The sequence below is a fragment of the Homarus americanus genome, unplaced genomic scaffold, assembly GCF_018991925.1.
Source record: "Homarus americanus isolate GMGI-L3 unplaced genomic scaffold, GMGI_Hamer_2.0 scaffold32583, whole genome shotgun sequence".
NCBI lineage: Eukaryota > Metazoa > Arthropoda > Malacostraca > Decapoda > Nephropidae > Homarus > Homarus americanus.
The window spans coordinates 22,895,064-22,956,011 of NW_024713129.1; the positions used below are offsets into that span (position 1 = coordinate 22,895,064).

The 60,948-nt window shown below is 42.4% G+C and overlaps 1 protein-coding gene across 3 annotated transcripts; it reads left to right on the forward strand.

The window, feature by feature from the left end:
• The first annotated feature begins 20,533 nt into the window (after positions 1-20,533).
• LOC121869433 (long-chain-fatty-acid--CoA ligase ACSBG2-like) lies at positions 20,534-60,448 on the forward strand. Of its 3 annotated transcripts, XM_042370781.1 has the most exons (8): positions 20,534-20,681; positions 21,997-22,198; positions 51,456-51,648; positions 52,649-52,787; positions 53,237-53,434; positions 56,011-57,298; positions 57,746-57,992; positions 59,066-60,448. In XM_042370781.1, exons 2-8 carry the CDS (start codon positions 22,031-22,033, stop codon positions 59,140-59,142), a joined length of 2,310 nt encoding a protein of 769 aa, XP_042226715.1. In that variant the 5' UTR covers positions 20,534-20,681; positions 21,997-22,030; the 3' UTR covers positions 59,143-60,448. The 3 variants fall into 3 exon arrangements, with proteins under 3 accessions (XP_042226715.1, XP_042226723.1, XP_042226731.1); XM_042370789.1 differs by lacking the exons at positions 20,534-20,681; positions 21,997-22,198 and adding an exon at positions 23,006-23,102; XM_042370797.1 differs by lacking the exons at positions 20,534-20,681; positions 21,997-22,198 and adding an exon at positions 34,970-35,170.
• Positions 60,449-60,948: the final 500 nt, after the last annotated feature.

Below are 60,948 nucleotides of genomic sequence, written 5' to 3' on the forward strand. Positions count from 1 at the left end.
TACCCTCCTCCACTACCCTCCCTCACTGCCTCCTCCACTCACCCCCCCTCCCCCCACTGCACCTCCTCCACCACCCTCCCCCCACTGCACCTCCTCCTCCTCCCCTACTGCCCCTCCCCCTACTGCACGTCCTCCACTACCCCTCCCCTACTGCACTCCTCCTCCACCACCCCTCCACTGCACGTCCTCCACTACCCCTCCCCCTACTGCACCTCCTCCACTACCCCTCCTCTACTGCCTCCTCCACTACCCCCTCTCCCCTACTGCACCTCCTCCACTACCCTCCCCTACTGCCCTCCACTACCCCTCCCCCCCCCTCCACCCCTCCCCCTCCCCACCCCTCCCCACTACCCTGCACCTCCTCCTCTACCCTCCCCCTACTGCACCTCCTCCACTACCTCCCCCCCCCACTGCACCCTCTCTCCTTCACCCCCAGTCTCCCATCCACCACTGCTACCCACACAACTACCAATCCTCACTTACAGTATCTACCTCTTGTCCACCTAAGATTCCCGTGCTGTGGTTATATTGTGATGCTTTTCCTTCAATCTCTAGGTAATCTAGGGTCAGGGATATCACAATGTGTCCATTGTCGACATTCAAGAGCCTCTTAAGTGCCATGGGTAAGGTGTTTATATAATGATAGAATAAAAATTAATAAGAATGTTCTGTGTTTTATCCATCATAAAGTTGTAGTTCAGACATGTTTGTGGTTAGGAGTGTCACTAGCACGGATGTAACAAGATATTTTTTTTACACTAAGGCGAGAGAGGTGGTGTAACCCAGGTGCTTGTGTTCCTGGTCGTGGGCAGCAGGGGGCTATAGCAACTTCCTCCTGGCAGGAGGCTCTCACTACCTGAAATTCTGTATCCTTCAAGGACGTCTTCTGGTGCCCCCAGGCCACGAGGACCCAGACCGTGCTGTAACATCAGCTACCAACACGATGTACTGTACATTATACACCTGGCCTTGTTTTTGTCCATAGCCTGAGCTGTCGACTTGTGGTTAATAATTTTTCAGTAGTAACACGATTATAATATTTATTTGGACAGAAGGATTTAAAAAGAACGCGTATTAAAACTATTATGGATGAAAGAACTTTGTATCGCAAAATTGAAGCCAGACATGAATTACTGATGTCATGAAACAAGTCTAGGAAGGAAGTTGACACAGAACTTAAATGCTAGGTGGGCGGGAAGCAGTCTCAACTCTGCCTGATCGACCCAACCATACTTCCTGTACAGTAATGTATGTGAGGGCATGAAGGGTTTGTGCCCCAGTACCTGCCCTGTCTGCGCCTTAGTGCATGGCACGCTTCTGACTTCTGCTGCTAACGGTGACATTAAAATTGTCCTATATTTTCAGTTGCTCACCAGCTTTGGCAGTATACTGTCGTCCATGCAGGTAACATGGCCAGTCCAGCGTAGCTGTTCATGGATAATGGTAGCCTCGATGCTCCTATAGTTGGTGTCCGCAAGAATACTGGCATTTGATCTCTTGTATTCCCAGCGAACTCAGAGGATGGGGCGTAGATTACGTTGGTGAAAGTTTTCAAGCGCCTTGAGGTGCCTCCTGTATGTGACCCATGTCTCACTGCTTAACCGCTCCTCCTTCCCCCTATCCTTCCTTCTCTATCCATTAAGGTCTTGTAATAAACATAACCGCGCGCGTAATGCCCTAATTCTTCTGTCCATCTGAGCAGGTTCTCGCTACACCTTTAACAGACTACATATAACATAGTATTAAAACTGGTCGTTAGGGAAGAGGAGGAGCTTTTTAAATCTGGTTGACGTTAATGTCTTCATGAAGTGGTCACGCTTAAGACGATGAACATATGTTATATGGCTTCAGTTTGGTGTGTGGAAAAAAAAAAAAAATTTGGTGCTACTATGGTACGTGATCTACCGAGCTGGTGCTACTGTAGTACGTGATCTACCGAGCTGGTGCTACTGTAGTACGTGATCTACCGAGCTGGTGCTACTATGGTACGTGATCTACCGAGCTGGTACTACTGTAGTACGTGATCTACCGAGCTGGTGCTACTGTAGTACGTGATCTACCGAGCTGGTGCTACTGTAGTACGCGATCTACCGAGCTGGTGCTACTGTAGTACGTGATCTACGGAGCTGGTGCTACTGTAGTACGTGATCTACCGAGCTGGTGCTACTGTAGTACACGTGATCTACCGAGCTGGTGTTACCAGTACGTGATCTACCGACAGTTACTGTAGCGTGATTCAATGAGCTGGTGCTACTGTAGTACGTGATCTACCGAGCTGGTGCTACTGGTAGTACGACTTTACGAGCTGGTGCTACTGGTAGTACGCGGTCTACTGAGCTGGAGAGCTACTGTAGCACGTGATTCACGGAGCTGGTACTATCAGTACGTGATTCATCGAGCTGGTGCTACTGTAGTATTGTGATCTACCGAGCTGGTGCTACTGTAGTACGATCTACCGAGCTGGTGCTACTGTGGCATGATCTGTCGAGCTGGTGCTACTGTAGTACGTGATCTATGGAGCTGGTACACGTAGTACGCGGTCTATCGAGTTGGAGCTACTGTAGTACGTGATCTGCTTTAGCTGGTACTACTGTAGTACGATCTATGGAGCTGGTGCTACTGTAGTACGTATTCAATGAGCTGGAAGCTACCGTAGTATGCGGTCTACCGAGCTGAGCTACTGGTAGTACGCGGCTCACCGAGCTGGTGCTACTGTAGTACGCGATGCACCGAGCTGGAGCTACTGTAGTACGCGGTCTACCGAGCTGGAGCTACTGTAGTACGCGTTCAATGAGCTGGAGCTACTGTAGTACGCGGTCTACCGAGCTGGAGCTACTGTAGTACGCTGTCTACCGAGCTGGAGCTACTGTAGTACGCGGTCTACCGAGCTGGAGCTACTGTAGTACGCGGTTCACCGAGCTGGAGCTACTGTAGCACGCGGTCTACCGAGCTGGAGCTACTGTAGTACGCGGTCTATCGAGCTGGAGCTACTGTAGTACGCGGTCTACCGAGCTGGAGCTACTGTAGCACGCGGTCTACCGAGCTGGAGCTACTGTAGTACGCGGTCTACCGAGCTGGAGCTACTGTAGCACGCGGTCTACCGAGCTGGAGCTACTGTAGCACGCGGTCTACCGAGCTGGAGCTACTGTAGCACGCGGTCTACCGAGCTGGAGCTACTGTAGCACGCGGTCTACCGAGCTGGAGCTACTGTAGCACGCGGTCTACCGAGCTGGAGTGGTCTACTGGGATATTTACACCATAGCGTATATTAATTAGGTTGGGTTGGTTGGTTGGTTGAGATGGGTTAGGTTGGTTGCAATGGGATGGGTTAAGTTGGTTGAGATGGGTTGGGTTGGGTGGTTGAGATGGGTTGGCTTAGGTTGGTTGGGTTAGGTTGGTTGAGATGGGTTGGGTTAGGTTGGTTGAGATGGGTTGGGTGGTTGAGATAGCTATGTGGGCAAGTGGACGGGGATGAGGCGACGACTAGCTAAGATGCATTTTTAGGTCAGGTATCGTCCTTGGACTAGTGAGTCTGTGGTCCCCCCTTTCCCTGCCTCACCAACGTGATCGTCCCCTACTTCAGTATTCCCTGCCTTAACTCCCCAACCAGACTGCTGTGGTCCTTGGTTGTTGTTATATAACCCCAAGAATTTAAAAATACTTCGCCATGAGGTATGTCACGAGGAGGACTTGGTGTTTTAGTTGGAATGACCCTTCCATACACGATTAAAATTAGCGTTCGTCAGAATTAGCGTAATGGTAAGCGTTTGTAATCTGTCTAGTTTTATAGTTAATAAATTTTAAAGGGAACAGTCTTATTAAGTGAATACACTCGAGTGTATTGGTCCTAAAATAATACTTGTGATGGTAATTACTACAGTACTATGATATATTATTGTGGGTCAGGGGTAGTGTGTCTTGACAGTAAGTGGAGATTGGTAGAGAACATAAACATGTGTACGTGGAGGTAAGGCTTTAGTGGGTCACCGGCATGTTGGTACTGTATTGCCCCTCAACAACGGTGTGGCGGTTTCTAGATTATAAGTACACTGACAATTAAATATTAAAATATACTTGTTTTTGATATTGCGAATTTTCAGCAAAATGAGAGTAGGATGTTAATGCGAAAAACGGATATCAGTTATAAATTTCTTACCGACACGATTTTGTTGCCCATCCTCGAGACATTTTTGTATGATTGGATAAACACATTTAATAATAATTGCATTAAATTCGGAAGATAAATAAATTAAGGATATGACAAATTGTAAAGTGAATTAGTAATTCAGGAATAAGGTAATATAATTGTATAAGGGATGTGGCTGCCGAGTGTACACAGCTCCGCACTTCTGTCCTGTTTCGTTGACTCGGGCCCTGGACATCCACAGTTGTGAGTAGGTATCCAGTCCCCTTCACTAGTTCGTTTACAAGGGCTCGTCAGATTTTATGCAGTGTGGCAGCCCTGTGTTTATATTTACATTCGACAGAAGGAAACTCACAATAGTATACATACTATGGATTCAAAGTAAAACTGTATTAAAACAAATATATATCAATGTAATAATTTGTGAAATATTTAAACATTTTGAAATATTTATATGACGAGCCCCTGTAAACGCTCTAGTGAAAGGGGACTGTATCTACGATATCCTTACAGCTGGGAAGTGAAGGTAGTCGAGTTCAGTGCCAGGTACACCAGTTCGCTGTGCACCATTTTTTTAAACCCGCAATCATAAACGAACTCTTGATATCCGTTTACAGTACAATACTTGGTAGGATCAGAATTTTAGGTCTTGGAAAAATACCATACCTGTCTTTCAAATAACGCTCGACACGTTTCTTTTCACACTACAAAAATTTTGTGAGGTGTGGAGGTTAACACTACAACCACTGTGAGGTGTGGAGGTTAACACTGCAACCACTGTGAGGTGTGGAGGTTAACACTACAGCCACTGTGAGGTGTGGAGGTTAACAGTACAACTTTTGTGAGGTGTGGAGGTTAACACTGCAACCACTGTGAGGTGTGGAGGTTAACACTGCAACCACTGTGAGGTGTGGAGGTTAACACTACAGCCACTGTGAGGTGTGGAGGTTAACACTACAACCACTGTGAGGTGTGGAGGTTAGTGAGGTGTGGAGGTTAACACAACAGCCACTGTGAGGTGGAGGTTAACACTACAACCACTGTGAGGTGTGGAGGTTAACACTACAACCTTTGAGGTGTGGAGGTTAACACTGCAACCACTGTGAGGTGTGGAGGTTAACACTGCAACCACTTGCGGAGGCACTGCAACCACTGTGAGGTGCGGAGGTTAACACTGCAGCCACTGTGAGGTGTGGAGGTTAACACTGCAACCACTGTGAGGTGTGGAGGTTAACACTGCAACCACTGTGAGGTGTGGAGGTTAACACTACAGCCACTGAGGTGTGGAGGTTAACACTACAGCCACTGTGAGGTGCGGAGGTTAACACTACAGCCACTGTGAGGTGCGGAGGTTAACACTACAGCCACTGTGAGGTGTGGAGGTTAACACTACAACCACTGTGAGGTGTGGAGGTTAACACTGCAACCACTGTGAGGTGTGGAGGTTAACACTGCAACCACTGTGAGGTGTGGAGGTTAACACTACAGCCACTGTGAGGTGCGGAGGTTAACACTACAACCTGCCCAGTCTTAGGCCGCCAGGTACAGTATAGTGCTTATTGATGAACGTTTGTGTGGACACTTAGTAATGCAGTTATATTAACGGTTTCTTGATTCTTTAGGCATTATCATTTACTTATGGGTCATATATAACTGGTTTATAGCAGGTGAATGTAGTTTTCTTTATACATTATACAGGAATAACATGGTAGTGTACTGTATGCTGTAACACAAAACAAATAGAATAAAGTGGTGTTGAAATCTTAATCGTCCCTTGCTGCCACGACCCACAGTTAATGCCAAATATATTCGAAAATGTTGAGGGAATTTTGGCTGCAACTGTACATAGACTTCGTTTTCTTGTTACTCATTACGGTGCACTGCAAGAAGGTATGGGAGTGGTAGGGTAGCGGCCCCGAAGGAGATATTTTGGTCTCGATGTGACGTCATGTGTATTGCTGACGTCAGTAGAATCTCATGTTTTTGGCACTCTCTCTGGTGGCGAAATCTGCAATGAAACTACGACGCAACCAGTTTATTCTGGCTTGTTATTAAGTTCATTATTTAAATTTGGAAATTGTATGCGTGCGTTAATATAGCGGATTAATATTTTTATGTGGCATCAGTATTTGCTGTTTACCTCAATGTATAAATTATTATTCTCGTGACAGCTTGGCCAATTAATTAGAGCTGCTTAAAACCTAATACTTTGTCCTGCAACATGACGTTTTATATAATTTTGTTTTTGTAAGGACACAACCGCCAACGACGCGCCAGCACCGACTGAGCATCAAGAACTATAGTACAGTCCATAATGATTCTTGTTATAATGTTGTGGAGTGTGATCCATTCCCCTAAAGGTCTCGTTAAATTTTAATCCCAGGAATAAAATATTCTTTGTTAGGTCGGTCCGGCTGGGAAACTAGAGATACTGATGACTTTAAAAGCTATAATCTCTGAAGTAGTAGAGGACAAGTTTACAAATTTCAAATTGGTATATACCGTGAAGTAGAAAACCCCTATTCTAGTTGAAGTTACAGATTAATAAGATGGGAGTTCCAGGAAATGCCGCCATAACTGGTGGTGTGACGACAGTTCAACGGTGAAAAGAGCCACTGTCCCGAGGTAGCACAGCAAGAGTCTGTACAGGTCATTGGTGGCCCTCGGGTTGTGAAGAGTGAGGGAGCTTTCGTTTAGGGAGGGGGAGTGAGGGAGCTTTCGTTTAGGGACGGGGGGGTGAGGGAGCTTTTGTTTAGGGAGGGGGAGGAGCTGTTTAGGGAGGGCTTAGGGGAGGGGGTGAGGGAGCTGTTTAGGGAGGGGGGGTGAGGGAGCTTGTTTAGGGAGGGGGAGGAGGGAGCTTTCTTAGGAGGGAGAGAGGGAGTGTTTAGGGAGGAGGAGGCTAGGCAGGCAGGCGGAGAGGACAGGCTCGTAGACGGAAAAGGATGCTGAAAGGTCGTTTTCGTCTACTAGTACTGGAATTAGGGTTAGCCGGTAGGGTGGAGGAGAGAACGCGTATGGGAGGAAAGGTAAACAAGTTGCGTGATGGGCAGCGTTGCGAGAGGCTTAAAAGCAAATGGTCTTATAGCCTATTAATGTATTTTATTCAAATATTATCCATGAATAGAATTATAATTTTTTTACTTAAGTATTTTCAAATAATTTTAGTATCGTTTACCGGTGTTAATGTTAACCTAGTTGCTGTACAAGACCTCAGTTATCGAATTAAAATATCAGTTCTTTATTCTTGCATAACAAATCTGAAATGTTGAAAACTTATTGAATACCTGAACTTGTAATAATTTAGTTGAAAGCTTCGCGAGTTTGTTTAGTTAGACTATAATATTGTTGCACCACTCCAGGCTTCTTGTTTATTGTTGCACCACTCCAGGCTTCTTGTTTATTGTTTCACCACTCCAGGCTTCTTGTTTATTGTTGCACAACTCCAGGCTTCTTGTTTATTGTTGCATCACTCCAGGCTTCTTGTTTATTGTTGCACCACTCCAGGCTTCTTGTTTATTGTTGCATCACTCCAGGCTTCTTGTTTATTGTTGCACCACTCCAGGCTTCTTGTTTATTGTTGTATCACTCCAGGCTTCTTGTTTATTGTTTCACCACTCCAGGCTTCTTGTTTATTGTTGCACCACTGCAGGCTTCTTGTTTATTGTTGCACCACTCCAAGCTTCTTGTTTATTGTTTCACCACTCCAGGCTTCTTGTTTATTGTTTCACCACTCCAGGCTTCTTGTTTATTGTTGCACCACTCCAGGCTTCTTGTTTATTGTTGCATCACTCCAGGCTTCTTGTTTATTGTTGCATCACTCCAGGCTTCTTGTTTATTGTTGCATCACTCCAGGCTTCTTGTTTATTGTTGTATCACTCCAGGCTTCTTGTTTATTGTTGCACACTCCAGGCTTCTTGTTTATTGTTGCACACTCCAGGCTTCTTGTTTATTGTTGCATCACTCCAGGCTTCTTGTTTATTGTTGTACACTCCAGGCTTCTTGTTTATTGTTGCATCACTCCAGGCTTCTTGTTTATTGTTGCACCACTCCAGGCTTCTTGTTTATTGTTGTATCACTCCAGGCTTCTTGTTCATTGTTGCATCACTCCAGGCTTCTTGTTTATTGTTGCACCACTGCAGGCTTCTTGTTTATTGTTGCACCACTCCAAGCTTCTTGTTTATTGTTTCACCACTCCAGGGTTCTTGTTCATTGTTGCACCACTCCAAGCTTCTTGTTTATTGTTGCACCACTCCAGGCTTCTTGTTTATTGTTTACTTTTTTCTCCAGGCCCCTTGTTTGTGTGCTTCCCTCCCAGGCTTCTTGTTGTGTGCTTCACTCCAGGCTTTTTGTTTATCGTTGCACTCCAGGCTTCTTGTTTATCGTTGCACCACTCCAGGCTTCTTGTTTATTGTTGCACCACTCCAGGCTTCTTGTTTATTGTTGCACCACTCCAGGCTTCTGTCGACATCTGTCATGTGATGCTTGGCCGTTAAAGTGGATAATTTGTGTATAACCCTAAGGGTGATACAATTTGATAATAATAACAAGAAAAACCTAAAATGTCGTAAATGTGTTTTTTTTACGATATTGAAACTGCAGAACTGACGTAAATTACTGTATGCGTTAACCTGGTGACACTTAAATTGTCATTTGAAAGGGAAAATAAAATGGATTTCAGTTTAAAATGTTTTTACTGACCTCTAACACTTAAGATTGGCGTTTTTTTTTATAATTCATTAGAGGAGCTATTTGAAACTTGAACTTAGGGAGGAGAGGTTGTTTTGAATTGTCAGTGTCGTGTTTGAGCAACCAGTATAGTCCAAAACTCTTCCTTACATGGATCTCATTCCTTTCGTATTCCTGAACGCATAGTCTTCCCAGGGATGCTGGCATGGGAATGAGAGGAGAGGAGAGGAGAGGAGAGGGGGAGAATAGTGTGGGGCGGATGGGGGCTTTGGTATTTGTGGTTTGCTCTTTAAATGTCACACCTCTCGATTCGTAAGCTGTGGATATACTGTAAGTGCATTCATACCATAGAATGTGTGTGTGTGATGACAGGTGAAGTGCGTCAGTGTCTCCGTTAATTATTTCCATTCATAAGCTAGATCCAACGGCTCTTATATCTATACGCTGTAGTGTTGTACAGAAAGTTTGTAGTGTACATTTTCTAAGGAAGCTCAATGTGTTAATACCAGTCTTTACACTAAAAATAATCGGCTTCAAGCTTTTCCCCTCGCGTGCGGGATCACGCCACCCGGTTCCACCAATCACGTCCTGCACAGCTGGAGACGGGATGTGACGTCATACAGCATTGTTTGTCAGGGCAGAAAAGCCAACTCGATAATGTCTTTGGTGATTTTTTATTTAATTTTTAATGTTTTTCATCCGTTAACGGAGTTTTTGAATTTTCTGCAACATAGGCTGTGGTGCATAGTAACCGGTGATTGGATTACGTTTGGCGAAGTTAACTCAGGTTGAAATCTCACGGCAGCGGGTCCACTGAATGTTTTTGTTTAGTTGTCCGGGAAGTGAGTCACGAGTCTGTAACTTCCTTAATCTCCTTGTGCATCATTTCTCCGAAGAAAAATTTCTTATAGTTTACTTGTGTGTGTCTACTGCTGAAAATGACTTTGTGGGTGATTATAAACCATATTTGTTGAAGCATTACAGTAGTTTATAACAACAAAAATGTTACTTGTAACTTCATGAGAATGGTTGAGGTTGTCACGTGGGTAGAATTAGATCTTTTGAAATGCTGCAATTGTAAAAACGGATTGTATGTGATAAACAAGATAAAGACCCTTGGTGTCACGAAGTTGTTTATAAGAGTGGTTTTAAGAAAGACACTTTTAGTTTGTCAAGTGAATTAACATTAGACTTGACTCCGTCTTAGTAAAATGTTTCTGGAAGTGGATCATGACATCAGGAATACAATAAACTTATCTTTGACCTAAAATATAGTTGAGATGTGGTGGATTATTCCTTATCAATTCAGGCCTCCTTGATACTCTTTCAAGTGATTTTTGTTGCCAAGAATAAGAACCACCAGAGGATTAAACACCACCTTACTTTATCCAAAATTAACCATTCTAAAGCTAGGAAGATCATATTGAAATGTACACAGTTGTTTCTCTTGGCACGGTTGCGTTTGCAATACATTTCAACCGGTCCTTGTAGTGATTGAAAACGCAACCACATGGTAACGGACGAGGGAATCCTACACTGTGACGTCACTAGCTCCTATTTCATACACATGTTCTCTTCACCCAGTAAAGTAATCTTTTAATTTTTCTTCATCCAAGCTTAGCTCTTGTACCAAAGTATTGTAGGCTCCAAATTTGGACCGATTCCGAAGCAATATATGCACCCACCATCTATGTTTCCTTGTCCGTTTCCCCTTGCATCACGCATTATCTTACACAAAACCAGGATAATTAATAGCAAATCCTCCTGTTCATATAAATAGCGTCGTAGCTTCGATGCACTGGGCGCCATCTTTCCTGTCCTGTTCCCTCTAAGACCCGGGCACAGGTCACTGACCCACATCGGGGCCCGGGGGGCGAAAATGTAATAATAATAATTCAAAGTAAATAAAATTTATAATACAAAGTCAAATAAAATATTAATGGTAATAATAATAACACTGTGATGATAATAATAATAATTACAAAGAAATACAAGAATGAAAAAAATCAACAGTGAGAAACGCTATATGTACAGTATGTTGTGTGGTCATGTAAGAGAAACACTTGAGGCTCTACAACTGTGCGTAAATGAGGCAGGCAGACAGTCAGATCAGCAACCTGGGGACTTGGTCACAATTTTTGTGATGCCATATGGCAGCAGGGTCTACCATTAGACAACACATAACGCTTCCAATATCTTCCCAGGCGGTAGTACCTCCTTGTTTGGTAGCTCCCTACTGCCTGCAAATGGAAACGGTGATGTCCGTTTTCCTAGACATTTTAACCCAAACACACTACAAACATATATATGGAATCCCAGCTTTAAGCTAACCGCCTTCGTGTAACGTCAGGGTGTTTAACCATTACGTGATAATTATAAGCCGAGGCCTTATTATTTAGGTGATCTGATAAAAAATTCTTATTTTGGAATGAAGTTTGAAACGTTTTATAAACCAATTTAAGACTCCTATAATTAAATTTGTCATTAACTTGATGTAATTATTCTGTTGTCGATGGAAGGCAAGGCGTGTGTAAAGTTCCTGTATACAGGTGAATTGTAACATTTTTGAGACTACGTCTACTGTCGGTAACTCGGCGAGACTTGGAAGGTACAACTGTATATTTGCAGTATATATTTAAAACCCTCGATGGAACCTTGTTCATTATCACTAAACTGAACTAATCTTCTTAACTACAAATACAGCATTAAAGTTCAACTTTTATTATCACTAAACTGACCTAATCTTAACGTACAGTGTAAAAGTTATTTTAATTTTTGTGGTTGGTAGGTCAGTTTGATAATAAGTTGAACTTTTATACTGTATTTGTAGTTAAAAATATTAGGTCGGTTTGTTGATAGTACTGGTATTTTCGACTGACTATGTAAAACTGCGTTTATTGCAGAATATTTAATATCTTAAACATGGTTTGTTACCACCCTGGCGCGCGGTGTAGGCCCTACTGTACTGGCGTAGGCTAGCCAGTTAAACACGTTAAAATATTGTTCAAATGAAAGTGTTTGAAGGGTCGTGTTTTCGGAAGGGTTGGTCAGCTACATTAGAAAAGGTAGCCAACGATATGATGTGTGTTTGATTAAGGTAAACAAAGTGACACTGGAATTATTTAACCGGAATAAAAACAATTTGTAGTGACGTATTTTATGTGAACCTTTTGAATGCTCTACGCAGTTTGGGGTTTGTGGTATGTGAAGGGAATGCTTATGTTGTGATAGAAGACTAAAGCCATGAACTAGAACTAACAAGATAATCCATCTTAAAAAGATGGATTAACTTGTTAGTTCGGACAGCTTGGAGAAGGTTATATCAGTGTCGGCGGCAGTTACCAAGTTAAACTCGATCCCTTGCGGTGCTAGTTAGGTTAATTGTTGGGAGTCAAGAGGTGCCTAAGGTTGAGGCATTACAAAGCATACACGCTGTCTTAATTTGGATGGTTGGATGTAGTGCGGTGACGTGCAAGACATACTGTACTTGCCAGGTGTTCAGATTACCGTGTGTATGTGCGGTGTATATCCATGTGTATACTGTATACTGTTTGTACAGTAGCTTATGTTCTGGGGATGGCCTGTGCCGAGTCGAATAAGTTTAAAACTGTTGCTGTGTTTGTGAAATTGGCTCATGAGTACTCCAGTATAGTCGGTATTCGAACGGTATAATCGTCGAGGGTCAGTCATGTGCTGTACCCTTGCTGTCTCCTGCGTTGATGTGTTTTAATATTATGGTAATTGTGACCATGAAGTAACCTTGGTGTGATAAGAGTCAGGAGACCACTGAATACTTCCTGACTTAATGAATATTAGACGATTAATGTATGTAATTCTTAGTGAATCAACATAAGAACATAAGAATGGAGGAAACTGCAGCGGGCCTATTGGCCCATACTGGGCAGTCCCGTTTACACCCAACCCCTATTGCTCATATGAGCATCCAACCTATGTTTGAAGCAATTCAGCGTATTCGAGTTAATGATGATATTTGGTAACTTGTTCCATTCATCCACTACTCTGTTTCCAAACCAGTGTTTACCTATTTCACGCCTAAATCTAAATTTGTCTAATTTAAAACCATTGTTACGAGTTCGCTCCTGGTTGGATAATTTGAGTACCTTTGTAATGTCCCCTTTGTTTAGCCCTGCTTCCACTTATACACCTCTATCAGGTCGCCCCTCGCTCTACGTCTCTCCGAGGGAGTGCAAATTAAGATGCTTTAACCTGTCTCTATACTCAAAGGTTCCTAATACCCGGGATTAGTCTTGTCATTCTCCTCTGAATTCTTTCCAAGGATTCTATATCCATTCTGTAATACGGTGACCAGAACTGAACTGCGTAATCCAGGTGTGGTCTCACAAGAGCAAGATACAGTTTTAGGATGACCTCGCTAGTCTTGTAACTAACACTCTTTTGTATGAACCCAAGTACTTTATTAGCCTTGTTACGAGCAAAAACACATTGTTTACTTGGCTTAAGGTTCCTACTTATCATTACTCCTAAATCTCTCTCGCAGTCGGATTTCTCTATGGCATCGTTGTTCATCTGGTATCTGGTTTCCCTGTTTACATCTCCTATACTGAGTACTTTACATTTGTCGACGTTGAATTTCATCTGCCATTTTTCAGACCATTCGAAAAATTTGTTTAGATCTTCCTGTAGTTTTGCCGAGTCCTCGTCAGATTTGATAACACGTCCTATTTTAGTGTCATCAACAAATTTACTTATGTTGCTGTCTATGCCGATATCTATGTCGTTTATGTATATAATAAACAATAATGGTCCAAGTACTGAGCCTTGGGGAACTCCACTTGTGACGTTGCTCCAATGGGACTTAGTGCCGTTAATGCTCACTCGCTGTTTCCTGTCCTGTAACCACGCCCTAATCCATTTAAGGATGTCACCTTTGATGCCATGAGCTTCTACCTTTCTAATTAGTCTTTCGTGGGGACTCTGTCGAAGGCTTTGCTAAGAATCGAGATATACCACATCATAATTGTGCCCCTCGTCCACCGATTCGAAAACTGATGAAACGAATGTTAATAGATTAGTTAGGCAAGAACGTCCGCTTGTGAAGCCATGCTGGGAATCATTGATCAATCGGTGCTTCTCCAGGTGATTTCGAATAGAGTTTGAAATGATTGCTTCCAGTAATTTGCCTACTATTGATGTTAGACTGATTGGGCGGTAGTTAGAGGATAGTGATCTATCCCCTTCTTGAAAATCGGTATTACATTCGCTATCCTCCAGGATTCTGGTACTACACCTGTTTTTAAGGACATGTTAAACAACTTTGCTAAGGGCATACTAAGCTCTTCCTTACATTCCTTTAATACTCTGGCAAATATCTCATCGGGACCAGGTGACTTATTAGGCTTTAGTTTGTCTATTTGCTTACTAACATCGTTACTAGTCACTACTATCTCACTTAATTTGTTTTCTTCACTATCTCTGAATAGAGTCGGTGCCTCGGGTATCATGTTTAGATTTTCGGTGGTGAAAACTGTTGAAAAATATTTATTCAAATTATTGCTCATTTCTCCGTCGTTATCAGTGAGCTCGCCGGAGTCTGACCGTATTGGTCCAATCTTTTCTCGTGTTATAAAGATGTTATAAAGAATTACTGTACTACACTTCAACCGCTAATGTCTGAAAACACGTATCCTAAGTTAGTATAGTACTCTTAGACACCAACACATTAAATTCAGGGATAATTTACATCTAAAATATTTTTTCTGCACCAGTTTCATGAAGGTATAATTGCATATCTAATTATTTTTAAAGACTGTAATTTTAATATAAAAGTCAATAGCTGCCTGTGAACTGGAATTCCTACGGCGAATTGATTAGCATAATAATTTACTTAGCATGGGCTAGGTTCGACTAACTAGACTTGGGCAAGGTCGACCACAAAGAAACCAGCACAAAATAATGTTGTAGTTATTAAAATTGGATGTTGTCGGAACTTGACCGGTGGACGACCTAACCAAAGGGGTGGGTGCCTTAATTTTTGCGTAGGATGCATAGTACAAAGGATAACCCAATTAGCGTGGATTATGTATACGATGAGAGCTGTCGTGTGTGAAGGCAACCACTTCCCTCGCGCTTTAGGTGTACGACCATAGTTTATAGGCCGCTTGAGTCTGCGTCATGGGTTAGCTGTAGTTTCAGTTGAATTGTCAAAAATTAACAATGACTCGGTTTATACAGGATGCAGGTACAGTATAGTGTACAGTATATACATTGCAGCTATACAGTGCAGGTATAGTATACACAGACTGCAGCTCTACATTGCACATAGGTAGTGTTGATATGGTATAGAATGGACATTGCAGGATGGTATACATATATAGTGCAAGTTTAGTGTCCAGTTACAAACTGTACAATTCAGGTACGTATACAAAGTGTATTGACACTAAGTACACGTTGTACACTGCAGTTATACAGTGCATATATAAAAAATTAATAATGATGAACTGTAAACCGATTCAATCTAGGATATCCCAACAAAGATGTCACACTGTGACACATTTTGACGCAGCAGTGTGAAGTCTAGGGCGAGATTTATAGTAATCAAGATGTAAAGATAGGCCAAGGTTATAGTGGTGGTTTGTTTAATAGTTGGCGGGGTTTTAGTGAATGAGAAGTTAACTTTAAAGAATTAAACCGTAAGAATATCACCATCGTTCGCTACGAATTTTAGCTCCGATTGTTTAAAGTCCAGAAAAAAAAATTGTTCCACGAAGGAGAAAATTTAGTATGTGATCACCTGGAGTGAATGATTTCAATCTTATGTTTACTTTGTACACATTCAGTATGACGCTACTTATTGGTTTATCTAGTGAAGACGGGAAAAATAATCTCCCACCTCCCTTTATGGTTTGGTGCGGCTTGACCTCTTGTTTTAACTAACTAGTTGTATGGTATTGTGTACACAAAGCTGAGCTAGGTGGTGACGCTGTGCGAGAGATGGGGACACTCCTGAAGGTTAAGGGGGTGCTTTGCCACCACTGGGACTATAAATACCTCCTCACATAGTTTGGGCACGATCATCATAAGACTGTACACGATAAAAATTATAGATGTACACCTTGGCTATATAACACTGGCAGGTGACTACACACTTGAGTTTATCTTCTGTTAATGTAGACAGTAGTGAACAGCTTCCGCGTCCTGTCGTAACATTGTTACTTTGTTTCAGGTTTAATATGATCATCGATCTTCCTGCAGGACAATTTCTTAAGAGTTATTCGCCAGCGTAATATTTAATGGTTACAACAGTCCTTTGTGGACTGTTATAACCGTACCATCTGACGTACCGTAATGTCAGAATAATGTTTCTCCAGGACTCCAAAAATTAACTTCTTCGCAATTTGACAATATTACTTTACTCGAGGGGCACTGCTGTCGGCTGGATAAAACCTGAGCTCCACCCAGTTGTGAATGAGTCCCTAATTCGATAGTTAAGAATATAAGAATGGAGGAAACTGCAGCGGGCCTATTGGACCATAATGGGCAGTCCCGTTTACACCCAACCCCTATTGCTCATGTAAGCATCCAACCTATGTTTGAAGCTATCCAGCGTATTCGAGTTAATGATGATATTTGGTAACTTGTTCCATTCATCCACTACTGTTTCCAAACCAGTGTTTACCTATTTCACGCCTAAATCTAAATTTGTCTAATTTAAAACCATTGTTACGAGTTCGCTCCTGGTTGGATAGTTTGAGTACCTTTGTAATGTCCCCTTTATTTAGCCCTGCCTTCCACTTATACACCTCTATCAAGTCGCCCCTCGCTCTACGTGTCTCGAGGCGGTCGAGTGCATTGTCGGTCACGTAGTCTGTGTACAGAATGCATTCTCCGGGTTTTGTGTTGAGGAAATGGGGTTTAAAATGAACGTTCTTTCATGCATGGTCAGATTAAAGTTGTTATCGTATGATGATATATTGAGTACAGTAAGTCTTTCCAAGTCTTAAAAACTAAGATTGGTCAACAGGTATATGTAAATAAATTCCCAAGTGCGTTTTATTTACAGTATATTTATTGGTGTAATAAAAGTTTGAAGTTTCCTGTACCTGCGTAGTAAATTCACGGTGCTACAACAGTATGCGGTCTACCGAGCTGGTGCTGCTATATGATGTCACACTCCACATCACCGAACACCAACAGTACAAATTATACTTCTTCATTTGATGGTTTTCTATATTTCACCTCCTGATACTATGAAGGAAAGGTGAGGTCTGAAGGTGGTGCTGTCGTGGCTAACCTGTTCGCCTGTGTTACAAGTCCTCCTCCCCAGCTAACCAAGGTCCCCCCCCCTCCAGCCTACCTCACGTGGCGCGGCCGACGGCAGGAACCACCTAGCCTCACCCCTGCCCTCCCCTTACCACCCCCACCTCATCTGTGTTTCTCCTCTTCCCTCCCCTCTATTTCCCTGGATACCTATCTCTACAAAAAAATATATACATAAAAAAATAATAAAAAATAAATTACCTGACAGACTGTGCCTCCCCTCCCCACTCCTCAGTCTACACAACAGCGATCTCCCATACTACCTAACCTCCCCAACACCACCAACACACTCCCTACACCACACCACCAACACACTCCCCCACACACGCCACCAACACACCCCTACACACGCCACCAACACACACCTCCTACACACACGCCACCAACACACCTCCCTACACACGCCACCAACACACACTCCCTACACACACGCCACCAACACACCTCCACACACGCCACCAACACACACTCCTACACGCCACCACCACACACTCCCCTACACACACGCCACCAACACACCTCCCTACACACACGCCACCAACACACACTCCTACACACACGCCACCAACACACACTCCCTACACACGCCACCAACACACCTCCCCACACACGCCACCTCCTACACGCCACCAACACACCTCCCACACACGCCACCAACACACACTCCCTACACACACGCCACCCAACACACTCCTACACACGCCACCAACACACACTCCCTACACACACATACCAACACACACTCCCTACACACACGCCACCCACACACAACACACACTCCTACACACGCCACCAACACACTCCCTACACACACGCCACCAACACACCTCCTACACACACACGCCACCAACACACACTCCTACACACACGCCACCAACACACTCCCCTACACACACGCCCCAACACACACACGCCACCAACACACACTCCCTACACACACGCCACCAACACACACTCCTACACACACGCCACCAACACACACTCCTACACACGCCACCAACACACACTCCCTACACACACGCCACCAACACACACTCCTACACACGCACCAACACACACTCCCTACACACACGCACCAACACACTCCTACACACACGCCACCAACACACCTCCCTGCACACACACACCAACACACACTCCTACACACACGCCACCAACACACCTCCCTACACACGCCACCACACACACTCCCTACACACGCCCAACACACTCCTACACACACCACCAACACACACACCCTACACGCCACCAACACACACTCCCCACACGCCACCAACACACACACTCCCCTACACACACGCCACCAACACACCTCTACACACCCTGCACACACCCCACACACCCACCCTCCCACACGCCACCAACACACTCCCTACACACATACCAACACACTCCCTACACACGCCACCAACACACACCCTACACACAACACCAACACACTCCCTACACAACCACTCACACAAACGCACCCCACACACGCACCAACACATCCTCACACACGCCACCCCACCACATGCCACCACACCACCGCCACCAACACACACTCCTACACACGCCACCAACACACCCTGCACCCCCACACTCCCTACCCCACACACGCCACCAACACCTCCCCCACACACACGCCACCAACACACACCTCCGCCACCCACCCACACCACACGCCACCACACACACCCCACCACACGCCACCCACACACCCCCTACACGCCAGCCCATCCACCCCCACACACCTCTGCACCCACCAACACACACCCTGCGCCACCAACACACACTCCACTACACACGCCACCAACACACTCCACCCACCAACACTGCACGCCCAACACCCTCCCCTACACGCCACCAACCACACTCCCACACACGCCACCAACCTCCTACACACACGCCACCAACACACACTCCCTACACACCACCAACCTCCTACACACACCGCCAACCACCACACTCCCCTACACGCACACCAACACACTCTCACGCACGCCAACACACCCCACACACCCACCACACACACTCCTGCACGCCACCAACACACTCCCTGCACCACCAACACATCTACACGCCCCAACACACACGCCACCACACACGCCACCAGCACACTCCTCACACGCCACCAACCACACTCCTCACACACACGCCACCATGCCTCCTACACGCCACCAACCTCCCTACACACACGCCACCAACCCCTCCTCACCACACGCCACCAGTACCTCTCCCACACACGCCACCCAACACACACTCTCACGCCCCCACACACATCCCTACACACCCACCACACACACCACACACACGCCCACCACACACACCACACACACTCCGCACCACCCACCACCACCACGCCACCAACACACACTCTCACGCCACCAACCCTCACACGCCACCACACACATCTCTACACCCCCAACCTCCCACACACCACACACACTCACACCCCCCCACGCACACCCACACACACACCCCACACCACCCCTACACACCCCACACACACACTCCATACCACCCCCACACACACACTCACCCCCCACACACACTCACCCCCACCACACACTCACACACCCCCACACACACTCACGCCCCCCACACACACTCCTACACACCCCAACACACTCCTCACACCCCCAACCTCCTCTCCCCCCCAACACACATCTCTCACCCCCACCAACACCCCACCAACCTCTCTCCCCCAACACACATCACACCCCCCCCACACCTCCTCCTCAACACACTCCTCCCCCCCACCTCCTCACACCCCCCCACACACATCTCACCTTACCCCCCACACACATCTCACACCCCCCCCACACACTCACTCCCATACACACACACACCTCCTTCACCCCCCCCACACACCTCCTTCCACCCCCCCACACTCCTCACACACCCCCACACCTCCTTCACCCCCACACACTCGCTACCCTCCCATCGCTACCCACAAAATACCATTTGATTTTTATTATAGATAATTATAAGATTAATATAATTTCGAGATAGTGTTTGTATTGTGCGAGAAGATAAAACTTGGTAAATGTCAAATGAAAGTTCCGAGGGAAATTATATAGTCATAGGTTTGTTATGGTGGTGTTGGTATATATTTGTGTCTTCTGGCTGTTAGTGTGAGTATTTTTGAGTGTTTAGGCATAAAGGTTGTAGACGTTATGGGATCTGTGAATGTTAGTATTGTCATTAATTGGTGAAAGTCACGGGAGTTGTGATGTTGAAATAATGGAGTCACAGGGTGTAAAATGGTACTGTTCTAACGTGTGTTGTGTTTTGGTCTCCACAGCTTTGTGACACCGACGACTTCATCCATTACAGCAGCGCACCACGTCTCAAGAGCAGTCACCCTTCCAGGGGGTTCAACACCGTGGTAACAGCTACAAAAACAGCAGTAGTAGCACAAACAGCAGCAGCAGGCCCGTCAAACCGCAAGTTTCATCAAGAATGGCTCCAGATCCCCGTGGACAAGAGGAATCCGGGCCGGTGGGATCCATTATCGCTGGCCACAGGATCTCCCTCAACGTCCACTACGACAATGATGAGCCACAGCCTGGTGAGTATTTTCAGATACCCTTTTTGTGCCTATTTTACATATTTATCTTTACGTTTGTTGCTGCCATGGATCAGGTCCATTTTATTTCACTAGTTATATATGCCAAGCCCGTGTCCAGAGAAACCTGTTTATATAGCTAACGGCATATTCGACCTACGCAATAGCCCTCTACCAACACCCTCCTAACTCGGCCTGTTTTTGTTGCAGTATAAACTCGACAGGCCTCGAGCGTCCAAAGTGTGTTGCTTACGTACACTGGTCATGTCAGTGTCTCTTGCAAAAAATTATTGGACCCTGACTCACTTATAATTTGTAACTATGCCTCTTTCGCCAAACGCTATTTTTTTGTCTTCAGTTATTTTATTTAACTTTTTCTCAATTGTAATGGAAATATTCACGTGAACTTAACTCACGCGAACAGAAATCTGCCATATAAAATATTTCAGCCCAGATATATTACATAAAGCATAGTAGTGAGAAGTGTTACGACACTTTTAATGGTTGAGTTAAGTTCAGAGTGTTCATTAAATTTTTTTTCAACTAGAATTTACAACTCTACAACAGCAATGTCTTAAATGTATTCTGTCCTTCATAAACTCGCCTGAATCGTCTAGAATATGAGATACAAGGCCATGGGTTTGTTCTAGCCTTGACTAAACGTCCTTAAGCGATTCCATAAAATATTAGTCCTGTATTAAATTAATCGAATCACGCTTTAAACTTTAAGTAGCCTTGTGGTATTAATTTAATCCCTACTTTGTACAAGGTTCGATAACATGATCAACGTATCGTTACCCTAAATCTTTTATAAACTTTATTGAATCATGTTTTTGGAGAGGATTATAAAACAAATTCTGTTAGGTGTTTATAAAAGCTTATTGCTGAAAAATAGTACATAAGGTGTAACAGTGTACCATTCACCAGTTGGCCAAAGGATCGCTTGTTCGATCACGGGGCAATCATAGTTTACTCGGCTGTACACTAGTACTGTACTGTACTTTACATTTAGGGAACGAATGCGGTCGTGTGAAATGACCTCCTTAGTGTTTAGTATATAGTGTCCCGTATTTTACTTTGTTCCTAACGGGCAGTCGTGTCAAAGGGAACTACTTCACTTGCAAGTGTCAGTAGGCCCAGGTAATAAGTTTATGTACACCTTGTGTTAATTATATTACTCGGAATTACCATGAAGCTACACCACAGTTGTCTTAGGTAAGTGTTATGATTGTCTAACCCTTGTACATAACCAGCTCGGGACAAATGTTAGAAGGGCATGATCCATGTAATTATAAACACCAGTTTGTATCCTTACCAGTCAAGGCGGTGGGCGGGGAGGTAACACCGTGGAGATGGTGGCGAGTACTGGTGCGCTCCCCCAGGACACCCCAGACAGGTCCTCCACCAACAGCAAGTCCGCCCTCCTAGATGATCACCACAGAGACTCGTCAAAGAAAGCCCCTGCTGACCTGGAGGAGGGACAGAAGATAACCCACGTTGACAGTGTAATTATGGATGAGGTGAGTACAGTACTGTATTACTCGACTTCGGAAGAAAGGTTATAAAAGCTATTGGTGGAATGTGTATGTACCCTTTGGAACTAGTGACGAAATTCCACGGGCGTTCTTTTTTCTTGCTTGTACGGTAAATACATACAGTAGTATAGTTGATATTGCTTATTTGTAACCTGAAGACTAACCACCTCCCACTAACCAAACCATCCAGGTAGCGTTAGGGTGATTAACCAGATGAAATAAACTAGAGGCTAATCTTCATACGATGAAGGTATCTGCGTTTTCGTTGGATTAAAATGTTTATTTTTGTGTGATTCTAGTTTGGAGACTCTTAAGTCCAGACGATAGTCTTTAGGGAGATACGAGTAGCAATAAACCGTACTGCGTGCACACTCCTATACAGAGTGTAAGTATATACGCCTGTATATTAATTGTTTGCCATTCTAGTATAACTTCCTCCACATCACTTCTTGTCACACTGGTGGAACCACCACTTCCGGTAGATATGGCTATTACTAGCAGCGTCGGGTGGTGGGAGGAGTAAATGTTTTGGAGGGAGAGAGAGAGAGGCTCGGCTCGGCTACATGGAAGTGTCCTGGGAGTTTCTAGGTGTTATTAGTACTGTATGTGGAGGAGATGTGTTGGGAGGGGGGAATCGTTGCGATGTTCAAAAGTGACTGCCTGTTGCACTGAACCCCAGTGGTGGTATTCCGGAAAATTGGTAGGGAGAAGCGATCGGGTCGAAGCAACAGATGCCATGCGCCGCTGGAATAGACGCGGGTTTGTTTGCCAGTGGGGCTTTAACGACACACAACATCTTGGGATTATTGTGCACTGTCTGCCGGATACGAAGTGAACAAGACCAAAACATTGTCAGCTCCTCAGGATCATGGGGGTTCAGTGCGTTACGGTAAAGGAGAGACTTGTTTTATAGCCTGTGAGTTGTTGGTGGTGTGGGCTAGTTAACTCTTTGAGGACCATAGTTGAAACTTTCGCTCTTTGGGGACGATTGTTAAATCTTTCGCTGGCAGGCGATGGTTAAAGCTCTCATTATTTGAGGACTATATGCTATATTTTAAACGGTGGTTTGAATTAAAACGTTTTGTTGGTAGGTATCCCATCTTCAGAAATAAGATGGTAATGCTCTTCTTATGTTGATGGTGGTTTAAGTGAGGTGTGCTCTGTAGCTGCTTGCCTCGATTTCGAATGAATGGAAGGATATGGAGCGCACCATTAGACATGAAGAGTCATTTGCCAGTGGATAAGTTAAACCATTAGGTGTCCACCCTTCCCCAGTCGTAGTATAATACCTTACGTGCTTACTGTGGTGTAAAATAAGCAGTGAGGAAATGGTAGCTGGTAGGTTGGTTCAGGAGCCGAAGTCTATATCATTACACCCCCAACCAGGCGCTTCCTCCAGTCGTGCTTCAGCAGTTAAGACATGACCACTAGGAGCAAAAACCTAAGTGATATGTGAATGCAGTGTTGAGAGAATAAAAGATCTTCCAAAGCTTCGAAATAAAAGTAGTTAAAGTATTGAGGACGAGTGTTGCTATTTTTACAATTTGTTAAAGAAAGGTTCCCATACGAAATAAGACTGGAACGTCTTTCATGGCCTATCCTTGGTTAGATCGACTGACTCGACCATAATTTGTTCAAATTCACTTTTATGTACATGTTGAATCTGTTGCCTTCTATAAAAATTTTACTGATTATAGTATTCAATTTTTAAATGTTCCCTTAAAATCACTTAATATTGTATAATGGGACTGGCGTCTGTTTTGACGAAAAATTAAAATTTTCAGTCACTCCACTTACTGTCTGAACGGTTTATTAACAACCTTCACATTTTTGTTTTTGTGAACTTGATGCCGCATTGAGTGTTGTGTGGGGTGGGGTGGTGTTTGTATGCCTGGTAACGGCAGCGTTTGAATAAGGGGGAGGATTTCTTGTTCAGTTGTTCATATTTACAGCTGTGTAATTTACTCGAGAGAGGTGGGCGGTTTGTGTTAACGCATGTGGAGCATAACCGTCACGAGGTGGGCGTAACAGCAGGTGAGAATGTGGACGTGTCTGACCCCCTCACCACCAGGCGACAGCTGCACCCCAAGATCACTTCCCTCCACGCCAATTTTCACCCCCCTCCCTTATCTCTTCAGTATACGCCTTTAAAATAATAATTATAAGTAATTTGGGAACGGAAATGGTTCCTGTAGATAAAAGCTGTCGTTTGTGGGTTGCAAGATTAAATCACCGTGCATAGAACATGCTGATCTCTTGTTATTCAGATAGTTACTTTTCACTTTTATCCTCTTCGCTTGGGGCGGACAGGATTGAAATAATTTGCACCCCATGGACAGTGTTGCTGTAGCGAGAGATGTGTTTAACTACCAAAATGGACAATGGGAATTAAGGTTTTTGTGGTGAACGAATCTAACCCGTTTAACGTGGGGAACGAGGTTAGCTTAAATAAATAAGTAGATAAGAGTGGTGTGTCAAGGAGCCCCCACTGGTGCTGGGTGAGGACCGTGAGGTTACATAGCTATTCACCCAGGTTCCAGAGAGGCCAAGGTGAGGTAGTGTCACCTGATACTGTATACTGAACTAGTTCACAGTCGATCGGCGCCACATACTATTGATGGGATACTGGGACTCGAGGACTATCCCCATACTATGTGGACATAATGCGGAAGTTGTATTTTCAAAGACTTGTGTAGCATATTTGTACATCCTTATTTATCTGAACAGCTGGCAGTAAGATGACGTATTTTGTGTTTGCGTTGTATTTATTCCGACAAAGGAAATGCAACTGTCGTTTGTGTTAATGTAAGGAATTGTTCCAGAATTAGCTATTATAAATTATTTTGAACCAGTGGAAGAAAACAGCGGCGTCGACTTAACAACTTTGATTAGTTTGAAATACAAGTATAAACGAAAATTCCGCAGGGCATTATCTGAATCGATAACACAGGTACATAGAGCCAGTGTCTCGGTTTGCCATATTCTTTGCAATCTCGTGTTGGTGAAATGTATTATTTATATGCCTTGCCAGAGAGCTGAATGCCAACACAAGACACGAGAATACTTAACCACAGCATAACAGACCACCGGTACAGGGGAAACCCCAGAAGGTTAGGCTGTTTAAGATAGTAGCCCTTGTTTTGTCTTGACCACCTTGTGATTTGCCACTTGTAAATCTTGATCTGAATCCTGAATTGGAACACAGGTTGTTATTTTACCGAATGTTTGTGGTGTGACAGTAAATTAAATTAGTGACAACAGCTATTGAAGGGTTAAAGATTTCTTAAGTATTGTGAACTATTCTCAATCCACTGGCTTGTTAGGTGTGTCCTACTTCTCCCTTTCTTTCAACCAGATCTTGAAACCGATAAAAAGTTTTAAATACTACCATCTGTTCAACGGCTCGCCCTCCCGGTACACCTGACATTGTAAAAGATAAAAATAATCACTCCTAGTATACAAGCAACAAGCTTTTCAGACGCATAATAATCTGTTAAAGGCATTCATGTCCCCCCATTGTCTCTGCCCTCCCTCCACTTGTCTCACCTCCCCCACTTGTCTCTACCCCTCCCCCCCCACTTGTCTCTACCCCTCCCCCCCACTTGTCTCTACCTCCCCCCCACTTGTCTCTACCCCCTCCCCCCACTTGTCTCTACCCCTTCCCCCCACTTGTCTCTACCCCCTTCCCCCCCCACTTGTCTCTATCCCCTTCCCCCCCCACTTGTCTCTACCCCTTCCTCCCCTTGTCTCTACCCCTTCCCCCCTTGTCTCTCCCCTTCCCCCTTGTCTCTACCCCTTCCCCCCCTTGTCTCTGCCCCCTTCCCCCACTTGTCTCCTACCCCTTCCCCCCACTTGTCTCTGCCCCTTCCCCCCACTTGTCTCTGCCTTCCCCCCCACTTGTCTCCTTGCCCCCCTTGTCTCTCCCCCCACTTGTCTCTTCCCTTCCCCCACTTCTCTTTCCCTCACTTGTCTCTGCCTTTCCCCCCCACTTGTCTCTTCCTTCCCCCCCCCCACTTGTCTCTATCCTTCCACGTCTCTCCCTTCCCCCCTTGTCTCTGCCCCCTTCCCCCCCCTTGTCTCTGCCCCTTCCCCCACTTGTCTCTACCCCTTCCCCCCCTTGTCTCTCCTTCCCCCCCCCACTTGTCTCTGCCCCCTCCACTTGTCTCTTCCCCCCCCACTTGTCTCTGCCTTTCCCCCCACTTGTCTCTACCCTTTACTTGTCTCTACCTTCCCCCCCACTTGTCTTGCCTTTCCCCCCCCCCACTTGTCTCTACCCCTTTCCCCCCCACTTGTCTCTACCCCTTTCCCCCCCCACTTGTCTCTACCCTTCCCCCCCTTGTCTCTGCCCTTTCCCCCCCCACTTGTCTCTGCCCCTCCCCCCCCCCCACTTGTCTCTGTCCTTCCCCCATGTCTCTGTCTTTCCCCCCCCACTTGTCTCTACCCTTTCCCCTGTCTCTGCCCTTTCCCCCCCCACTTGTCTCTACCCTTTCCCCCCCCCTTGTCTCTACCCCTTTCCCCCCCCTTGTCTCTGCCCTTTCCCCCACTTGTCTCTACCCTTCCCCCCCACTTGTCTCTACCCCTTTTCCCCCCTTGTCTCTACCCTTTCCCCCATGTCTCTACTTGCCCCCCCACTTGTCTCTACCCTTCCCCCACTTGTCTCTACCCCTTTCCCCCTTGTCTCCTCCCCCCCACTTGTCTCCTGCCCTTTCCCCCACCTGTCTCTGCCCTTCCCCCCCACTTGTCTCTCCCCTTCCCCCCCACTTGTACCCCTTCCCCCCCCACTTGTCTCTGCCCCTTCCCCCCACTTGTCTCTGCCCCCCTTCCCCCCCTTGTCTCTACCCCTTCCCCCCCTTGTCTCTGCCCTTCCCCCCTTCTCTGCCCCTTCCCCACTTGTCTCTGCCCCTTCCCCCCCCTTGTCTCTACCCTTCCCCCCCTTGTCTCTACCCTTCCCCCCTCCTTGTCTCTGCCTTCCCCCCCTTGTCTCTACCCCTTCCCCTCCCCACTTGTCTCTACCCCCTTCCCCACTTGTCTCTGCCTTCCCCCCCCCACTTCTCTACCCCTTCCCCCCCACTTGTCTCTACCCTTCCCCACTTGTCTCTTCTCCCCACTTGTCTCACTCCCCTTCCCCCACTCTGTCCCCACCCTTCCCCCCACTTGTCTCACCCCTCCCCACTCTGTCCCTTCCCCCCACTTGTCTCCCCCCACTGTTCTCTCACCCCCTCCCACTGTCTCTACCCTCCCCCACTTGTCTCTCCACCCCCTCCCACTGTCCCACCTCCCCCACCTGTCTCCACCCCCCCCACTTGTCCCCCCACCTCCCCACCTGTCCCCACCCCTCCCCACCTGTTCCCCACCCCTCCCCACTTGTCTCACCCCTCTCCCCACCTGTCTCCCCTCCCCCCATTTGTCCCCACCCCTCCCACTCTGTCCCCACCCCTCCCCCCACTTGTCTCACCCCTCCACCTGTCCCCACCCCTCCCCACTTGTCTCCCCACCCCTCCCACTTGTCTCACCCTTCCCCACTCTGTCTCTACCCCTCCCCAACTTGTCTCTCACCCCTTCCCCCCACCTGTCCCCACCCTCCCACTTGTCCCCAACCCTCCCCACCTGTCCCCACCTCCCACTTGTCCCCCCCCCCACTCTGTCCCCCCCCCACTTGTCCCCTTCCCTCCCCACTTGTCCCCCCCACCCCCTTCTCTACTGCCCACCCCTCCCCCCACCTGTCCCCCACCCCTCCCCACTTGTCCCCACCCCTCCCCCCCACACCCCCACCCCTCCCCCCACCTGTCCCCACCCCTCCCCACCTGGTCCCCACCCCTCCCCCCACTCTGTCCCCACCCCTCCCACTTGTCCCCACCCCCTTCCCCCACTTCTCTCACCCCTCCCCCCACCCCTACCCCTCCCCCACTTGTCTCCCTTTCCCTTCTCCCCCACTTGTCTCTACCCCTTTCCCCCACTTGTTCCCCCACCCTTTCCCCCACTTGTCTCTACCCCTTCCCCCACTTGTCTCCCACCCCTTCCCCCCCACTTGTCTCTCCCCTTTCCACTTGTCTCACCCTCCCCCACTTGTCTCTCCCCTCCCCCACTTGTCTCTCACTCCTCCCACTTGTCTCTCACTCTCCACTTGTCTCTACCCCTTCCCCCCATCTCTGTCTTACCCCTCCCCCCACTTGTCTCTCCCCCTTCCCCTCACTTGTCTCTACCTCTTCCCCACTCACCCTTCCCCTCTTGTCTTTACCCTCCCCACTTGTCTCTACCCCCTGCTTCTACCTTCGTACAACGGTCAGCAAGCAAGCCATTTACCGGTAAATACGAATAATTGTCTAGTGTTGCGAAATAAAGTTACCAGAAGGCGGGAACTCTGTAAAGCAGCAGATCGCTTGTGTGGAGGCTGTTGCTTGCCAGGGGGGAGGTGGGCGGAGGCGGAATGAGGAAACGGCAGTATTGTAGGCCGGGGAGGCAACAAGGGCGACTTCTTTTAAAGCCGTCAATAGAGTTGCGTGGTGTACATTTCGGCATTACACAAGTTCTCTGCATTGTTGTGGGAAGAGAATTCTGTAAACTTTATTTTAAGCAAGTTACTGTTAACCTCTTCCGCTATATTGGTTGGGAGTGACGTTAACCTCTTCCGCTATATTGGTTGTGAGTGACGTTAACCTCTTCCGCTGTATTGGTTGGGGTGACGTTAACTCTTCCGTTGCATTATTGGCTAGTGACGTTAACCTTCCGCTGTATTGGTTGGGGAGGACGTTAACCCTTCGCTGTATTGGTTGGGGAGTGACGTTAATCCCTTCCGCTGTATTTTCATAAGGATGTTAACTCTTCCGCTGTATTGGCCAGAGGATGTTAACCCTTCCGCTGTATTGCCAGAGTGACAAGCACCTCTTCCGCTGTATTGGTTGTGACTGACGTTAACCTCTTCCGCTGTATTGGTTGGGAGTGACGTTAACCTCTTCCGCTGTATTGGTTGTGAGTGACGTTAACCTCTTCCGCTGTATTGGTTGGGAGTGACGTTAACCTCTTCCGCTGTATTGGTTGTGAGTGACGTTAACCTCTTCCGCTGTATTGGTTGGGAGTGATGTTAACCCTCTATATTGGTTGTGACTGACTTTTAACCTCTTCCCGCTATATTGGTTGTGACTGATGTTAACCTCTTCCGCTGTATACAGACTGACGTTAACCTCTTCCCGCTATATTGGCTAGACTGATGCTAACCCTTCCGCTGTATTGCTGTAGGACTGGACGTTAACTCTTCTCTATATTGCTGACTGACTTTAACCTTCCATTATATTGCTAGACTGACGTTAACTCTTTCCGCTGTGTTGATAGACTGACGTTAACCTCTTCCGCTGTATTGGTTGGGAGTGACGTTAACCTCTTCCTCTATATTGGTTGTGACTGACTTTAACCTCTTCCGCTATATTGGTTGTGACTGACGTTAACCTCTTCCGCTGTATTGGTTGGGAGTGACGTTAACCTCTTCCTCTATATTGGTTGTGACTGACTTTAACCTCTTCCGCTATATTGGTTGTGACTGACTTTAACCTCTTCCGCTATATTGGTTGTGACTGACTTTAACCTCTTCCGCTATATTGGTTGTGACTGACGTTAACCTCTTCCCCTATATTGGTTGTGACTGACGTTAACCTCTTCCCCTATATTGGTTGTGACTGACGTTAACCTCTTCCTCTATATTGGTTGTGACTGACGTTAACCTCTTCCCCTATATTGGTTGTGACTGACGTTAACCTCTTCCGCTATATTGGTTGTGACTGACGTTAACCTCTTCCTCTATATTGGTTGTGACTGACGTTAACCTCTTCCGCTATATTGGTTGTGACTGACGTTAACCTCTTCCGCTATATTGGTTGTGACTGACGTTAACCTCTTCCGCTATATTGGTTGTGACTGACGTTAACCTCTTCCGCTATATTGGTTGTGACTGACGTTAACCTCTTCCGCTATATTGGTTGTGACTGACGTTAACCTCTTCTATATTGTTGTGACTGACGTTAACCTCTTCCTCTATATTGTGTGACTGACGTTAACCCTTTCCTCTATATTGGTTGTGACTGACGTTAACCTCTTCCGCTATATTACAGACTGACGTTAACCTCTTCCCCTATATTGTTGTGACTGACGTTAACTCCTTCCGCTATATTGGTTGTGACTGACGTTAACCTCTTCCGCTATATTGGTTGTGACTGACGTTAACCTCTTCCGCTATATTGGTTGTGACTGACGTTAACCTCTTCCGCTATATTGTTGTGACTGACGTTAACCTTCCGCTATATTGACTACTAACCTCTTCCGCTATATTGGTTGTGACTGACGTTAACTCTTCCGCTATATTAGCTGACTGACGTTAACCCTTCCGCTATATTGGTGACTGACGTTAACCTCTTCCATTGGCTGTGACTGACGTTAACCTCTTCCGCTATATTGGTTGTGACTGACGTTAACCTTCCGCTATATTGGTTGTAACGACGTTAACCTCTTCCGCTATATTGGTTGTGACTGACGTTAACCTCTCCGCTATATTGTTGTGACTGACGTTAACCTCTTCCATATTGGTTGTGACTGACGTTAACCCTTCCGCTATTGGTGTGACTGACGTTAACCTCTTCCTCTATATTGGCTAGACTGACGTTAACCCTTCCTCTATATTGGTTGTGAGGACGTTAACTCTTCCTCTATATTGGTCAGACTGACGTTAACCTCTTCCCTTATATTGGCTGTGACTGACGTTAACCCTTCCGCTATATTGGTTGTGACTGACGTTAACCTCTTCCGCTATATTGGTTGGACTGACGTTAACCTCTTCCCTCTATATTGGTTGTGACTGACGTTAACCTCTTCTATATTGGTTGTGACTGACGTTAACCTCTTCCTCTATATTGTTGTGACTGACGTTAACCCTTCCTCTATATTGGTTGTGACTGACGTTAACCTCTTCCTATTGGTTTGACTGACGTTAACCTCTTCCTCTATATTGCTGACTGAGTTAACCCTTCCTCTATATTGGTTGTGACTGACGTTAACCTCTTCCTCTATATTGGTTGTGAGTGACGTTAACCTCTTCCCATATTGGTTGTGACTGACGTTAACCTCTTCCCTATATTGGTTGTGACTGACGTTAACCTCTTCTCTATATTGGTGTGACTGACGTTAACCCTTCCTCTATATTGGTGTGACTGACGTTAACTCTCTCTATATTGGCTTGTGACTGACGTTAACCTCTTCCGCTATATTGGTTGTGACTGACGTTAACCTCTTCCTCTATATTGGTTGTGAGTGACGTTAACCCTTCCCTCTATATTGGTTGTAGCAGTGTAAGTCAGAGTGGCTCCCTAAGGTGTTGGGGGTGTCGATGTGTGTGGGGTGGTGTGTGTCGATGTGTGCAGGCTTTACCTCATTTGGCGAGTCTGTTTTGAACTAGCTGGTACAGTATACTTAGTGATGGCAGAATATTTCAGACTTGTAAATGGCAATTTTTCCAGCAACTGTTCCTTTCTCTTGTTAACAGATCTTTGTCATTTAAGTACAATGAAAGACAAAAGTCGTGTCGTGAAATTTGGTGAAAACATATGCCGAAGGGTTAAACTTTTGGTGCGCTCTGCCTTGTGGTAGGGGGCTCTCATAACGTTTCACGAGTTATATTTATTTTTCGGACAAAACCGCGACACTACTTTTGTCGTTGTACTTCAGTTGGACGAGCGTTATGTAGAGACGGAGTGGGAGGACGAGGGCTGGCCGGTTAGTTGCTTATTAGGAAAATACGTTCTGGTCTTTCCGGGGATTTACTTTTTGATCGTACCATTTATCTCCAGGTTACATATAGCAAGAACCATCTAGGTGTAGCCAAAGTGGGACATTGTAATCATGTGGGTGACACTCCCTTACAAGAGAAAGTAAATACGGTATATTTTGTACGGTGTTGACCGATCAGTCTTCAAATTGACATTAGCAGTACACTGGTAGTAGTTCCAGGTGGTTTCCACATTCAGTTGATGTTTACACAATCACGCAACATACTTAAGGCGGATGTATTTATTTATTCCTTTGTAGTCATTTGTTTCTTTGTGCGAAAGGTAGTAGGGTGATGGCAAAATGTCAACATTGAATTCTGGTGCAACGAAGACAACATTACCATGATGGACAACACTAGCAGTCATTTACCAATCTCTTTGGTGGTGCCTAGATCAATATTTTGTGACTGATTTATGTTGATTTTATTTTTAAATTAATTAATGCAGCCTAGAGCAAACCTACGTTTGTGGTGATTGATGACTACAAGAGTAACAAGTGGTGTTGGTGGAAGCCGGAAGGGGTGGAGTGGCAGGAGGGGGTGGTGGAGGGCAGGTCGAGCCACCAACATTCCTTCTCGATAAAGCCTTGTCGAAGTTGTCGTTGGAAAGGACATATTTTTCAGTGTTTCTTGGTGGCTTGGGTGTGGTCTTCGAGTACGTACTAAATTATATACCATTTAATATATTTCAGTGCTAATTAGTGAAACTATTGTCAGGGTAGCGATTAATATTAATGAGGAACTGGTTAGTTAACGGTAATCAAAGTGAGAGTAGGTTGTATTAGGCCCCCCGGTAATGGGTAGGATGGGTCAGATATCAGTGGTGTTACCATCCTCCGCGGGCCAGCTTAAAGTTAAGGGTATATGATGGGATGTGACAAATATTCGCTGGACAAAACTAACCTAACTTCACCTAACAAACTTAATAATGTAACTCCTAAACTGTCAAATGAGTTTTGGTCTGTACCTGTATGGTGGATTCATATGGATTAATAATAATAATAAACGGTTTATTGAAAAAGCATGGCAGCCGGAAGGCTGAAAATATACAATTACATAATTGGGGAATGGGTCTTTTGATTTACAAATGATGTACAAGTAACATAAGTGATACAAATATGATATATAATAATTAGGTGTTGATAATTTTTACAATGGTTAGGACTGGGCTGTTCTTGTAGCAATCAGTTCGTGCTCGTTTGGGCTGGAGGGGCTGGGTGTGTGGCCAGGACAGTAGCTTGGGGCAATGCAGGTGTGCTCCATCCAGGTCAGGTCAGGTCAGGTCAGATCAGATCAGATCCAGCCGCACCCAGTATTGCTGTGTTTTTGTGCTTTTCCTTCGATTAGTGCAGCTTGAGAGAGATGCTGTGGGGAAGTCTTTACGAGCTAGATTGTGGCCTTGATACTAGATTAAGATTAAGGACCGGGTTTTTAAAGATATGTTTTCGTTTTTGTTCTCGTAACAGGAGATGTAACTACTCTCCTAACTTAAAGAACAACGGTATTGTCTAAAATTGTCTGAACTTGATCTGAAGTTGTGTCTTAGTGAGTCTGTCTCCAGGGTGTCTGTCTCTCCAATGTTATTAATTTACTATACTTACCGGTCTCTGAAACTGAATGTTCACTTGTTTTACCAAAAGAAAATCAGTTTCCTACGAAAACGCGCACACAACAGCGCACGCACGCACACACACACACACACACACACACACACACACACACACACACACGGTATCCAGGTGGCATGCGGGAGAGTTAGTCGGCCCAAACATATCAAGGGTCCTGTTAATTTACCTGCGTTGGTGACAACATAAGAATGGAGGAAACTGCAGCGGGCCTATTGGCCCATACTGGGCAGTCCTGTTTACACCCAACCCTTATTGCTCATATAAGCATCCAACCTATGTTTGAAGCTATTCAGCGTATTCGAGTTAATGTGATATTTGGTAACTTGTTCCATTCATCCACTACTGTTTCCAAACCAGTGTTTACCTATTTCACGCCTAAATCTAAATTTGTCTAATTTAAAACCATTGTTATGAGTTCGCTCCTGGTTGGATAGTTTGAGTACGTTTGTAATGTCCCCTTTGTTTAGCCCTGATTTCCATTTATACACCTCTATCAGGTCGCCCCTCGCTCTACGTCTCTCGAGGGAGTGCAAATTAAGATGCTTTAACCTGTCTCTATACTCAAGGTTCCTAATGGCCGGGATTAGTCTTGTCATTCTCCTCTGAAATCTTTCCAATGATTCTATCTCCATCCTGTATTACGGTGACCTATCTCCTAAGATTCATTTGCAATTAGTGGCGTTGATGGAGATTGGAACCACCATGATTAGGCAGGGAGCAAGGCAGTACTGTACAGGGTTTGGGTGAGATAGTTTTGTGTACCCGTCAACCTTGTGGTATAACAAGAGTTATTTGCAAATTTACAGTTAATGAATGAGTAGTGCAGGTAAGCGTGGCGGTACCTACTGTACGTGTGGTACATTAGGTATGGTTTCTGCTAGTTGGCATGTACGGCAGCATGGCACTCGGCATGATGTGTGTCACTTGTGTTAGCAGTATCCAGAAATAGGGCACATGTAGTTGCCAACTTATGACTAAGGACGCCAGCAGGTATTCTTATTAACTAAATATTTGAGCTTTTACCTTTCCATAAATATTATAATTTACAACGTTTTACATAGAGGTTACTAATGGTGTTTTATATCTGTTGGTGGGGGTCATAGCACAGTCTGTAAACAAGGGTAGAGAATGCAAGATGTGGGTTACCTGGCGTACTTGTGACGTCATACAAGAATGTGACGTCACGAGTTCTGGGCGGGATCAGGTCGGGTGGGGGGAGGGGCTGGGCACATATGGTGGGAGGGGCAAGTGGGTGGGGTCAACCTCTTGGGGGTTAGGGTGGTAGCGGAGTCGGCAGGGTACCGCCGGTCGAAGGTTTGTGGCAATCATGAGACAGTCTCTTGGTGGCTTCGAGTCCACCTGTAGCGTTGAATTGTGAGCATCGCCAGTCTCACTGAGTGTACCTCTTGCACTACTGACTTCAGTGAATATCAAATCTGAGAAAACTTGTTCTCAACTTTGTTTTAGAAATTGTAAATAGTGGAATGTATTAAACTCGAGGACCAGACATCACTTGAAAGAGTAAGTAAAGTTTCGTAGTACCTTGTTATGAATGGTGGAGAGAATGTTTTGTTTTTGTTTGTTTTTTCACTACAACTGGTTGCAGACATGGGTTCGTAGCAGGTCACGGGCCAAATATTTATGGAAACCTACCTAATAGGCTATTAGGTCAGGTTGCCAGGCTTCCAGTTTAGGGGTACCTCAAACGTTGTGCGGTCTTGTCACATTTCTGCTGTAAAATATACTTACTGTTCGTGCAGTTACCGTATCATGACCGTTAACATCCATTTGTAATCGACGGTAAAGGAAAAACCGCTGGCATCAGTTGGTGGCAAGACGGGAGATGGTTGTCGCTACCCTGGTCCTTACCTCTCAGTCGGACAGTCCTACTCCAGTCGCTCATGTTACTTGCCGGAAGTCTTGGACCCAGAGCATTGTCATTTACCAATACTTTGTCGTATAAATTTTATAATGCTTAATGATGTAGCTTAAAATAGTGATGTGTACATAGGGTTTTTTTTTTTTTTTTAGAATACCAGGCCTTGATACCAGGAAGTTACTTTGGTTGTGGTAGAATATTTCTCGAGCTCTGTGAAGGACGTTGCAGACACGCAGTACTTGTGATGAGCACTTGTTTAGTAAGCATAGTGTGTGGACACCATCTCTCGGTAAAGGGGATATGTAAGGTTAGGATACCATTCCCCCCATCCCCGTGAACACCAAACCTATGGCCTCTTCTAAGGACCAATCTACGTTTCTCTTTCCTCTTCTGTATAAGTAACTTCTGGCCGTTTTTCTTTCGAAAAACACCGTGACCTTTATTATAATAATGGGCCATTTTTATTTTACTTGTAACTATGTCCAGATATGTTATAAACTATTTTTTATGCACACTTATTAAATTTGGGGTTTATGCTTCACATCGCCACTAGGATACTTTTCAGACTATGGAACCTGTTTTTGCCTGTCAGTTACCTTGTTTATTTAAATACTTTTTTCTCGTTTCCTCGTAACCTACCGAGCTAGAGTTGTCTACCGGGATATTTACACCAACATCCATTAACCTAACCTAGGTTAGTTTAGGATAGATTGTTTGGCTAGTTAATTTGGATTAATGGACGCTACAGTGAAAATATATCGGTAGAGGCCGGGTAGACCAACTCCAGCTCGGCAGATTTTTATTTATTTATTTATTTATGGGTATTAGCCCACCCGGGCAAAGGTCATGGACCCACATCAGGGCTTGGGGGCGAAAATGTAACTATTAAGTCATAGTAATTAAAATTTATAATGAAAATACACAATTAAAAATAACATTAAAATAATAATAACAATAAAGCAATAACACGGATCATATGAAGATCTTCCCCCCCCAAAGTATCCAACTGAAGATCCACCCCCCCACTCGCGCTCATATGAAGATCTTCCCCCCAAAGTATCCAACCTAACCTAACCTAACCTAACCAATAAAAAAATTAATTATAAGAAACTATTAATTATAAAAAAAAATTAATTATAAAAAAAAATTTAATAAAAAAATGAATTATAAAAAAAAATTGATTATTAAAAAAAATTAATTATAAAAAAACAATTATAAAAAAATTAATTATAAAAAAAAATTAATTAAAAAAAACATTAATTATAAAAAAAAAGGTCAGGTTAGATCCTCCCATCCAGGCTTGATCATATGAAGATCCTCCCCCCAAGTAGGTTTGGGGGGGAGGATCTTCATATGATCCGCATCTTTCTCCCACTGCCTTTTCGAGAAGAAACTGTCACTTACTCGTTGTGGGGCATTTCTCCTCCTGATCATTAGCTGGTTCTTGGAGGAGACCACTTTATCCTCCACACTACTCAAAATCGGTTCTGTTGTTTCCACATCAGGGTGACGAAGTCAGTTTCCTGAACATGTCCCAGTGGTGAACAATATCTTTTAAGCCTGAAGAAGACATATGGTCATCACTTTCCTTTTCCTCCTCACCACTGTCTGTTTCTAGCATCTCATCCATTTGTTTCAAGTCTTCAGGAGTAAGCTCCTGCTCATGAGACATCACAAGCTCTTCAACATCATCATCCTCCATTTCCAGTTCCATTGACTGACCATTGGACACAATCTCCTTGTTCAACTCCGTTTCTTCCTCAAATCCCTCAAAATCATGGACTGTTGTTGGCCACAGTGCTTTCCATGCAGAATTCAGGGATCGAATGGAGACTTCTTGCCATGCTGACATGATCAATTTTACATCCTCCAGGATCTTGTATTGTCTTCCAGAACTGTGCCAGTGATAGATCAGGATCAGTGGTAGTTGCCTGATGACACCTTTTGAACATTTTCTTCATGTACAGCTTCTTGAAGTTGCTGATTACATTTTGGTCCATTGGCTGCATAATTGATGTAGTGTTGGGAGGCAAAAACAACACTTTGACAGTCAAATTGAGCCTCCAAAGTGCTGGCAAGTTCGGGGTCATGACCAGGGGCATTATCCAGAAGAAGATTCTTTAAAGGAAGTTTATTGGTGGTTAGGTAACTCTTCACAGAAAGGCAAAACACCTCAACTGCCCATTCATTAAAGAGCTGTCTCGTTACCCATGCCTTACGGTTTGACTTTCAATAAACTCCAAGTTGTCCTCTTGCCACCTTTTGTTGCTTGAACACCCTGGGGTTCTCAGAGTGGTATACAAGCATAGGCTTCAGTCGGAAATCCCCTGAAACATTGGCACCAAGCAATAGAGTGAGACGGTCCTTCATGGGTTTATGCCCCGGTAAAGAAGCTTCTTCCAGAACAGCCCGGTTTCATCCACATTGAAAACTTACTGTGGAAGATAATTCTCTTCATCCATCAGTTCCTTGAACTCTACTACAAATTTTTCAGCTCCGTCTTTATCTGCACTGGCAGCTTCACCATGCCTAACAACACTATAAATGGCACTTCTTTTCTTGAACTTATCGAACCAGCCTTTGCTGGTCCTAAGCTCTCCAAACTCTTGTTTCAGAAGAACTAGGTTGATCTTCCTTCAAATGTTCTACTGAATACAAATGTATTTAATAGAAATGGAATCTCCTTTCATTTGTTTTTCTTTAATCCAAATAAGAAGTAACCTCTGTTTCTGCAATTAATGATCTACCTTTAAAAACACTGGTAGATTTATCTCGCTTTCACTTCTTTAAATTTGTCTTTCTGAGCAATAATTGTAGACACAGTTGATGCCGACATGCCATATTCTTTGCTCAGTACATTGGTTCTAATGCCTTCATGTTTCTTAATAATTTCCTGTTTCATTTGAATTGAAATCGCCTTTCTAGATTTCTTTGGACCCATGCTGGATGCAATACTGTACAGTAATTTCACCAATAAAATTTTAAGTTCACTAACTGTAATTAAAGATTATTTTATTTAAATCAACACTGCACTATATATTATCAATATGTTAAATAAATTTCTGAATGACCAATAATTGTAATGTAAAAACGTAAAAATAATGTGTTCAATAGAGCGACAAACAAGATGTTTCCTCCACTGTAAACAAAGTTAAACAGACGCTTTGGTGGGCGAGTCAATCGCCTTTAGTTAGGCAATTCATCCTCTGAGGAAGCAGAGCCCAACTTGACCAGCTCATCACTGTCTAGTGGTGTGGCTGTTGACCAGGGTTGTTATGATTTAAATCAAATGATTTAAATCACATGATTTAAATTGATTTAAATCAGAGTAAAAAAATCATGATTTAAATATAAATGATTTTTTTACTAATAACGTTTTTTCTTTTTAGTCTACATGATTGAAAAGTACAGGTACTGTATAGGCAATGCAGCAGGCTAATAACATTATTTGGATTTACATAATTATGTACTGTTCTCTCCAGTTTTGCGAAACTTTGATCATATCATAAGGTCTCATTATTAATGTATATATTTACATGAAATATATTGTTAACTAAGATAATAAATACTATTGAAATTCAGAAGAACTGTAGTATTCTCTTCTCCTGGCATTATATATCAGTCAATAAGGAGCAAGGGGCTGTAAATTTTTGCATAGTTAGAGTGAACAGGCTGTAGGCACTAGGCTATACATATTCAGATATTCTATGGATGGATGGAGTAATGTCCATAATGAACCTATTGTATGTATAACTTTAACAGCGGACAACCGTATTTATCTTGTTGACTCTATAGACACAGCTGAATATCTGTTGAAATTAGCTGAATGTGCTACAAAAAAGTGTGAAGACAAATTTGGATGCACAGTAAGAAGCTGTGTAACAGATAATGCTGCTAATATGGCAAAAATGAGAAGTGAATTCGGACAAGACAAATCCATTCAGGGTATAACATATGGTTGCTCTGCACACCTGTTAAATTTGCTTTCACAAGACCTGCAAATCAAGAACATTAAGGAGCACATCACTGAAATCATTAAGTACTTCAGAAATCATTAAGTACTTCAGAAATCATCACATCCCAGGATCTTTGTATAGAAGAGCAGGAGGAACAATGCTAGTACAGGTAATGCCATCAGACACACGATGGAACACTGGGAGACCCTTGTCAAAGTGTGCAATGAAATTAGTGAAGACATTGATAAGAAAATTGAAAGGAAAGTTAATAAGGCATTAAAAAGAACTGCAGAAGACCATTTAGAGAGACATAAGCCTATTGCTGTGGCATTGGACTGTGTCCAGAGAGAACATACCCTATTAAGTGATGCTGTAGAAATCTGGGAAAACTGATATTAAGGAGTATTTAACAGATAAGAAGGATATGGATAATTTAAAAAAAAAAATCAAAGTAGCATTGACACCTGCCCATTTTCTAGCTAATGTGATAGATCCAAGGTATCAGGGCAGACATCTGACTCCTGAGCAGCGAGACATTTCAGAACAGTATGTGTGCGAGTCTCTTCCACATTTCCTTTCAACATTAATGTCCTTCCATGGAAGAAGTGCACCATTTAAAGAGGTCTATTTTGGTAAAGATGATGTAATATCTCTCACCCCTTGCTTGGTGGCAGTATTTTGCCAATGATATGACAGAAAATGTAATGGATGTTCCTAGGCAATTATTTACAGCTGTTGCATCATCAGCAGGGGTTGAGAGAATTTCTTCTACATAAGGATTTGTACACTGCATAAATATCTTGATGCCAATTTTCTGTTTATTATCCTGAATAAGCTTTGGTTGAAAAATACTGTTTTTCGGTTTAAAAATACTGTTTTAATGCAATTAGTAAAAAATTCTAAAAATTTGATTTAAATAAAAAAAATCCGATTTAAATTAAATACATCAATTTTTTTATTTTTTTTTAAATCATGATTTTTTCCAACCTTGCTGTTGACACATCTGACATGCGGGAAACACTGGATGACGGACGTGTCTGCCCAGACGTAGATGGGCCAGCTACCTCAGGAGCTGAAGGAATGGAAAACATTTATTAAATTACGTATTGAATTTCTACCACATAATTATTACATATCGTATACCCAAAATTTAATGTATTTTTCCAAGCAATAAACATTCGGTTTCATAACAAACTCGCCTGATGAGGTTACTGGACGGAAGAATGAGGTGATTTTCTTCTGTTGCTGGGCCATAATCAGTTGATCTAGCAGCTGAGAGTACGTAGATGCAGCCCGATTCAACTCCTCCACCACTTGCATACTGCGTTCCATATCAGGGTCATGTTGCAGTGCAGACTGGGTGGCAGAAGTGACGTACTGCCTAAACTCCCTCAGCTTAGGAATTGTCAGTTCCTTCCCCACTGTTTGGGGCTTATCTGTTGCTTCCTCTTCTTCCTCATGTTTTTCGCTATCTCCAAGACTTCTTCAGAAGTGAGAGGATCCTCCATGCTAACAAGCAGTTCAGTCACATCCTCTTCTTGGATTTCTTGAAATCCTGAATCACCTCTCACTTTCTTAATGAGCTTCATAATGTCTTTCACGTCCTTGCCTTCATTAAAGCCCTTGAAACCATGGACTACCTCAGGCCACAGATTACGCCACACTCCATTTAGTGCAGTTTCTGGCACACTTTTCCACGCAAGTGTGATGTTAGTTATGGCATCTTTGTTGGTGTAGCTCTTCCAAAACGTTGCTGCAGTCATATTGTTGTCCTTGTTCATAGCTTCAGCCATTTGCCTCAAGGTATTCTTGAGATAATATCTCTTGAACAAGGCAATAACACCTTGATCTAGTGGCTGAATAAGTGAAGTCACTTTCGGAGGGAAGAAGGTCAAGTTTACGTCATTATTCACACTGCACAGGTGTTTGGAGTGGCTAGATGCGTTGTCCATGAGAACCAAGGCCTTGTTGCTAAGGTTCAATTTTTTTTTTAACATTTTCGATGAATGGGGTGGCATGACTAATGTACCACTCATTGAAAATATCAGAAGTCATCCATGACTACTTGTTTGATCGCCAAATTACAGGAAGTTTCGAGATTTGCACATTTTTCAAGGCATGAGGTCTAGCCGAGTGGTGGATGACGAGTGGCTTCATTCGTGCGGTGCCTGATGCGTTCGTCATGAGGAGAATCGTCAGTCTGCCCTTGTTGACCTTAAACCCTGGTGCTTTTTCTTCACTCTTCATTAGATAGGTTTTCTTGGGCATTCTTTTCCAATACAGTCCAGTTTCATCACAAATCCACACTTGGCAAGAATAACCATTTTCTAACGCTATATCCTTCATAACTTTCTTCATATCCTCAGCCGCCTCCGCATCGGGAGCTGCAGCTTCACCTGAAAGCGTCACATTCCGTAGCCCCGTCGTTTTGATAAATTTGTACAGCCAGCCTGTACTTGCTGTGAACTTACTGTCTTTGATGGACTTCCCTTCCTTTTCAAGTATCCAAGACTGTATTTCGTAGGCTTGGTTTTGCAGCTTGGGGCCAGTGAGAGGAAGTTTTCGTCGCTGCATGCCTTCTACCCATAACTTAAGTGCTTCTTCCATCTCACCATACATAGCAACATCTGGTGAAGCATAGGCTGCTCTAATTTTCTTCTCGTTGAGCTTTATAGTGAGGACAGAGCTCTCCGACATTCCAAATTGACGTCCACACTTGAAGCACCATTTCCACGCTGCAGTGCTTCCAGCACCTTGATTTTCTGCTCCAGTGTAATTGCTTGCCTTGATTTCTTGGCCTGTGGGGTAGTTAATGATGTAGTAGCTGGCCTCGTGGACATAATGGTGATGGTTGATACACGTTGTAGAAGAGAGTGTCACACAGTATGTCCGTTCACTAGAGCTTCAGCGTGAGAACTGAGGATATGGGAGGGTGGCGGGCAGCCGTGTAGCGTGTCCAGAGACGCGTCTGGTGGGAAACATTAGGTGCAAAATTTAAAATATGATGCGCCTTGATTGTCTCGTGCAAAATAGGAAAGATTCTTTTTAAATTAAAACATTTTTCTTAATAGTGGATATCGCTTTAAATCAATAATCTTAAATCGATTTGCGCTAAATCGACGTTCTACTGTAGTAAGAGAAATGACTGAGACCCTGCAATTGTGTGTAAATGAGGCAGAAACTCAGTTCAGCAACCTGGGACTTGGTCATTATTTTTGTGATGCCATATGGCTGCAGGGTCTACCATTAGACATCACATTATGCTTCCAATATCTTCCCAGGCGGTATTATCTCCCTGTTTGGTAGCTGCCTACTACTTGCATACTATGATAGCACCGTTTACTGTAGAGTGATCCCTCGGTTAACGAGATTTCGGTTAACGAGTTACCTTCCATAAGATTCTTAACTTCAGTTAACGAGCAATCCCCCGATTAACGATTTTTTTACGAGCCGACCTCAACATGTTTTCGCTTGCATTTGGCGGTCCACCAGCTGTAGTCTTAGTCCGCCAATACAGTAATCGGTTCTAGGGCTTAAATTCCTTACTATTTTAGTAAATATCAAGAAGTTTATAATATTCAATAATTTTAAAAGTTTTATATTAAATTTTTTAGTCATTTTAACAATTATTGAACATAATTGAAGTATAGGAAGCTAATTTTTTGCCCGCCATACAGCCTGTCAACACACCATACAGGCGTCAGTCTCTGTCTTTTCAGTGGAGGTAACATCTTGCTTGAGACTCAACTAAATGCTTTTTTCTGTTTCCAAGCAAATTATTGGTCAATTTGAAATTTATTTTACATATTTACAATACCGTATATAATGCAGTGCAGTGTTGATTTAAAGAAAATAATCTTGAATTACACCAAGAGAACTAAAATTTTATGGGTGAAATGACACCATGGGGTGACTTCTCTTCCACCCCAATGCCTTCTCTTCTCCATTCTCCTCCACCCCCATTCTAATTCCCATCATCATCATCCAGGAGCCTTCTACATACACACCTCAAAGTAAGTGTACTTTACTGCATTTTTTGTTGATTTTAGGCAATTTTCGGTGAGCTGGAACCAATTACCCAAAAACCCGTTGAAACAATGGTTTCGGTTAATGATTTTTTCGGTTAACGAGCAACCTTCTAGAACGAATTGTGCTCGTTAACCGAGGGACCACTGTATATACTGTAGACCCTCCTACATACTGTACTTGGTAGATAAGTGACTATCAGTGGGTTATAGGCTTTTCTTTTCTTTTCTTTTCAAACTCCGATTAGCCATTCACTTTAAAGATAACTGAAAATTGGCTGAAGTGTTAGGCAGTAATGCTAGTAGTATACTGCATATTAATGTGGTCACTAATCCTAAGGGTGGGGGGTTACCTAATACAGTCTCTCCTCGACTTACGACGGGGTTCCGTCCCGACGACCAGGTCGAAAGGCGAAAATAATAACATAAAAATTCTAAACGGGTGTCTTTTTCTTCTCCCACTTTTATGCTTGCCAGCCATTTTAAAGGGAATTACAAACAAAAATTTTGTCAGTACACAGTGCAATCACTAACGTCGGGACTCGAAAATACGTAATGTGAAAAATATTTAATACGACCATGGCCGTCATACTGTATGTCCGGGTTGTCGTAAGTCAAATGTCGTAAGTCGAGGAGAAACTGTACTTACTCTAAGGTCGCTGCCACCAGGGCAGTAGGTAGCAGACTGAGCAAGCTAGGCACTGTGAGTTCGTTTTTTTTTTCATTAATCAAATCTAGAGTGGAAGGAAGGGTGGAACACTGACCAAGACTAAACTAATTTATTTCCTAACCAAAAAAATATTGCATTGTCACAATACAAAAATAGTTGACCTTCCCCAAATGATTATCAAGGTCACTGCACCACAACAAAATACCCGACCTTCTCCCTATAATTATTTAAGGTCCTCTCTCTTCATAACAAATCATTGACTTCCTTACATAGGTCATTCTTTCCTACAATATCACCCAAAAATACTCACTAGCACCAACATATCAAAATAGCACCAAATGCAACATACACTCAACACATATAGGTACTGAACTCCTTCGTCGCACCAAGGTACACATTATAGGTACCCATCTCGCACTACTCTTGATAGGTAGATGAGGTCCTTCTTAGGCAATCATGCCAGGACTGTTTCAGCGTCTGGAATCATGGGGTCGCTTAAGTGGCAACTGCGAAGCACTTCAAATAAAACAATCATTTTCGCTTATCCTGGGTGTTGATGTGTGTGATGGTCCTGGGTTCATAATGGAGGTTGCATAGTGGCTCTAAGCAGTACACACCACACCAGGTGGGTTCCTCAAAGTAGAGCAGTGGTGGTTGCTAGGCCACACATCCCCGACCAGCACTGGCGTTCCTCCGCTCATATATGGGTAAACCTGTGTGTAAGAAGTGACGCCCGACTGAGAATAATGCCTGAGGGGCTTTTGTATCACTACACAACATTATCAAATCTATTAAGTCACTTTATAACATTAGGCAAAACTTTAAGATGTATATAAAATGCTAGATAGCCTCTTTAAGTACTCTGGTGTAGTACCAGCTGTAGTACACTGACCTGTGTGTTAGTAGCCATAGAGCGATGCCTCTGCGCACACTGAATAGGCCTAGGGTACCATTGCCTAAATTTTCACTTTCATTGGGCCCCCACACACTTTCTCATATATTGTGACTTTATGCCTTATAATTACATACCTTAATTCTAAATTACATACTAAAGTAAGTGTCCAGTTTGTCAGTTCCTGGGGAAATTACTTTGGCTATCTCTTAACCCAAAACTGTAGCTGTGGGCATTTTTAGGCACCAGAACAAACAAAGCCTTGGCTCTTGCCTTGGGTATATCTACCTCACTTTAATCTGTATAGTATAGGGACCATTCATCCACACTGCAAATATTTAACACATTCATAAGATTCTAGAATCATTGCACGGTCGTGGTTATTTGTCACATGGGGTAACGTTGTGTATTAAGCTCACACCGAGGTACATAAGATATTTTCTTTGGAGTATATTTTATGGATCAACCCCAACACCTCACATATGTCTGATACATTTATCCCTTTCCCAGAACATTGCTCTCGTTTGTGTTCATCTGATACTCGCGGTAGCTATGTTCACTGATCGTACACAGATGTAAATATTATGACCTTTAGATACAGTATACACCCAGTTACACTTGTTCATTTATAGTATACTACTCCATATCAATTGGGCCTTCCCAATCATCATATAGATACCTTGAGTTCTTAATACTATCAGTACACATGCTTATTACTGTACACTATATGCCAGTACTTTGGTACAAATCTCATAAAACAACATACAGCATGCGAGTTACCCCTTCCAAAGGCTTACCACTTTCTGTGACGCCACAAGTGCTGTGAATTTGAATGTTATGTAGCATATTATGAATCATAAGAGATTATAGAGACTAGTACTGATGTGTGCAGTACAGCAGGCTGATGGTGTATAGATCTTTCATTCATCCACCCATGTTGACAAGTCTCCTTGCTCGTAGATGTGTATCATCTCTGTAAGAAGTGCACAATACATGTACCTAATTAAAGTCTGAAAGGTGTTGGCAGCATACAGGAATTAGGGCAAAGATTAAAATTGTACGAGGAAAGTTATATTACTGTTTCTCAAGATACCTGTCTAGGTGCACATAATAATGATGACATAAGATAAACAGAAGGTCATTATTGTCACTAAATAGCAGCATAATGTATAATGTATCTACCTGTATATGGAATCCCTTTTTTTTGGTGGGGGGCATCCCTCTACATCCTTGTGTAAGATGAAGCGCAGAATCGTTTACAGCGCCCAACAGGGAAGCTTGCTAAATTCATGCTTGCCTTTGTCTCATGAGTTAAGGGCATAGAAGCCTGAGGAGTCAGTGGCTTATGTCATCAAGTTATCGGAAGCTCCAACAACTCCCTGAATACGAATTCGCAACTTTCGATTTACACCAGGTACCTACTTTACTGCTAGGTGAACAGGGACTAATGGGGGCTAGGAAGTAAGTCCAAACAACTTCCACCGGCCCGGGAATCGAACCTGTGACATCTCGCTTGCGAGGCAAGAACGGTACCGCTTCTACCACCGGTCCCCTAATCCCTCACATTATCCTTTTGTCATATACTGTACAGTACAGTCAGTTCTGCTATAACGCGATAGTTGTGTTCTTGTAAAGCCTCGCGTTTTAGAAATTTGTGCAATAGAAATAACAGGGCTTATGGAGAAAATAGGGTTAGGTGCAGATTACTCGAAATAAAATAAAAATTAGTAGTTAGCCTAACACAAAGGATAGCACAGTCTAAATAAATGTTACATTCATATCTAATAATGAAATCATACAGTAAATGTTACACTTTACTGAGAAAAAATATGAATATAACTTGATGGGGGAGAAGGTTGATGTTGGAGTCATGCAGACAGGATTTGACAGTTGTCATCATCATCATGAGGTGCAGTTTTGGTTGCATGGGAGGGACAAAAAAAATGTCTAATTCCAGAAGTGGGTGGCTGTGGTTCAGTGTCTTCAGACTCGTTCAGACTGCCTCTTGTGGGTTAACTTAAATAAGACGTCTAATGTTTGCTGCTTTGCCGTCTTTCTTCTTTCACAAAGAAGCTGTTCATAAGGTGCCCAAAAAGATTTAACACCACGAACTGCAATCCTGCTCCTTTCTGCATTGTTGTCATTGTCTTCCAAGAGCTGCAACTGCTTATCAACTTCCCTCAGGATAGAAGACAAATTAAAAATTTGGTCTAAGGTGTAGCCGTCTTCCTGAATCAATTTCTTTACAGTGGGAGGATATGCCCGCGCACTTGCTTTGTCGGCACTTGCTGCTTCACCACATAACTTTACATTATGAAACGCATAGGTGTTCTTAAAACCAGAAAACCATCCACTACTAGCAGTACAGGCAATCACATCAGCAGGATTTTCAGCTTTTTTCTTTAGGACCTCATACATTGATAAGGCTTTCTCTTTAATGGTGAGGAAGCTGGTCCCAGATCGCTTTTTCGTTTGATCTTCTATCCAAACACTTAGAAGCCATTCCATCTCCTCAAGTTCCTTTGGCCGTGATCTCACACTTTTGCTAGCACTCAAGGTTTTTCCAGCAATACAGCTTGCTTTAATCTTTCCTGCATTGTCTCTAATGGTGCGTAAAGTAGACTCCTTTATTCCCGTTACACGCACAATATCACATGTTCTTTCCTTTTTTTCAAACCTCTTGACAACATCAAGCTTTTCTTCAAGTGTTATAGCCTTTCTTTTACGATCACCACCAGAAATGCGATCACCAGAACGCTTCCCGGAGTTATTCTTCTTTTCCATAGTCACAAAATTGGAGAAACGGTAATAAAAAATCACTGAGGACGCTTAAAAATTTCCCACGTGTTTCAAGCTGATCGTGTGTTATGTAAACAGAGCGCGGGTGTAAAACGCTACGTATTTTGTTTTTCTCTTATTTAAAATTTTACAATTTACATATACTGTACAGGTATACTGTATACTGTACTTAAATATTACATAAATTATTTCTGCAATTCTTCACAAACAAAACGCAAATCAATTGAACATCAATTTAGACGATTGTCGTGGACAGTCGTATGATAATGCTGCCAATATGAGGGGAAAGTGCAATGGTATGAAAGCTCATATTTTGGAGAAAAACAGTTTAAGTACATTTGTACCTTGTTGTGCACATTCACCTAATTTAGTTGCAAAATCAGCTGCTAGTGCATGCCCAGCAGCAGATTATTTATTTGATTTCATCCAAGAACTGGACAATTTTTTCACACCCTCAACGTGGCATTACGATGTCCTGAGAACAGCATTATCTGAAGGAAAGTTCCTGATGCTAAAGTCACTGAGGAAACACGCTGGTCATGCAGATATGATGCTGTCAGAGCACTTGTGTGCGGTTACTAAAAAATAGATAGTTTAGAAAAAATGGATCTGTTAAGGAGCAGAAAGACGTCATACAAAATGCTGCAAACAAACTTCATAAGCAGATGCTGAGACTGGAAACGACCTTCTATGCTGTCTTTTGGAATGACATCCTACAAAGATTCACTGTGACGAGCAAACTTAAGATCCAAAACTAATTCTTCAGTCAGCAGTAAATTCTCTGGTTTCCTTGAAATGTTTCGTTGAAAAAAAGCGAGACAGTTTTGAAGCCAATGAGAAAAAAAGCAAAAAATCTGGCAGGAAGCACTGAGTTTGTCCATTCAGGTCGTCAGAGGCGATCAAACGTACGGCTCGCTCCACTGGATTATGGACGTTCAAGTGAAGTGGATCTCGGTCCAAGAGACAATTTCTGAACAAAATGCTTCCTCACAGTCATTGATCACCTAGTGGTATCCCTAAACGAAAGGATTTCTGCGTACACATTGGTGAAGGATCACTTCGGCTTGAGTAATCTGGAAACCATGTCAGCCGATGCCATTCATTCTGCTTCAGAAAATCTAATGCAAACTCATGGAAAAGATATTGATGAAAACATCTCCAATGAAATGATTCAATTCTCGTCTCTGGTAAAGTTGCATGCAAAAGCTGCGGGTGTTCCCAATGAGTCGTTTTATTACAGAATTATAAAGGAAAACGATGGCTTACAATAGGCTTTTCCAAATGTAGAAACGGTTTTGAGGATATACAGCGGGGTATGCTATAACGAATCTAATTGGTTCTGAAACCTTGTTCGTTATAGCAGTCGTTCGTTATAGGAATAATTCGTTCCAGGCCCCCAAATACAACCACTTAACACTGAAAAATATAATATAAAATTGTAAAAATTGTAAAAAAAAAGTGCATAAATATGCATCTAAACCCCTGAAATAAAGAATATCATTAATACTTGTAATAAAAAAACAATAAATTAGTAAAAAAAAAAAAAAAAAAATTCGTTGTAGGAGTTACGTTCGTTATAGCATTCTCAATTTTATAGGTAAAACTGTTTGTTATAGGAATATTCGTAGTAGAATCAATTCGTTACAGCATACCCTACTGTATCTGGTGCTAATGGTCTCCAATTTTACCAGGGAGCGTTCCTTCTCAAAAATGAAACTGATCCAAAACAGCCTGCGGACCACGATGCGCCAGGAGAGACTCGACAATCTGATGCTATTAAGCACAGAGTCAGACATTTCAAGAGAACTTCCATTTGACAATGTGATACATTTATTTGCTAGAAAAAATCACGAAAAGTGCATTTGTAAATGAATGTATACACTTTCTTTGAATGGAATAAATAATTTGTAAATGTGTCATTATTACTAGATTTTATTGTTTTTATGGACCTTGGATATTACTTACATTTATTTTCAGTTGTCAGCAGGGGGGGGGGGGGCCACTGCTAGGTGTCGCCGAGGGCCCCTTAATCCGTCACTGAACATGGGATGTTGGTTTTCGGGGTGCACTTGTACATGTTAAGTTGTACATTATGTTATTTGGGGTCCATGCTTGATTGCAACAGAGTACATGGTTTTCTGCATCTTTCCACTTGAATGTTTGTTGGATTAAGTAGTTTCATCTAGGATGGGGGCATAAAACTTTTTCAGTACAGTACAGTTCCCTAAATTTGCTGTTTGTTAGATTTTAGAGTAATACTATACAGTACATGTTTTTCTTACCCATTGTAATTACTAGATCTTCATCTTCTGTTTCGTATTCACCTACCATATACAGTATTTCGGCAGATAAGACGACACTCGAGTCATCAAAATACCAACCCAAAACCAGGAGCCGTCTTTAGGCCAGATACAAAATGCAAAAGTTGACCCTAAAGTTCTGTACAAATTACCTTCATGATATGGGGCAGCTGTTGTAGTGTTCACAATTTTTATATACTGTATCTCTAAAATCCATATACGTACCGATATGATGTTAAACCAATGAAACCATCCATTGTATTAGAGATACTGCACTTTTTAAAGCTTTTATTACATTCTCTACTTTCACTTCATCCCATGCTTTGATCACAAACTTGCACAACACATAAAGTGATGCAACACGCATAGCCCCACTTTTTGTATAGGATTTTTTGCCATCCATCATCCAATTATTCCATTCATCATGCACATGATCTTCAAATGGCTTGTTCAGGCTAATGTCCAGTGGTTGCAGTACAGAAGTCAAGCCACCAGTTGAGTCAAAGTTGACTTCGTCATCATGACACTTAGGCAAGTAAACAATATGGTCATCAACCTTAACATACCTCTACCGAAGATAATCTACACGTGGTATTTACCTTATTACTGTATATGCCTCTGGTAACATAATTCAGGTGATTTACTGGTAATACATTGAACATGCGAAGTATTTAATACATTACACATATAAACGTATTGTAGGTTTGGTGGTCATTGACCTAAACGTTACCACAGGTGGCTTGGCAGTTCAGGGAATCATTTTATACTACAGATGAGCTAAAACCATGAAATTTTGACTGAAATTTGGGGCTCGTCTTATCCGAAGGTCGCCTAATCCGCCATAATATACGATAAATTCTGTAATTCTCCTTGGGAGTTGTTTACATTGATTAATTTAAGGTTGGTGTTCAACAACTAGCCAGTCACCTGATTGATTAGTCTAATTTTTTAACCATTTTTTCTTGTAAGCAGTTGTTCCATTCAGTTGAAATTAAAACTCGGAACTCTCGATAGTTCTTAGAATTGAGCAGCACAGTACCTGGTTTTGATTTTGGATGTGTAAGCATTTTGGCCCTTCGGTGATGGTGGTTATCAACACGGGTTGTCTTTCAACTTTGATTTGACCTTATCACCAAAAATCTAAATTCATTATTTATAATTTACAAGATCTACTGTATATACAGTACTGTCTGAGCTGATCATAGTTTTTCTTTCTTTTCTTTTAATTCTTTCACCATGTAAGCTAGACAATATTATATCAGTGACCATCTTAATATCTTGACAGAAAAGTGAGGGTGAGAAGGAGAGTCTTGAGTCATCAGTCCCCTCTTCATCATCTGTGTCAGAGACTCGGCCAGACACCCCCGAGACTACCTCGGCTCACTCGTCCTCTCCAGAGCCACCTCACACCCAAAGTCCTACCACATCCAGTCCAGAGATGTTTAAGTCACCCATCAAGCAGACAGAGTACCTCAATGGTAAATATATATTGTATTTGGTTAAGAAAAGTAATTTGTTCACAAGATGGATTGTAAAAGATTGTTGGTTCACAGCAACTGGAGAGAACTGCAGTTTGAAGGGGTACAATATCAAAATAATTTTATAAAGGAGTACTGTATACATATGTGGAATAATTAATTGAAGCAATACAGATGTGAAAGTTTTAACAAGTAGAAACCATAAGCTCTCAAAATTAAAGCCTCTATTCTTGTTTAATATTTCAAGAACTGTTACTCTTGGGTTTTATGTGTAAGCTCCTGTGCGGTCTAATTATGTACACAAGTGTGAACATTGTTTGCATGTACTGTGTGATGCTATCTTTAAGGGATTATAAAAAAGATACAGGCTTGTGGAAGCATTTATTTAAATTATGAGCTGGTTGTGGAAAATAATTCTCACCTGGGATTGTATGGCCAGTAGTGATATCTCTGTTAGCCGGAACAATCGGTGCAGAGCACTTCCAGGAATGAGAGATTTCCAGGTAACGAGACATCAAAGCTGGAAAAAATCCCTCATCCCTGGAATTTTCCAGGTACCGGAAAATTTTTCTCTGAATTTCCAGAAAATGCGCCAGATTTTCATCTCTCAAACCCGGAAAAAACTCCATCCCTGGAATATTATGGCCATCAGGAAAATTTTCTTGGAAATTTTCTGGAAAATGTGCTCCTCGGAAAATTGTTCCCGAGGCCGGAATTTTCTGGAAAATTCGGGCTTTGGGAATGATTTTCCGAGAAAACTCAATTCCAGCTATCGGAGATATTACTTCACATTAGGATATGGAGGCGGTGTAAAACAGTGTTGAATCACAAATGTTAGACATTTTAAAGCTGGTTTCTTGATACCATATACTATACCAGGTACAGTACATTATTATCCTGTGACACCTAGAAGAGGAAATAAAACATTATGATCAAAAGTTAAGTTACATCAAAACTATTGTTTGTAGATGTCGGATATTTACTGTGTGTAATATTTCAGGCCCTGATCAGATAATACCAACTGACTGCATCAAGACATGGGAACCATCTGGGGTTACAAAATTGAAGATTGGTGACCAAGGTCCATCAGCACACACCCCAGTGTCTGTCCCCACTCTCCTGAAGAAGGCTGCTGAAAAGTGAGTGGTGTTGTGCATGCTACAATTTTCAAGCAGTGATATATGTATAGCTAACTGCTCATTTGATTTGATTGATTTTGCCAAGTCTGTCCTGTTTCTTTGATAAGTTGTATAATATACTTGATTTTAAATTTGTTTGATCATGGGTATTAATGTTCTACCTATCTGCTGTTCACACATGTCATTATACTTCAATGTTTTATTATGTTTCATTATATTACATTAGTTGATGTTCATCCTTAAGCCTTCACATTTGAGTGTTTTCTGTGCACTAAAAATGTAGCTACTGTACCTTGATGATGCCATAGCTCAATGGACCATGAATTTTTTTCCTCTCGCCTGAATGTCTTCTAAAATTTCTTGTCATTTGTCATGACCTGTTCATTACAGTCTGCACTTCAGACATAAATAAGATGTTCTGCAAGATATTTATATTCTGGTTACTGTAGGTACCCCAACACAAATGCTCTGTGTGTTAAGAGAGGTGGCGAATGGAGGTACACCACCTACAGTGAATACTATGAACAAGTTCGCATTGCAGCAAAAGGCTTCATCAAGCTGGGTCTTGAACCCAACCATGGAGTGTGTATCCTTGGTTTCAATTCGCCGGAATGGTTTATTGCAGACCTGGCTGCCATCTTTGCTGGGTAAGTAGCCCACCCTCTCCTCCTCCAGTCAAATGTTGGAACTAATCTGAAATGTGTGTATGCTTTTAAAGTAAATCAATTACAGTAGTGTTACTTGCTCTATGATTAGATTATTTCCGATTTCTCTTAACTGCTTAATCCTCTCGGCCTCGGAGCCTGAGACATGTACGTTTATGAAAACTTACACTCGGCCTCGGAAGTTTTTGCCGAAAAATCAATTCAATTTCAATTGTTTATTCCTTGATAGAGGAAGCGGGATCCTAGTGCTGTCACTAGGTACCCCTGTACAATGACACCAGAAGCATCTGGCAAGTGTGACAAGTATATACAGTATAAATATTATAAAGGGGCTTACTAAAGCCAAAGGAAGGAAGGATGTTCCTTTAACACATAATCAATGTACAAAATATATGGCCAGTATGGGGAGGATCATCGTGTCTCCGTCAGGGGGTCGTGGAGTGGTGGTCCAGCAGGCGTCACAGAAGCGTTGTGTGTGGGGACATCTTAGGAGGGCGGAAAAATCATTTGTTTTTCTTTATTTTTTTCGGTGCTCATTTCACTGCCATGGATTTGTTTTATTAATTGTAATGGGGTCTCTTTTAGCATAAAGTTGTCTGAAAAATTGTATGAAATCATTAAAAAAATAGAACATTCTTGAAATTTAAGCCACTTTTTTCAAGTAGAAGTTGAGAAAGTTGGGAAATGTTTAGTAACCTCTCGATATCCATTCACATTTTCCTTGTATTATGGTGTTCATTGATATGTACTATAACCCAAATAAAGAACAGCTTGTAGCATATCGTGGTATAAGGAAAAATATTGTAACACAAACTCGTGGAATAATTAAAGGGCCAAGCGGCACACACCCTCCTCTCGCTCTGTTGGCCAGAGCGACACTGGCTCCATGCTGCACTGCCAAGCACCTGATGACCAAGACCGTCTTGGGGAAGGTAATAAGGCCCACACAAAGAAAATGACATCTGTCAAATTATTTCCAAAGTTCAGTCAGTTTCACTTAATAGTTTTTCAGTTATTTGAAAATATAGCCCAAACACATTGGCGTCGCGAGGTAGAGCGTAATTTTTTTCGCCTTTTATGTTCGATGCCACAATGGTGTCATGTGAGGCTGAGAGGGTTAATACAGCCAACCCTCATCAAATGGGAACTACTGCACCCTCATTTGCTTGTGATTGAAAAAAAATGCAACAGTTTTTCAGAGATGGAAAAATTTTAATGTTTGGCTGGTTCATTGTTGCTGGGATGAATGTTGTACAGTATGTTTACCAGGCAGGTGTACCCATGCTACACACTGTCAGTATGACTTGTGAAGTGATGAGTACTGTACAGTATACTAGTGTTTCTGATCTTAATTCCTTGATGTTTTTCCGGAGTATTACTCTCTAATTATAATGGCACCTAAACATAACACTGTACATCTGAAGAAAATCCCTACGGTGGTGATTTTAGTGCAGAAAGTGGAAGTGTTAGAGGAGTGGACAAGAATTTGAGTGTGAAAGAATCAATATTTAGAACACTACACAGTATTTATAGTTTTCAGGAAAAGTCCATGCCAGTGTGTTTGGACGACCAAAATGGTAGAAATAGAGTTTGTTTTATGTTAGTTTGGTTGAATTTTAATAAATTTTGTGTTTCATAATGTAAATGTAAATATTTTCAAAGATGTATTGTACAGTCTTCAAACACTTTCCTCTTAACTCCTGAGGCCTGTAAGATATTAATTTACTACGTGTAATTTTTCAAGATTTTAACCAGTATTCAACAAAGATAGGCTGTACAGTATTACAGGGGGGTCTCTTGGTTACGAACTGGTTTCGTTCCTGAGGACATTATTAAGTCAGATTTGTACGTAAGTCGGAACACATGCTATGTGCATACTCTGTACTTACAGAACAATGTTTAAAATCCCACTATATCATAGCCTAAGTACTTATATATATTTAAAATCACTTAATTTAAGGCAAAGGAAAAAATAGAATGACAAAATACAGCAAATAAAAGTAAGAATATGACCGAGTAAATAAAGTACTCTAAATTTAAAATTTAAGTTTAACCCCGTTCATATCGGCGGGCATTCGTAAGTCGGGGACCCCCTGTACTCTACTCCTACCAGCTTGTGTTTTCTGTTCATACATAAGACTTGTAAAACACTGGTATGAAAAAATATCAGGGTTTTAATCAAATTTTGTTTAGAAGTTGCATATTTTCTAGGTAAATTAAGAAGTGTAATAGGCATCTTGTCTGTATATTCTAGAATCATTACTCATTGAAATTTTACATGCACAAAATAATAATCTGTAAATAAGCACCATCTTTAGTGTCATGGTATTTATTCCATAGAACCCAAGCTTGGGAATTCTATTTATATGGGAGAAGTAATTGACCTCTTGTGTATTTATTACAATTAATAAAACCTTGGTACAATTTGTTCCTTCATTTAATAGTACAGGTAATTGATTTAGGCTTGAAGAGGAAAAGCAACATGTCTTGGGATCTGGCTTTATTTAGTTTATTTAATGTGCATACATATTTTGTTTACTTATTAAACTCATTTTCAGAGGATTTGCTGCAGGCATCTATACAACAAACTCTCCTGAAGCATGTGAGCACTGTGCTCGCAATTGTGAAGCACAAATCTTTGTGGTTGAAGATCAAAAGCAATTAGAGAAGGTACTCAAGATTCGAGGGCGTCTACCTACGCTACATACAATTATCCAGTACTCTGGCAAGCCAACCGTCGAAGGTGTTCTTAGCTGGGAGAACGTTATGGATCTGGGTAAAGAGCAGCCAGATAAAGCTCTAGAAAACAGGTTGAGACGAATTGCAGTCAATAAGTGCTGCACTCTAATTTATACCTCTGGTACCACTGGTCTACCCAAAGGTGTTATGCTCAGCCATGACAACATCACTTGGAATGCACATGCCAACTGTATTAATGGAGACTTTCATGCTGGCAGAGAGACATTAGTAAGCTACTTGCCATTGTCCCATGTTGCTGCACAAATGGCTGACATTTATGTTACCATGTATTCAGGTGCCTCTTGCTACTTTGCAATGCCAGATGCCTTAAAAGGCAGCCTTGGTCAGACCTTGAAGGAAGTAAAACCAACCAGATTCTTAGGTGTTCCACGCGTGTGGGAAAAGATATACGAGAAAATGATGGAAGTTGGTCGGAAAACAACTGGGGTGAAAAAGTCAATTGCTACCTGGGCTAAATCACTTGGATTGGAAACAAATATGCGCAAACAAAGGCAGGATTTCTCAAAGCCATTTGGATATTCAGTAGCCAATGCTATAGTTTTTAAGAAGATAAAAGGAGTGCTAGGACTCGATCGATGTGAACTTTTCCTCTCTGGTGCAGCACCAATTGCACCAGAAATTGTCAAATACTTCCACAGCCTTGATATTCCTCTTACAGAAATCTACGGTATGTCTGAATCAAGTGGTCCCCATACTATAGGCTTGGAGAAAGCCTTCAAATTGGGCAGTTGTGGGCGTACTGTTCCAGGTTGCTACACAAAGTTAGAGAACCCAGATAAGGAGGGTAATGGTGAGGTGTGCATGGGTGGTCGCCATATATCCATGGGCTATATGAAAATGGAAGAGAAGACGCATGAGGCTATTGACGATGAAGGCTGGCTCCACAGTGGTGATATTGGCCGACTTGACGGTGATGGGTTTTTGTTTATTACTGGCCGTATTAAGGAAATTATCATCACTGCTGGTGGTGAAAACATTGCTCCTGTGCTCATTGAAGACAACCTAAAGGCTGAATTGCCTTGCCTCAGCAACAGCATGCTTATCGGTGATAAGCGGAAGTTCCTCTCTGTTCTCTTGACTTTAAAGGTAAGAATATTTTCTTGAAGGTATTTTTTTTGTAGCATTGGATATAGTTCAAAACTGAGGGAGAATGGATTCACATTTGGGAAGATTGCAAGTTTAATAGAGGGTGACAATTAATGATGAATAGCCTAACTTCAAAATAGCAGCTGCAGTACAATTGTAGAATATTTTAAGCAGCTGCAAAATGTAACAGATGACAGGCAGAGCTAACCGACTTGGATTGTTGAGGAATAGAATGCACAAGACTACTAGAGTGATTGAGAGGAAGTGAGACAAGCTGTAAGTAAGCTTAAGAATGGGTTATGTGAATGAATGGAGTTGCTTTAAAAAAGTTAATTTACATAATTCTAATAATAAAAGTAATTGTAAATTATTGGTAGCTAATTTTGTTAGTTTTGTAATTAGCTTGTCCTGAAATGTAAAATTTGAGGAACTACAAATCTTTTGCAGACTGAGCTGAATCACGACACTGGTGAACCCTTGGAGGCACTGACTCCGTCTTGCATAGAATGGTGTCGCAGTATTGGATCATTTGCCAAAACCATACAGGATGTGTTAGCAGGGCCTGATGCTAATATCATGAGATCAATTCAAGATGGCATTGATCGTGCAAATAAATTGGCTCCATCTAATGCTCAAAGAATTCAAAAATGGACCATTCTCCCCAAAGACTTTTCCTTGCCTGGTGGAGAGCTTGGTAAGTTTAAAAAAAAAAAAAAAAAAATATATATATATATATATATATATATATATATATATATATATATATATATATATATATATATATATATATATATATATATATATATATCAATAATGAAAACGTGGATAAGATAAATCTTGATAAAATCACACGGGAAAGGGAAACAACGAGCACCTTAGCTTTCGTCTTTATTCAAGACATCTTCAGAGGCAACTGGATTACATGGACAGAGAGAGGCTTAAATATATAGGGTGACCTTAAAAACATGAGGTCAGGTCATAATGATGTCATCCACTAATCCCCACACCAACACACACGTAGAGGAGCTTAAGAGAAGGGGGGTGACGTGACTAGTCAGGTCAGGTCAAAAATAAGGGACCCACTAAATAACTATCATACATCTAGATCAAAGGTTTTCAAAGCATTTTTAACCTTGGGCCACTGACAAATAAATTTATGTAACATATCAGTTTTGAACTGACCATCACTAAGGTTTATTGATTTTAATTCCTTAATCAAACTAGCTTCAACCAGAAGTCTTTCTGTGACACAAGATGATTTAAATACTTCTAAGCTTTTTTCCCAAGCAATGGGATGATTATTATTCCTAACATGAATGAACAAGGCACTGCACTGTACTTATGTTGTTTGATTTTGAGCTGCACACACACACACACCCTCCAACAGACACACACACCCTCCAACAGACACACACACATTTTCTCTCTCTCTCTCTCTCTCTCTCTCTCTCTCTCTCTTTCAATGGCTCATGTCCCAAAGCTTCCAAGCATGTATCTATTATGTGAATCAATGTTGGTCACAGTATTATTACACCAGTTTTAGGTATTGTTATTAATCTTGAGTTTTAACATTTACAGCCCTACTATTTGTTAGGAACCATAATACAGTAATGTGGTTTTAGCTGTTCCTTCTATATGGATAGCATACGATCTAACACCCTCCAGGTAGAATATGGTGTCGGTAATGTTGTATCTGTAACCGATAGGTTTTTATGATACATGTTGACCTTTTGTAGTCTTCTAAAATAGCATCTCTTACTTCAACAGGACCAACCATGAAATTGAAACGGCCAGTTGTCTCACAAAAATACTGCGAAACCATAGAAAGGTTTTATGAAATCTGAACAAATCTGTAAGTTATGACTGATGCTTGCAGGCATTTGTGTGATGTAGCTCAAATTTTTGTGATGTGGATATATTTAACATGGATTTTCTCATGTAATTAACTTTCTTCAGGAAATGGTTTGTAAACACTGTATTTATTCTTTAAAAGGCATTAATTCTAACAGCAAAAAATCTCATGGTGCATTTAAACCTTATACAGTATATGTAAAAATATTAACTGATCTTGCCATATGCCATTTCATGCAGTGCCTTGTAATAAAAAGTTGGTTATGGATTGGAATGGCAATGTATATGTGTGATGTGATACGTCTTGCAGGGCTGTGTGAATCTTGTAATATAGGTTGTATTTTTAATTTCATTAAAACAATGTGCAATGCAAGTCCCAGTTCAGTGTATGTTGTAAATACTTAAATGCACGAAGCTGGGACCAGGTATGTCATAAAGCCATTCTCAAAAACTGTCGTCAGATTTGTGTTGCTTAACTATTCATCAGAAATTAGTGGAAGAAATAATTGAAATTGTAATTATTTGGAGTACATTTCAAAAGTAATACTGTATGAAGAAGCACAGGAAACAAAAATACTTCCCAAGTTTTGGAGATGGTTGTTTGATACCTTTAATTATAGGAAAACTTAACTGGCCTTCATACAGAGCAGTTGAGTTCTAATATTGATGAGTATGACCAATAGATAATTTTAGGGACAAGAAATTTAAGTACTTATGTTAAAGTTTAAGGATTGTAATTAAAATGTCATGTAAAATCACCAACAAAATACTGTACTCTAGACATGTCTGGTAGCATCTGAAAAAACAGACATGCATAAAGGCCAAAAGTCATGCCTTGCTTTATAGAACACGGGATAAGAGACTGAAACTTTGTGACACGATCTGAATGTCTGTATCGGTACAGTACAATAGTGCTACCAGTAGCGTTGAGAGTACTTTGTTGGCTACTGTACCAGCTGTTAGTGTGATACTGTTTGTAATGCTGATCTTGGAGAATTAAGAAACTTATTTATATTTGGAAAGCACATGCTATTGGCATGATAATCGGTACATTTATGAACAAAAGTCCTGTTGCCTCTTATCAACGAACCCCAAGATTCAGACACTGATGAATTATTCTGTCCATAAATGCTTCAAATTCTAAGGGTTCTTGAAGCAGCAGAAGAGGCAACAGGACTTTTGCTCAGAACTGTACATGACTGCACTCCTATTTATGCTGCCAGATATGATGCAAATTTATATCTTATGTATCATACTATACTGTATATATGGATAATCTTAAGTAAATGAAAAGCAATTTTTGATTGTTTTTATTCCAAAATTAATACAAATTGTTAATACTGACAGACTTGCCTCTCCCACAGAGTGATCAAATCCTTGCACCACCCATTTTATAAGGGGGTCTCATTTAGGAGAATTTTTTTTTTCTCTGGCAACATGTATCTATGTACCAAAGGTGAGTTTAATTCAGTTGAAAATACAGTAATGAAATATGAGGTTGAAAACTGTGTAACTGGCACTCCCAATGCTTACTACAGCAGACGATGGAAGTCCATATTAAGGAACTTTTAATGCTTTGTCACATGAAATGAAAATTCAAAGCAATTTTTTTTTTCATAACTTTTTATATATTTGTCTTTCTTGCTGTAAATATACTGTACATTATCTTCTACAATGGCGTTCATGTGTGAATCCCACATTAGTGACCAATCATAGGCCACAATTTATTGAAATGGTTAATTTTATTAAATACTGTATATACAGTGGTCCCTCGGTTAACGAGATTTCGGTTAACGAGT

Coding starts and splice junctions, on each gene's coding strand:
- LOC121869433 (XM_042370781.1), top strand. CDS start 22,031: ATGGTGGCGAGTACTGGTGCGCTCCCCCAGGACACCCCAGACAGGTCC. Junction 22,199..51,455: donor ACAGTGTAATTATGGATGAG/GTGAGTACAGTA, acceptor ATATCTTGACAG/AAAAGTGAGGGTGAGAAGGA. Junction 57,299..57,745: donor CTGTTCTCTTGACTTTAAAG/GTAAGAATATTT, acceptor AATCTTTTGCAG/ACTGAGCTGAATCACGACAC.